We start from the raw sequence: 72,089 nt of genomic DNA on the forward strand, positions 1-72,089 counted from the left end.
ATCCAATAATTTAAAGTTAATTACATGTTTGGTATCTGAACTTTGAAAAAATATACAAATTGATATCTAAAGAAATAAAATATATAATCTACACCATAAACTTTCAAATAATATACAATTTGCACCCTGAACTTTTAAATTATATATTATATTAACCTAAATACTAATTGTACTAATCATATCAACTTATATATATGGTGTTTGATAAACATTATCAAGTTAACTGTTCATTATGCATACTATCAATAATTTTTTCAATATAAATTAAAATATATATTTTAATTTACTTGAACCGTAAAAATGTCTAAAATTAATCCATCATTTTTTGTTACATGACATCCAAACAAAGGTTTTTACAAAATATTTAACATTTTTATTCAACAAACAGTATGCATATAACAAAATTATACTGGTTAGATATCATATAAGCAAGTTAAGATAACAAATTCAGAATTTAGATTAAAATGATACATTAGTTGAAAGTTTTAAATGTAAATTATACATTTTATTTCTTTAGTTACTAATTTATACATTTTCTCAAAATTTATATACCAAGAATGTAATTAACTCAATAATTTAACTATCGTCAGTTTCATGTAATTGGGTGCATTTGCAGATCATCATTTGCTAATCATGTATAGGCGATGATCGTTGATAACTTTCATAACATTTGGTCTCAATCAGTATCGAAAATAGAAGAATTCCATATTCCTGCTAGCTAATGTACCTTTCTAGCTTGCCGTCGATAGTCAATTTGATGTAGCTTTTAAGTTTCAGATTTCCATGAAATTGATCTGAATCAAATTAAGTTAGCAATTAATTAATACTATTTGTGCTATATGCTTAGACTCATGTCAATTATTTTTAGGTATTCTTATTGTTTTTTTTTTTTTTTCAAAATCAATTTGGCTACAAATCAATCTAACTGCTTACATTCCAAAAAATTTAAAAAAAAAAAAAAAAAAGATAAGAAAAAACTCCAGCTTCTCCATAGTTTAGGTTGGCTTTAGTGTTATGAAATCTTATGGACTCTTTCACAATTGATAACAGTTGTAACAATTTGGATCAAAATAATGGCTTTTTTATTAATAAATTTACTCAATTTTATTTTATTTTTTTGTATTTTCATTTCATATGAAAATTATACTTTGTGTCTCAATAGAACTCTAAATAAAAAAAATTTACTAATTAAGGTATTTTAATCAATCAATTTTAATATTTTAAAATTAAAATTTTACTAAGTGTATTTTAGTTTATTACTTTTAACACTTTTGATATTCACATTTTTATATATAAATGATAATCAAGGATCAAACTTTATGCAAAGTATGGCTAATATGCATGTAAATGAAACATTTGTTAATGCTAAACCTAAATGCAAGTGATGGATATGAATTAAACTAGTCCTAGCGCAAAAGAAAGACCAAATAACACAAAGTAAACAAAAGGCATAGTATTTGATCGTCCAGTTTGGATTCAAGCTTTAAAGAACTTATCAAAGGCAATGTCAACCTCAAGGTTCGTTTCCACTATCATCATCTCACAAACAAAATATCAAAGAGCATCAGATTGCAAGAAAAATTAAAGAAACAAGAAGCTTAAACCAAATCCGAACAAAAAACAGAAATCTGGAATAGCCTTAAATCAATCTCATTTTAAGCTCAAAATACGAGTTGTTTGGCTATGAAATTTTATGGAGACTTAAATAACTAATTTATGAACAAGTAAGAAAAATTCTAGGCGAATGACACTTGAAATCTAACAAAAAACGTGACCTAACACAATCTAGAATTTCAAATCTGGAAATAGAACAACTCCTCCAAAAACTCATATCTAGCTCAAAATAACTTGAATTTTGCTCTCAAATTTTATGTAGAAGTAGCTAACTCAAAGATGAACAAGTATTAAAAAGCTTGGAGCAAAATTAAACTAAATTGCACATGAAAATCATTTAAAACCAAAGCTAAACTGAATTTGGAAAACAGCAAACTGAATCTAGAGTAGCATCCATTCAATCATGGTTCTAGCTCTCATCTCATGGAATTAGACTCTCAAATTTTATGGAGATGTAACTAATTGATGTATGAACATGTACCAAAAAGAGCTTGGACCAAATTAAAAACAAAATGCTAGTAATCATTAACCAAACAACAAATACATCTAAACCTGGAAACAGAAAACCAGATACTGGAGCAGCAGCTGAACAATTTCAATTTAAGCTCAAAATACAAGGAGTTTAGCTCTAGAATTTGTTGGAAATCTAGCTAAATAATGTAAGAACAAGTGCTAAAAAGATTGGGACCAAAGAAAACTGAAATGCGCAAAAAAATTCAACAAAGCCACAACAACTCAGAACCCTGAAACAGAGTTTGCTGATTAAGAATAGACAACAAATTTAAACTCTAAATTTATTGTGAAACTAGCTAACTAATAGATGAATAAGTACAAATCTTACAGCAAACAAACATCAAATGGCAAGCGAAAATTAATAGAACAGTGCCTTAATAATAATAATAATAATAATAATAATAATAATAATAATAAACCTTTGCATGGAAAACAAGGGTTTTAAAGCTTTTGAAGACTAAATGAACATTTTATCTATAAGGTTAGAAGATTTAAGAATGAAAAGAAAATGAGAAACTTGAAAAACAGTAGCTTAAAATGCATAAAAGATGCTTAAGACTAGAAAAGACTACATGCATGGGAATGTATTTTACATGGAAAAAAAAGCTTGGAAGAGGGATAAAAATGCTACCTCCCTAACTTTCACTAATTTTTCTATTTTTCTCCCTTTCCTCTTTAAGATGCCATCACTTTTCTAATGGCCAAGATAGAAGAAGCCCTTCATTAGCCTTAAAGCTTTCTTTTAAAGAAATCGTTATCCTTTTCTAGCCATTCAGTCAATGTTTATCCAAGGGAGAAATTTGTTTGGTATTTTATTCCAAAATTAAGAAGAATGTTTTGAATGTAGGAAATTAGATCGAGGTTCTTTAATATAAAGGTTGAAATACTCCTTACATTTTCTCGTTGCCTTTATGCACTTTTCTTCTTAACTCTTATGTTGAAATCCATCAAGGGAGGAGATTGATTTGTCCTTATGTGCCAAACTTGGTGACCAAGGCTATGGATGTAGACCCTTGAATGAATGTTCCTTTAATCTAATGGCCTAAATCATTCCCTACATTGCCTTTATCTTTATATGGGGCCATCCAAATTTATCATGTGAAAAGAAAATTTGGTCCCTCTTAAACAATTTAAGCCATTTTGCTTTTTCGTTCTAGATTTCTCGTTCCCATACCCGCCCCATAAATTTATTATGCTAAAAATTGATAATGAAGACTCTAAATCTAAATTTGAACTTACACTCAAAATCCAACCTTATTCTAACCAAGTTTATGGGAATACCCTTAACGTTCATTTTTCGACACTTTTTAGTGCATTGGAAGTCCAACTTTGATTTTTGATATCCCAAATCACATTTTTATTAATTCTAAGCCTTAATAGTCCCAATCAATACAATTTTTAAAAGTTGACCCTGGTTTGATCAAGTTTGATCCAAGTTTGACCAAAGGGTATTTTGGTTTAAAATTTAATTTTTGATCAACTTTAGAGCTTTTCCTTTTAATTTTCTCGAAATCTTTTTGTTTGACTAAATTCGGCTAACTTTGACTTGGATTTGACTAAAGGATATTATGATAAAAAAAATATAAGTTTTGATTAATTCCAAAGTTTTACAATTAAGCTCTTTCAAAATACCATGGTTTGGTTAAGTTTGACCAAATTGACCCAGATTTAACTAAATTTTATCAGAATCAGCCTAGATTTGACTTTTTCAACCTAATTTGACAAAAAATTTTGATTAAAAGTTTTCTTAAAGTTTTATCATATTCATTAGTCATCTGTCCTGGTTTCAACAATTTCAAAACTTTCTCCTTGATTTTTTATCTCAAAAGTGTAAGTTTAACTAAATTTGACTAAGTTAACTTTAGAGTTGGCTTGACTTTACTTTGACTTTCACCATCTTTTTTATTGTCAAGTCTAAAATCAACTTATTCAAAAGATTAGGAATACTTGTAAAGCATAAAACTTTTTAGAAAAGACCTCGAGTCTTGATTTTAAAGTATCAAAATTAGGGGTGATAACGATTCGAATTGGATTTGGTTCTATATTTTCGAATAATGCATAGAATTAATCATTTTTAATATTCGATCCAAATTGAATTCTGTTAGTTTAATTTGGTTCGGTTCATTGATTTTAAATTTTTAAATTTGTCTTTTATATATTATTTAATATAATTTTTAATATAATTAAATAGATTTAAGTATAAAATTTTATTTTATAAAAATTAAAAAATATATAAAAACTAATAAAAACATATAATTTGATTTTTTTTGTTTTTCACTTTTTGATTCAAAATCTGATTTGAACTTAATACATACATTTAATATCGAACTTAATCCAAATTGAATAAGAAAAAAATTGATCCGAACTAAACCGGACATTACAATTTTGAATCAATTTTTGGTTTTTTTTATTTTTTCTCACCCTTAATCAAAATTAACTAGAACATGCTTGGATAAAAGTAGGTATCCACAAGCCATATCAGTAATTTTAATGAAGAAAATTTGGCAACATTAACAATTGGATTGAGATTATTAAATTAAAATAATACAATGACTAAACTTGTATGAATTATAGTATATGGATTAATCATCTAATTTTGGCATAGCATAAAAACCTTTGGCAAAATTTGACCCCCAACTTTCATTGTATCTCTATTGATTCATATTTAAAACTAAAATTAGTCTAGAAATAAACCTAATAATTTTAAATAGTGTAAGATAAAGTACATGCAAGATATATATATACACGAATATAATAATATATAATCATATAATCATATATATTTGTTAAGGGGAAGCAAAAACAAAAGCCTGACTTAAATTACTAGTTATTGAACAAAATTACAATACAAAAATTCTTCATATCCATAATGTAAGTCCTTTAATACACTGAAGTAAGAATTCATTTTAAGAGTTATACGATACTTACCCGATTACTCTCTCTTCTTTTATTTTTATTTTTTTAAGAAACCTTTTACTTCACTTTTTTATTATTTTTGGCTGAATGCCATCTCTTTTATATTAAGAGATGGGTGGCATGTCTATAGCGTTTTAAAACACAAGCATTAATGCCCAAAAATAGTTTATATCTTAAAAAAAAAATTAGTGTTTTTAAAATACAAACATTGATTGCCCAAAAGTAGTTTATTTCTTAAATTAACTCACCCATTGTGGGTTGTTACTCCAACATCTCCCACTCATATTTATTGGGTGTCAAACTCTCATGATTTCGAGAACTTTTTCTTTTTTCTTTACATTAGGTTCAAATAAGGAAATAAACCATGCGATCAACATACTTCAAAAGCTCAATTGCTATACAACTATTAGGTGCATATACTAGCTCATAATCACATTTAGTCACTTATACAACTGTTAGGTATGTATAGTAACTCTTAAGTACAAGTAAGGTAAGTATACAACACCTAAACCTATTCAGTCACATTTCAAGTTTCTCACAATTTCTCTTTTATCATACTGCATGACATACTGTGCATTCATAATTATGTTTGATGTTTTAAATATAATTGTTAGACCTGTGAATACAATCAAATGTGACACCATAATGATCTTTCTTTCTTCTAGAATCTCTCCATTTTAATTCAACCACTATCTAGATATGTCCCATCATTCATGGCAATAATCCAAGATAGCTAACATTGAACTAAAACTTTAAGAAATAGCAAAAAGTCCTTGAGGGTACTAAAAATGAGATTTTTGATCTTAAAGGTCTTACATAACAAAAATCAGAGATCCATTCTTTTGTTACCCTTGTTGGTTGAATAATGCACATATGGCATGAAACATATGCTATGATATTACTCTCATTTTCTTGAAGAACGTATGTTTTTTTATCATATATATATCAATAACATACAAGTGACAGTTCAAATATTCCTAATATCTAACTTGAGTCTACAACTCTACTTGATTTCATATAATTAATAAGATTTTCACTTGGCATGTTAAAACAGACTAAGTGAATTGTAGGTTTATTCACTTTAGGTCACAAATCTCAACATTGAGTGACCTCATCTTGATTCTTTACCAAGGTGATTCTATTTTAAACTTAGGCTCTTGATCCATAACTTAAAAAAAAAAACCTCATCTCCATGGTGTCAAATCATTGAGGTGATTACCTATATGAAAAGACTAATCATCTGTCTGATATACTTTTTGAATCATATCATATATTACATATACATATATATGTGTGCATGCATATTAAAACAAAGTACTAAACTTTAATGGCATTAATTATATTCAATATAAGTCAACTCAAATAGGAAAATATCATACATTATTCATATAAAATTGTTCAATCAATACATGTACATCAACATCTATGCAATCCTGGAGATCTAATGTGACTATTAAATACATCTCTAAGAATAGGCTTAGTAAATGGATCTACAATCATCTTATGTGTAAAAATGTACTGCATGTTGACTTTTTTTTGTGCAACCATGTCTCTCACGTGGTTATACTTGGTATCTATATGTTTGGTTTTAAAATAATATTTAAGATCGTTTGTTAATGTGGTTGCAGCTTGACTATCTTAATTCACCAACACTAGGTTGGACTCATACTTCTTAAATTCCAAATGATTTAAAAATCTTTTAAGCCAAATATCCTATTACATTTTCACTGAAAATGCTATAAATTTAGCTTCCATTATGGATAGTGCTATACAAATATGCTTCTTACTGCTCCATGAAATAACCCTACTATTAAATAAGAAAACATGGCCAGAGGTAGATTTTTTTTCATTTAAATCTCTTTCTCAATCAACATCTATATAGCTGACCAAATGCAAATCATTTTCTCGATAGCACAATGAATAATCCATAGTGCCTTTTAGATATCTCAATATCATTTTAATGACTTTCCAATAAGGTTGACTTTGATTGGATTATGGAGTCTTAGGACAAATTCTCTAGCTAAGGCTTTTGCTTTTCGTTATAAGAGTATCTATTAGCTTGCAGTTTTACATATTGAATCATTTAAGAAATTTCTTAACGTATTGGTTTTGTGAAAGAGCTAACAACTTCTTGAAACAATCTTTAATAATTTTTACACCAAGTATGTAAGTTGCTCTGCCTATGTTCTTCATTTCAAAATTTAAGGACAACCAAATTTACACCTCAATATTATACTCCTTGTCATTACCAACCAACAATATATCGTCCACATAAAGTGACAAAATCAAAAATTTATCTTTGTCTCTTTTGTCATACACACAATAGTCCTCATCAATCATGATAAAATCATATGAAATTATCGCTTGATGAAATCTAATATACCACTACCTAGAAGATTGATTAAAATAGTAAATTGATTATAATAGCTTGCACACTTTATGTTCTTGACCTTTGTCAATGAAACCTATAAGTTATTCTTATAGATTTCCTCCTCTAATCCTTTATTTAAAAAGGTAGTTTTCATATCCATTTGATGTAATTCTAAATCTAAACTGTCTTTAATGGCAAGTATCAAGTGTATCAAGGTAATCTCACAATATGAGAGAAACTTTCTTCATAATCAATTTTCTCTTGTTGAGTATACCCTTTTACTACTAGATGAACCTTATATCTTTCAGTTATCCCATCTAACTTATGCTTATTCTTAAGAATCCATTTATCCCTAATCACTTTGCTTCTTTTAGAAAGATTAACCAATTTCTAAACACAATTTGATCTCATAGAATTTATCTCTTTTTCCATTGCTTTCATCCACTTTTCATTTGTAGAAAATGAGATAATATCTTTAACATTTCTTGACTCTTCTCATCTTGTAAGGTAATCAAGAATGCTTCCCTTTCTATGTCAAAATGATATCGAAGAATATTTCTATAATTACTTCACCTTACTTATGATTTTTAAGAGACTAATTAACCAAATTCATCATCTTTAGTCATGCTCCCACTTGGATAAGATACTATTAGTTCTTAGTTAAGAACATACATTAATTGATTTAGAACTAACAAATCATTTGCTTCTTCAATCTCGTAAAGAGACATTTCTTGATCTATGTCACCTCTATTTGGAAATTCACTTTTTAAAAAAATGGCATCAAAAATTCAAATTCAGTTACACTCCTAATTGAATATTCACCTATGAACACCTATCCCTTTAAATGCTCAAAGTATCTTACAAATATACATTTTTTTACCTCGAGGACCTAGCTTGCTATGTGGATGAGTGGTCTCATATACATAGGCATCACAACCCTAAAGTCTTAAATTACTCAAATCAGGTTTTCTCTCAATCCATAATTCATAAAGGGTGGATGTAACTGACTTAAAAGGTACTCTATTAAGTATGTAGACAACAAGTAATAATGAAGCACCCCAAAAAAGGTGATTGGTAAATTTATTTAGGCCATCATAAACCTCACCATTTTCAGAAAAGTTTTATTTTTTCTCTCTGCAACACCATTTTATTATAGAGTCCTTAGAATGGTCAATTACCTATTAATATCTTTTTCATCACATGATTGTCTAAATTGATCAAACAAATACTCATGTCTTTGAACCGTTTTTAACGCCTTAATATTTTTGTCTAATTGATTATCTATCAAAGTCACATACTTTCTAAAGCACTCTAATGCTTCAAACTTGTGAGAAATCAAATAGACGAAATCAAAATGTGTAAAATCATCAATGAACGTGATGAAATACTAACCTCATTTCTATAACCTAACATTTATCAAGCCATAACTATTAAAAGATATCAACTACAAAAGAACTTCAGCTCTAGCTCCTTTACCAAATGGTTTTCTTATCATTTTTCCTACTAGATAATTTTCACATAATGGTAAATTAACTTTCTCAATAGGGCTTAATAATCACTCTTTTGCTAATCTATCCATTCTTTGTTGACCTATATGGTCAAGCCTAACACTCCAGATAGTCACATCAACATTCATATAAGAATCAATCATAAGGGAAAAGCTTAAATTACCATATAGAACAATATCTAACATAATATGATCACTTAACAAATATCTAGATCCATAATAAGTTATATCCAAATACAAACTTAAACCAATACTATTGAAATTCAAAACAAATCCTAAACTAAGAAGAACAGTGACAGAAACTAAATTTTATTGAATGTCAAGAGTAAAAAGTACATCATATAAGACAAAAATTTTTCCACCACACATGCATAGCTTGCAAATGCCAATTTCCTTTACTTTAATCTGTGAATTGTTTCCTACACAAATCCATTTTGTTTCACGTGAAATCCAACAAAAATCCATGAATGCATTTTTATCTTGTGATGTATGTTTTGTGGCTCTTGAGCTACAATCCACGAGGATGTGATTCAATTATCATAATAGTACTAGAAACAAATATAGTACTTTTAGCATTAAGTAAAAAAGCTTTAAAGGTTTGTACCTTTTTTGTCTCATTATATTCATGCATAAAGTGACCCACTTTGCCATAGCTAAAGCACTGAACTCTTAATTTATTCTTCTTAGGATGAGTTTTGAGACTTTGTTTTTGCCAATTTGACCACTTTTTAGCCTCTTAGGATTTTTTCCTTGTTCTCACCATATGGCTTGCACTTAAAGCCTGAAGCTTTTTTTAAATTAAATGATGCCATATAAGCACAAATACTAGGCTTAAATAATCATTTGATCTTCTTCTAGTTGAAAATGATAGGAAACACCTTCAAGAGTCTTATACTCTCAATGTGGGTAAGGTGCACCTTTATGAACTCTCAATTGTATGACCAAGAATGAATAATAGCTTGAATGTGTTATTCATCTGTTAGATTGTGGCCAGCCTCCTTCAACTCATTTATCATATTTGGCATCTTTCTCACATATTATCACATATTATGATTAGGCCACTTCTTGTATGTGTCAAACTTGATAGCAAGCTGTCTCAATTTGATAACTAAAATTGCACTAAACTTTGCTTTTAGAACACTCCATATCTCTTTGGTTATTCCATGATACCAGAACTCACACATAATATCATCTTCAAACTGTTAAGCAACATAATGCGTGCATTAGAGTTTTTTTTTTAGTTAATAGCACACATAATTCCTAAACTTTGGGTCAAATTTTATATTTATCCTTAAACTTTGAAAAGTTCTAATTAAGTTTTCAATTACCCAAACATGTTTCAATGTGGTCTTTTCATCTACTGGACCATCTAAATTAATGGTAAATCCTACGTGGCATGACACATAATTTTTTAAACTTGTATTACATGAAATTTTTGAAAAGTTTAAACAGATTACATATAGGAAAACCAAAACTTGTAAACAGATTACATGAAGGAAAACCAAAACTTATTTTTTCTCCTTTCTTTTTTCGTCTCTCCACCCTTCTCATTTTCATCACCAAACTTTCCCATCTCAATCAAATCCCCAACAAGCTCTGACCTTTGCAACTCCATAAGTTTCTTTATCAAATGCCAAAACTTTCATGTCTAAATCCTTATCAAAAGCCATAAGTTTCTTCTCCCAACTCTTCTCATTTTCTAAGTAGTGCTTCTACAGCTTTTTTGTGTCTAAAGTAACCAATTTCAAGAATGCAATCAAAAGCCAAAACTTTCATGTCCAAATCCTTAGATTTCAACAAAGTTAAAATTTAAAAAATTTCCCCACTACTAACAATTTCATTTACAAAGGTAGATTTAGTAAACTTAATAAGTTCACACAAAACTTTCAAGTAATAGGCGGCTATACAAAATGCTACATCTTCTCGGATCCATTTTGTACAATTCAAGTCTCAAAGGATCAACTATAAAACCAAAAGGGCTTTCAATTTTATGATTAAATTCTATAACTAGCAATTAAACCCTTATGAGACTCGATCTTCGAGTTGAGCCAATAATCGAACCAACTCATCTTTTTTTTCCAATGGCTCTTTCAAACCCTTTATCAAGCTCTCAATGCTCTCACAATCAATCTAGGCTTGAATCTTATACTCAATTGAACCAATGACACAAGAGATGAAATGAGTCGAGACTCAACAAGTCAAGAAACTTCTGAGGCCATAACCACGAGGGTTTTGAGGTCAGCAAGGTATTGAAAAAGAGTAGAGAGATGTGGGTCTTTGGAGAGGTTTAAATCAGACTCTGTTTCAAGCTCAATGAAGGTTTTAATGGCAAATGGATGATGGGTGGTCAAAGTTTAATTTTTTAGTCTTTTGCCTTTATTTTATGATTTGTTTAAAAATCATTAAAAAATTCCAAGTACTCTATTCAAACAATAAAAAAGTTTCATGTAATATAAGTTTGAAAGATTATCTATCATGCCATGTAAAATTTACCATCAATTTAAATAGTCCAACAAATTGAAGGACTACATTGACACACATTTAGGCAATTAAAGACTGAATTAGAACTTTTTAAAGTTTAAAGATCAATATAGAATCTGACCCAAAGTTTAAGGACCACAAATGTTATTAACTCTTTGTTTTTTCTAGGCCCTCCCATGTTGAGTCATATTCCCTTCTTTAGGCTCATCAAGGACATTATTCAAAACATTAAAAACCTCTTATTTTTTAAATACATACTAGATTTTCATACTCTAAATCTTATAATTGTCCCCATTCAACTTTTCACCATTGTTTAACTCAACAATAATGTTCTTAGAAGCAAAAGCCATTTTAAAGTATAATTCGATATTCAAGAGATATATGCACTAATTAATGCCTAGCATTGCACACTTTTCATTCTACCACAATGTCACAAATAAAACAGTGATAATCATTCACATAAAAATGAAACCAAAATGTCATTATGTTTGTAATCAAATTTTATTTTTTAATGTATTTTATTATCACTTTATTTTATTATGCAAAATCAATCATTTTAAGATAGAACAAATCATTTATCTTAGCACTTTCACTAATCATAAGGTTACCAACATATAATCAATAACATATACATTGATTTCACACATGCAAGTCTTACAAAACATAGTTCGAATCCATAAACTTATTAAATATATATATACATATATATATACATACTAAATGTTAACTAAACATGTTCCTAATCATTTTGAGTGAAATGTCTAAGGATAAGGATAGATCTTAGAAATTCTTCTAATAGTTTTGCATTCATATTGCCCATTTATAAAGGTCTATGAATTTTGTATTTCCCATTATGGAGACTTGGGCAGACTAAGAGGGTCACACCTTCTTTGCGTCCATTCTCACGTATTCTTTCACAAAATCTTTAATTAATGTTTTATACTTAGGATAACTCTCTAAAACGTTCAAATATCTTGAAAAAGATTCTTTTGTCAAAGAGTCAAAAGTGTACCCATCAACATTTCATATTTGATTTGATCATTCCTATTGTAATACAGCCATGCTAGATCAATTTTTGGATCATGCCATTGACCTTGATGATATGCCTATCAATATCATCATTTAGATCTATTCAGTATTGCATCAATTCCACCGTCAGCCTTATAGCTTTTAGAAATTATGCATGTGTCCTCATAACAATGGAAGTCCTCACAAAAATAGTCACGATTTTTTATAACAAAATATAAAAAAAAAATCATGAATTCATGAGTCAACACAAGTAAAAAAAAAAGTGATTAAAAGTCATGTCAATCATTCTTGTGTAATCTGACATCCTAAAGTCAATTAAAGATAAAATCAATTTTTTTTAATTTTTTTAAAAAATAAAGGGAATTTGAATGCTCTGGATAAAGCATTTGAATGCTTGCTTTTTATTAAAAAATAATTCTTTTTTTTTTTGAAATTTTGCATAAGGTATTTGGATGCCTTATCTAAAAACTAAAAAAAATTGATCCAAAATGGCAAAACATCAATGGCATTTTCTCTTCTTTTTTTTTATTCCAAGAATTATTACAACATTAATTATATTAGAAACATAAAAATTATGTCAACTCCTATGGATGTTTGCAATCATGCAAGAACATATTATATTTTCAATTATAAAGAACATACAAACGAATCAGAACACAAGCCAACCTCGCTTTTAAACTAATGTAAGATAAAGTACATGCAAGATATATATATATATATGAATATAATTATATATACTTATTTTTTAAGTAGAATCAGAAGCAAAAGCCTGACTTGAATTGTTGGTCATTGAACAAAACCACAATATGAAAATTGTTCATATCCACAATGTAAGTCCTTCAATTCACCGAAATAAGAATTCATCTTGAAAGTTATACGATGTCTGCCCGATTAGTCTATCTCCTTTTATTTTTATTTCTTTGTGAAAAACCTTTTTTTCACTTTTCTATTGTTTTTGGCCAACTGCCATTCTCTTTTATATTAGGAGATGGGTGGCATTTCTATGGTGTTTTAAAACACAAGCATAGTTAGCCCAAAGGCAGTTTATATCTTAAGAAAAAACTGGTGTTTTTAAAACACAAACTATGACTGCCCAAAGGCAATTATTTTTTGAATTAACTCACCCATTGTGGGCAATTACTCTAACAAATAGGATACAAGATATGATATGAAAAGAGACACAAAAACAACATAGTTTGAAAATAATATATAAGTTACATTTGGCAAAATATATGTTTTATATTTGATGTATCCATATGAATTATTACTAGATAATATTTATGTTTTATATGTATTTAATACAAATTAAATAAAAATATATACATAAATTGTTAAAAGTACTTAAAAACTTCACTTTTCATAGGTTAAGAAGCATAAATTATTACACTATAAACTAACATTTCATGCTCTCAATGGTAATTTAACCAATAACCCAAAAACTAGTGGTGTAAGTGAACAAATTTCAATGATCCGTTTGATAATATGTTTAGTTTTTATTCATTTATTGAGCTTAACAAATGATTTTGAATGATAATTTTATGTTCATTTATTAAACAAATTGAATACAAATAAAAGTTTGTTTATTTTATATTCATGAACAAATTCGTTTAAGAATTTTTTAAAGGTCATCTATTCTGGGTTCGTTTATATTCATTTAAATTTTTTTTTGTTGTTAAGTAATGATAATAAAAATAAAATTATATTTGTCTCCTTTATCCAATCTTATTTTTAGGTTAGTTTATGTTCATTTAAGGTTTATTCATTTAAATTTATTTAGTTATGATGTGTTTATTATTCATGAATATATTTATTTATATATTTATAAATATATTCATTTATATATTTATAAATATATTCGTTTAATATTCATAAATAAATTTATTTAATTTAATCGAGCTAAACACATATCAAATACAAATATCATACCATTTAAACAAATCAAACTTAAATGAATAAAGTAATTTTTTTTTATTGAATACAAAATAATTTCAACCAATTATAAAAATAAACGAATAAATCATAAATATATATTCATTTATTTATATTTAATTCATTTCTACCCTCCTATTAAAATACAAAGTCTTTGAGTTGGAAAATAAAATGAACCGACCATAAAGAAAAAAAACCGAGAGTAACAAATTTCCTTGCATTTTCGAGGCATGGTCCAATTATGTAACAGAACTTAGCATTCATTGCATTTGACTGAAAGGAAAATGAAACTAGAAAAAAAAAAAAAAAAAAGGGTTTTGTTGGTTGGTCGGTGACGTTTCATGTTTTGAAGGGACACTTCAAATATATATTTTTTTAATTTTGAACAGGTAACGAAAGGTAAAGATAAATATTATTAAAATAGAAGTGGTTAGTGAACCCGAAGTTGGAAATTTCGAGTGTAGAGTACAAGAGGCACCAGGCCAGGCCACCAACCCAAGTTGTAAATAAAAATGCTCGAGTTTATTTGATCAAGACCTCGTTTGGTAAGCAATTAAAAGTTCCAATCCCCCAACAAGAATTTTAATTCTCTACTTGCTGAATATAACACTAAACTACAGCAATTCCTCTCAAAAGTTTCCATATAAATAACGGCGTTATGCATTGCCTGCCAGAGAGCATGTAAATCTAGGCTAAAATCTGATGGCCTAAGGTGATTAACTGATCATTGGAAGATGGGGAAGTTGAGAAAGTAGGTGTATTTTTTTTTTTTTCTAAATTAATTATATTTGGCATTGGATACTCCGAAATTCTGATAGAAGCCAGAACAGTTGAAGTGTATAGTTGACATAAGTAGATAATTTGTATATATATAATTTTTGTTTTTGATAAATTAATTTATTATTTTTATTAAAATTTTAAATAATATTATTTTTATATTTTTAAAATATTTTTATATTATATTATTATATTATATTAAAAATTATCAAATTTAACTAATCGTAGTTAGTGGTTGAGTCGGTGGGATCTCTTGTTCGCCTTGGTTGGTCCCATGAAACGGGGATGGAAGAGTACGTATAACAGCAAAGATTGGAGAGTCGATTGAATGATAAAAGTAAGGGCAATTGTGACAATTTCAGCTCGCCCGTGAAACAGGCGAGTTTCTTGCTGCTGCTCTTCACATGAATTTGTAGCACTATTATTTCATTGTAGAACATATGATTATGCTACCGTTAAGCCACAGTCAAATAAATAATTTCCCATCTTTCTCCTGCAATTTTATCAATTATATACGAAGTTTGAAGTTGAGTAAACAAGAGGGCAGTTTTTCCTCCTTGAAAATGTAATAGTAGAGCCACAAAAATGGATTTCAACATTGAAAGGTTTTGGTAAAAGGATTCTCTTTTCCCTTTTGTATTTTCCTAGGATAATAATGGCTACCAGTACCAGCTCCTCCACATCCTTCATAACTTGATGTGTTGTCATTAACTAAGGTCACGCTCTCTTACCCACATTCTCATGTCTTTTTATCCGTTCCCTCAATTGTTGTTTTCTCCAACGCCAGGGATTGAACTAGGAATTTTTCGATTGCTAAACTGTCCAGGAAAATGCAAAATATTTGTGTTCAACATAAAGATAAATGCTCTTCCTCAAATATTAATTCAAACATAACTTCTTTATATAAAAAAAAAAAAGAGCACTGTTGGGGCAAAATTTAACCCCCACCACACCTTTTCTTTTTTCACACACAAAAAAAAGGGGAAACAACCATTGCTTGTTCTATTCCGGTGCCACGCCAGTGCCATTTTGGTCCTAACGAGGACCCCGTGCCAATGACTCCCCACCAATTCAGGAGACATATCACCATGTCTGTCATAGGCTCAACAAAAACTGATTACATTATATCAAGATAAACTTTAGAAACCACATTCATGAACATTAACTCACGGTTAACAGAAAAATAAATAATAAATTAAAATAAAAAGTTGGGTTTATACCCGGAAAAGACAATTCTACAGAGAATCGATAATATTGCATTACAGTATTGTCCAAGATCTGGATTGGCATTAAAGAATTCAACAGATATTGGGCTGGGGTGATCGATGCCGATTATAGAGGACTTAATCATTTGATTTCCAAGTGAAGCATGGCAATAAAATTTCCCAATTCATACTTCAAAAAGTTATTACTCCTCGTGCTTTGGAAGTTAAGAACTTGGATTCTACTCTTAGATGAACTGGAGGACTTGGCTCGACCAGAATTTGATCAATTCTTTGGGAATCAGTTAGTGTTGGATTTTTTTTTTTTCTTTTTCACGGAGAATATTGCTCTATAGAAAATGATTATGATAACAGGACACCAATTGTTTTGCCCAAAAAAAAAAAAAAAAAAGTATTATCCCTTCTTTCAACTTATAAATGAAAAACTGCTTCAAAGTTAATTTCTTTTACCAATTGTCAGGCAAAATCACAAATATTTAGTGTGCAGCAAGCAAGGCAATTACAAAGCAGGATACAAAATGAAATTAACAGAACTGAACTCCAAACCCAGAAATAAGTCCAACAACGATCACACATATCTGTACTCTTCTTAGCTCAAATCGTACTCTTTTTTTTTCCCTTCTCATGTTAGGCCGAGTTAACGCCTGTTAATGAAAATTGTGAAGTGTGCCTAGGTATAAATATGACATGAAAAAAGAAAAGTGATTTAATTTTCGTGAAAAAACCCTACATAATAATTTCTCCTACGAGAAAGAGGACAATATCCATCCTCGGTAGCGTAGCCCAAAGCGGGTGGTATCGGAGGTCATCATCCGCATATTCCCCCCCACCCCACCCCTCCACCACCAAACCGCCACCTCAGAGAAGGAAATGTTGGCAAACTAGGTACCCAACCCAAGACATTTCAGCCAAAGTTATCAATAAATATATATTATAAACCTCAAGATACTTACTTTATACCGATAAATGTAAGCATAAAAGCCCAGAAGAGATTATTCATACATTGCTGAGCACAGCAGCAAACTATTTAATTATGGGAATGTAAAACGCGGGCGCAACCAAAATACTAACAGCTAAAATATAACAATTCTGCCCATAAACTGGGGAAGAATAAATAAAGTATTCTAAACAAATACAAGTGCAAAATCAAATAGATAGCTGGGAAGAGCTGGCCACCTTCCCTTGCTCCTTTATTGTTCTTTCTTCCAAGATTGATGGGTGGATAAAGAGTCAAACTGAAGTGAAGAGAAAAAAAAAAGATACTCCACAGGAGTCTCAATTTATGGAAGTGTAGCTCTTACTTCTTTCCTATCTGCTCCAAATGACTGCAGTTATAAAAAAAAAATCATGAAATCCCATCAGTATCAGTAAGGGAGGAAAAAGAACAATTCCCTTATTTCTAACCGCAAGAGCCAGCTGCCATCATCCTATCAAGATGACTTCATACTCCATACCAAATGATGTACCAAAAACAAAAAATACACACAGAAGAACATTGGGCCAGGTATAAAGCAAATGATTCCTACCTCAGCACCAAAACCTTTCACGTACACATTTGTGAAGAGTTCAGAGGGTTCAGGCATTGGACTTTCCTGGAATCAACAAAAGCAAAAAGAATCAACACTGTGAACATCCATTCTGTATACAGAAACTAGACCCTATTTTAAAATAATAATAATAATAATAAAGAAAATCAGACAATTAAACTTCAGTAAAATCATTTAGAAAGAGAATTTCAAAATAAAAATGAAAGCAGCAAAAAATTCCTTACCTTAGCTTGAGCAATTGCATCGTCTACCTCTTTTCTCACCTCCTTCTCAATGTCCTGAAAATTTTTTTTTTCCATATTTTGATATTTTTATTACCATAAACAAATTCCTAACAACATCACAGTGCTGATAGTAACATAAAGAAACTTAAGTAAATTACCTTCAACTCTTTATCAGTGGCTAGGTCATGAGACAATACCAGTTTCCTAATTCTTTCAATTGGATCACGCTCCTAGAAGCATAACGTCTAGAATGTCAGTTTTGTATTAACTTGATTAAAATACAACAAAAAAATCTATCATTTAACAAATGAGTCCTTGGAAAAGTAATGTGAATTGAGTATCAACCTGTCTAACACCACTAATCTCATCACGTGTCCGATAGGTGCTTCCAGGATCAGACATGGAGTGACCATGATACCTATAAGTGTCCATTTCAAGAATCTGCATACAAGCACCAAGAATCAACGTAAATTAATGCAATAAAATATAGAAAACAGTATAAGATTTCACAATGTACCAGCAAACAAACATTTCTCATCAAACAATCAGATAAAAAGCAAAGTGCAATCATTCCATTGATAACAATGCAATTATTACTTATAAGCCCACAAAATTGGGAATCATATATCTTTAGGCATCAAGTAGAATATAGTTTTCACCACATTAAACCCATGCGAGTATTTGCCAAAACAAAATCCCATGCAAGTTAAAGGACCTAAAATCCTTTTTATGATAATTTATAGAATCTTCTTACTTTGAAATAACAAAACCCGGTCGGAATGCCACGTAAATTACGCATTAGAGAGCCATAGAATAGTTCTACACAGCAAGCACCTACTATACTTTATCCTGTAGCAAGAAGCATCTTGTAAGTTGTAGGGATTATCCTATAAGCTCCAATTGATTTTAGGATAATATGTTACTTTTGCTTCGTATATGGCAATGAAAACCCAAAAGTATGCATAAAACTTGTGCCTCATATTGCTCTTTTTCTCAGACCAATAGATTGTCCCCACAAACATCTTTTCATCACATATCAGAAGAAAAAACAGCTTATCAGCTGCTTAGTGATTGTCATACCATAATGTCCTTGGGGACTAATTAAAGAAGCTGTTGGAGATTCACAAGTCCCATAAAATTTGTGTAGCATAACATAGATGCTCATCTTTTCTATAAAAGTTTGGAACCTTTTCATATGACAAGAAGATCTCGAGCATCTTTACAGCCATGAAAACTTCCCAAGCATTTGTTTCCAATGTTTCTCTACCCTGTTTCAGCTCACCTAAAGTGGTATTCATCTTGAACCAGATATAGAACGAACATGCAGGTAAAAAGCAGATGACTCATTGAAATTTCAGGGTGACAATTGAGATCAATAAGTTAAAGGTGCTTCAGAAAATTCCTTGAGCCTATAAATGGGTGGGATTGGTACATGTACATACTAGCTAAAATAGAAAGATTACTCTTTTTTCAGGATAAACTTACCAATTTAAATAGATTACTTTAAGCTTCCAGGTTTTAACTCCAATAGCATGTAGAGCTACAAACTTTTGATAGCTACAAAACAAAGATTTTCCAGTTTCCTAATTCTACTTATCAGCCTCACACAAAGACTTCAGATAAAGCAGCTCACTACTAAAACCATTGAGAGAAATGGAAATAAGAGAAAGGGATAAATTCTCCTCTTTGCATAACCAAAAGAAAAGAAAAGAAGCTATAGATGCCCACTTATCACCTGATCCACTTTTCAAATCTCTCCAAGTACATGCCCCAACGTGTAGCCAAAAAGTGATCATATTTCTTCAATTGTAATTTAATTTCATTTTTCTCCAAATCACTTCTCTAAATATCTAAATAACTAAAGGAAAATAGAAAATTTCTAGTTTCACTTTTCCTTTCCTCTCTAATGCTATCCAAATAACTAAAAAATTATATATACTTTTGCTTCATTTCCCTCATCTATTCCTCTATTAAGAATCCAAACATGCTGTTATGTTAAAAAGGGGCAGTATCAGAGTGCTAGACACGCGTTAGACACCCATTAGCCACACTCATACCACTCACAATGTAACCAGTGTCCTGCATAGATCTATTGTATTATGTGCTGATCTCTTGTATTTTAGCACTTTTCTAATACAGTCTCAAGGTGTGACCTTGTTCCCATTTTAAGGCTCAGGATATGATACAAATATTCGTGTTGCATTATATGTCAAGATAGAATTATCAGCACTCCAAATTTTGAAGATGTATGCCCGAGTATCATAAGCAAAAAATAGTTTGAAGCAAGCACAATTTCTGAGAAAGAGTTTTATTTCCTAGCTTGCTGTTCAAAGGTTGTGAACTAAAGATCGGTTAATCAGGAAAGGTTTCTAAATGAAACATGAATCTTATCGGTCAAATTGTAGATGAGAAATAATAACATTTACTTTGAGTGTATTAACCGTAGAGGTGACTAATAGAATTAGTTTATAATGTTAAGCATGCACAGGGCGGAATAAATTTGTTTGCTGTAATTATGGAGTCTGTTTAACCCTGAAATTAAACAGATAATAATAGCATATTCTTCGAGTGCGATTAATTACATAACAGAGGTTTTGATTGTTTAATAGCTTTAGATGTAAGCAAGATAACACAAATTAAACACATATTACGATCTTACAAAAGTTGTAAGTGTAACAAAGAAAATCAAAGTTCTAACAAGCAGAAGTGGTTGATTCACACCTTTAAGTAATGGAAAAGTAGTATATGAAAAATGGCTTGCACAAGAATACAAACACGATTAAAAGTCAAGAACTGGATGAATAAACTTACAATTGGTCCATTCTTCAAGGCACGTTCTTTGGCAAACTTGCAAGCTTGCTTGACAGCAAGGGCGTCCATGCCATCCACCTGACAAATAGAACTAAAGTATGGTAAAAAGGTACATTATTGTCTATCATCTAGAACAAGGAATTTTAAACATACCTTATCTCAAAGTACATAATGTTATATCAAAAATTATATTTTTATAGCTGAACAAAAGGTTTTCACTTTATAGATATAGTAGAACACCCTTTCTTATTCTTGTTGCATCAAACCCTAAACCTAAGAAGAAAACAAACTTACATATTAAGAACCCAATAGTATAAGCAGTAAAAAGCCCTAGAGATTCTGCGTTGTTAAAACTTCACTGAATCATTTAAGTTCTAATGTAAAAGGATAATGAGAACAAAACCATCAATATGAAAGTAGTTTCAAATCACTCTTCAGTTTTCAACAGTCAGTATTATGATATCTAGTGGTCATAGTCACTTAAAATACCGCAAACATTGAAATCCTCATTTACCTAAGTCATTCATAATAATAATAATAACAACATTAACTTATTAAACCAACGATTTCTCACCTTCAAACCAGGAACATAATCCCCACGTTTGTAATATGCTGGATTCTTGGCGGCTCTCCACTCTGCTGTCCCCATACCATCTGTACATTTACATCGAATAAATAAACAAGTGAATTTAATAAACCAATAAAATTACATTCCAATTCAAGTTCCTTACAGTGATTATTCTCGCAGACCAAAATTGCAGGCAGATCCCAAAGCGCAGAGATATTCAAAGCCTCGAACAACTGTCCTTGATTAGCAGCCCCATCACCGTACAAAGCAAAGGTCACGGTTTCCTCTTTAGAGTACTTTTGCGCAAACGCCAAGCCACATCCTAACGGAACCTGAGCTCCAACAATCCCGTGACCACCGTAAAAATTTGAATCCTTCTTGTAAAAATGCATCGAACCTCCTTTGCCTCTAGAACATCCAGCCTGGCGTCCCATCAGCTCCGCGAAAACTTCCAGCAGAGACCCACCGCGACCGACGAATGTGCAGTGGTCACGATAGGCGGTTATGATGCAATCCTTTTTGGTTATGGCAGCTTCCATACCGACGGCGACAGCTTCTTGGCCGTCGTATAGGTGGCAGAAACCGCGGATGAGTTTGGCCTTGTAGAGTGAGTCGGCGGCGATCTCCATCCGACGCATCAGCGCCATGTCTCGGAAGAAGGTAAGTAGCTCCTTCGGATTGGTCTCGACTGAGCGTGAGGGGACTTCGCACTGGTGAGAGATGAAAGGGACGGAAGTCTCGACAGTCATGGGAGTGGTGTCGTTGGAGATCGAGCGGCGAAGAGAGATGGCAAACGAGAGGGGTTTGAGAAGGTTGAAGGAGCGGGAAGAAGAAGAGGCGATGCGCGATAGAGCCATATCGACCGTTGGATTAGGAGACGTAGGTTGGTCGGATCTAAGATGCAAAGGGTTTATTAAGATTGAGCAGAGAAAATGGAGGCGAAGAAGGGACTTCGATGGTTGGCCCTGTGAAATGATGCCCAGGGAAAATAAAGAGTAGGAATAAAAAAAATGTTTTTCTGTGTTTGGCTTTGGCCACCGAATCCTTACTTTGACTCTCCTGTCTTTTTTTTTTTTCCTATTATATATTAGGAGCATTAAAATCATAAAAATCATTGGTCTTTTAATGATTTTTTTTAACATTTTTTTTGTATAAATTAAAAAATTGTGCTCGATAATTTATTTATATTAGGAATAAATCTTATTTTTTTAAATAAATAATATTTAAAGAGTTTGGTAAGTAAGGGAACCGGTGCTGCTGCTGATGCTGCATCATGCGGGTTGGTGGCTTGTTTTACAGGCGGACCTAACACTCCAAAAAAGTGGCTGTTGGTTCCACAAATTTCAGTGTCAGAGTTCGGCAGGGGTTTCTTGGACCTTGGGGAGTTGGACTATCAAATAAACAATTCAGTTAACGGTTTTTAACTAAAAATCCACCATTAGACTAGGCCCGTTAATTTTAAGTTGAATCACTTAAAATTAAATTAAATTTATCAACTTCAAAAATTTAATCATTCAAATTTAATTTAATTAATTTATGAATTAATAAAATAATCAGATATATTTACTTAAATTATATTTTTAATTTGTAATTTTTTATATTTAAAATAAATTTTAAAAAATCATTTAAAAGAATATTTAAAAATCATAGTATTAAGTTATTAAATTAAAATTTTAATAACTTATAGAATGAAATGATATAATTCATGTATTTTTAAATTTTATATTTAAATTTTATTATATTTTAATGAGTAAATAATATACGTGATCCCTAAATTTTGGATCAAATTTTATATTAATTTTTAAATTTTAAAAAATTTTAATTAAGTTATAATTATCCAAACAAGTATCAATGTAATTCCTTCATCTGCTGTATTATCTAAAATTGATGACAAACTAGCGTGACATTACATTTAACCTTACAATTAAGAACAGAGATTTATTATGAGCCTTTTTCATGTGGGTTGAATGGGTGTAGCATATTCTCTTTAGCCCTAAATGACACCGTATGGAGTAAAAAACTTCAAAGTTAGTAACTTTTAGTTTTCGTTCTAAGTTTCCTTTTCTTGTCTAACCTCTCTTTAAATTTCTTTTTCATCAAACCGAATCAATATTAATAGTACTAACCCAAAAACCAATGCTTACCATCACAAAGCCATCCATCACTTCCGTTGTTGACTATTGACATCGCCAGTGATCATTGTTGGTCTCTTTGCTTATGCTAGAAAACTTCCTTCAAATCCTTTCCTCTTCATCGATCGAGACCCAGCTATAACCCAAATATTAACAAATTTAGCCCCTCTTTTTTTGTTTGGAAAACTCAAACAAACCATCAAACTTTGGAAAATTTTACTACCAAACCCTCCTTTTGCAATGCCTCTTTTTTTGTGTTTGGCTTTGTTTAATCTTAATGAATTTTACTTTTTAGGTTGAAACTCTTGATTTTCTAAAAACTGATTTAACTTATAATCAATTATTAGGTGTAGTTACTTGTAGATTATAAATATGGATGATTTTGGGTTTTCTTGCTGGTATTGTGGGTTTCTACTAAAATGGATATTATAAATTGATTGAGTGGTGGTTTTTTTAATAATAATTTCTAGTGGATTTTTAGGTATGAGTTTAATGGATTTTTTGTTTGGAGGCTAATTGAATTTGTTACTAAATTACTTAAATGTTTGTTGCCGAATTGCTTCATTTGTGTATGGCTTGATGTGTGCTTGATTGCTTGTTGTTTGTCTCTCTAATTATTTGTTCCCTCGTTTGGGCGAGAATTCTTTTGCTTAAAAATAAGAATAGAATATTAATCTTATTAGTAATACAATTTTATAAGAGTATATATCATATCACTCGAAATTTTTTGTCAATTTAAACTGTTCAACAAACGAAAAAATTATATTGATACATGTTTGAACAATTGAGAATTAAATTTAAATTTTTTAAAATTTAAAGATCAATATAAAATTTAATTTAAAATTTAAAGATTACAAGTACTATTTATTCTATTTTAATTAAAATTTCAGTTCAAAAATTAAAGTAACCAAAAATGAAAAATTTTTAATAATAAATTAAAATTAATTTTATATCCTATCAATTAATCAAATTAAATTAATTCAATTGATTCATTAAAACCAATTCGAAAACTCTTATTTTTTTAGCTGCTATAGTTTGGATTTGGTCGCTCATCACCCCGTCTTCTATCTTGCAGACCTTGTCCGTTTTCTTCATTTGTCTTGGCTTTTCGAGCCGTTTCACCCTTTAATCAACTCCCTTGTAAAAAGATTTTAAATATATATATATGAATTGATATTTGAACAATATTGATACCTGGTGAAAAATACATGATTTACATCCTAAATTTATAAATTATAAATCCTTTTAACCCCAAATTCTAATATTGCTAAGACGCTAACCCTATTAACTTATATTTATGCTATTGAGTAATATTGTCAAGTTATACATTGATTAAGCAAAGTTATCGATTTTTTTAATAAAATTATAAATGTATATTTTACTTGAAAGATAAAAGAATTTCTTTAAAATTTTAAACATTATTTAATACTTTTAATGAACAAATTACATACACGTGACAAGACTTAAACGAGGTTCTCTTTTTATTTTCAATTATTGGGCCAACATGAAGGACTTACTAGGTTTAATATTTTTTATTTAGCCATTCCCAAAAACAAAATTTTCTTTATTTAGGAATCAAAATGATGACATTGACCATGAAATCGAAATATGATACGCATAGAGCCCCTTTTTTATTATATATCTATATTTTATCCTAGTTTTTTTATGGTAAAAAGATTCCTATTTAATATTCGTGTAAATCCATAATAGTTTTTTATAATCAATTAAATCTTAAATATTTTATTTCAAATCAATTAAATCTTTAAATATTTATTTTCATCCAATTAATCCCTTAAATATTTATTATCACTTAATTAAATCTTTGTCTAAACAATTAATCATTTTTTCTCTAATAAAAACTCAATTAAAAAAATAAATATTTAAAATTTTAATCAATTAAAAAAATTAGATTATTATTGAATTTTAATTTGCTGATTTCTTTTAACCTTTTGCCTTTTCTATTATATCTACTTTTTATATGATATGATGACGCGGCAAAATAAAAAATTTACTCAATTTTTGCAAGTGTACAGTACAGCTGATATGCACGTCAATAACAAAATAACAGAACTGATGCAGTGCATGTTTCATCAAATATTTTTCCAAAAGCAGAAGAGCCTAAGATGTCGGTGGGAGCAAAAAAAATATATAGATGAATGGATATTGAACAAATATCTCAGGTATTATACCAGTCAGATACTACCTCTATGTACACGACATAACTTTTGAGCCCTCATCCCTTTTTCATCAATATTTCTTATTTGGATGGTGAGATAGAGATATGATTCTACATTTCCACTTACTGTGGCACTAAGGTCAACTCTTTCCATCCCATGCAAAAGCCAACTGACAAAACAAACAAATCTGAAGCAAAAATGTACGGGGATTTTTTTTTTTTTTTAACCTTGAGATATTTAATTTGGAATATAAAAAATTGGATTTAACTCTTACGAGAAATTAATATAGTTCCGTTTCTTTACCGTCCTTTAATTCTGAGCAAAGAGAATATGGCAGCAAATGGATTCGGACGTACCACATCTATGCCACTAAAGTCTATGCCAGAAGAAATCTCTGAAATCGCTGTTGCCTTTGTAGTCTGATGGAATCACCATTTGAAACCGTTGCCCGGTTATGGCGTGGACTGTTCTGATTCGAGGCTGGCTGCTGTCTCACTCGGAACAAAAAATCTTCCGTATCCAAAACATAAGAGACCTACCAGCACAATTTCCACTAATTAACTTACTATTTACATATATATATATATATATATATATATATATATATATAGAGAGAGAGAGAGAGAGAGAGAGAGAGAAGAAATACAACCCCAATGGCATCATTAAATTTGATCATAATGAGAAGGAATTTCCAATATGATATACCTTGGAAGAATTGCAAGCAATCTTGCACTCCAAACCATTAACTACTTTAAGTCCCGTCGCCTGGCATGTTGAAGAAAGCTCATCACCACCCCCACATTTGCGTATATTCCTGCAAATACCACACTTAAATGTCATGATAACTCCATGGAGTAAATGTCAACAACTTTGTCTATTACCAATATACCTCTTCAAGAAAATCCCAGGCTTCTCTTTTTCTTCGGGAACAACAGAGAGAAAGTCATTGTGCAAATATGCTGCAAAATTAGGGTCTATGGAAACAGCTGTCACTTCAGGCTTATCATGCCCATAGTCCATAAGCTGGACGGAAAGACGAGTTGGTGTGGATGACTGCAAACATGAAATGTAAGATGCAGAGTGCATGTCAGAGTTCTACATTAAAGATCAAATAAACCACCAATATAAGAAAAACAAAATAATATAAGAGATGGTAAGACTTACACATTCAATACGATATATATTCTCATCATGAAGGAGAACACGAGCATTTTCATGATAAACAACATCAACAAAACTTCTAGATTTTCTTGATTTCTCATATGCATATAGTTGAAGAAGCCTATTGTCCATTTCATCACTTGCAACGGCTTGAAGCTGAAGCAAGCACCACAAAGAAGAAAATTTAAGGTCAGGAACACAGGTAAAGAACAGGTGAATCTTCGGAAAAGAAATTAGCATTACCTGTTTGACAAGTTTATATATCAGCTTATCCAGCGTGAATAGAACATATGACTGAGTTCCAATGATAGCTCGGCAATCATCCTCAAATTTTGTATTATCGGAAGAGCCATCAAGTAAATTGTACAGTGCACTCATGAACCTGTATCAGAAAAGAGTTTAAATGAAACATGTACCAACCACTTTTTAACATTGCTAGCAGCAACAAAAGTTGAACTAAATTACCTGGCATAGAGATCAGTAGGACTTGGATCACTTGAAGCCCTCCATTTCCTATCTGCAGATGATGCATTAATCTTTGCTGATTGTATTCTCTCGTATAATGTCTGTCAAAATTTTGTAAATGAATTACTAAGTTGGTGAACAAACTATACAACAAATATCCATTAATTGGTGAAATATTAGGACGTCAATAAAATGATACTTACTTGGTGAAGCCTAAAAAGCACATAAAATGAGTCATTTCCATAAAAAACCTGCGAATCCTTCTCGTTCTCATGTAATGCTGAAGGGACATGCTTTGTGAGGGGCTTTACAGTTAGTAGAAATCGTTCTGAAAATGGTAACAATGTTCCATCTCCTTCCACATCATGGGCATCAGCCATCCCTTCAGCCTCACCTTCACTCTCTGGTTTATTATCATGTTCGTCATGGTCTATATCTTCCCCTCGCTCCTCCCTTGATTCACCTTCACCAGAATCACTTCCAGAAACCTCACCATTCTCAGAAGCATTCTCACTATCCTCTGATGTCCTCTGAGCACTTTCCTCACCTTCGTCATCAGCATCAGCATCATTCTCTCCCTCAGCCTCTCCACAGCACACTTCTTCCTCTCCATGTCTCAGGTATTGACTGTTTGCTGCACCATCTTTCACCTTACAGGTGGTATCCAAACCAGCTTCTCCATAATCGGCAAAATTTTCTTCCTCAAAATCCCCATTTGGGGATAACTCACCTTCTTCCCTTTCAACCTTAAGTTGTCCAACAGATTCTTTGTTATATCTGTGACTTTTAATGCTTTCTGTCATCATCCCATTTCCAGATAAGATTGGTCTAGAACAATCGCCACCCTGCAGTATTATTATATAAATTCAGCACAATTTTTGACAGTAAGATTATAACTGTCAAAATCAAAAACCTACAATTTTCTTCCCACTAACTGTCTATGACTTTAGTCAAGCTGGACTGTCCAATAAAAGAAAATATGCTGGCTAATGCTTTACTTTTATGCACATCTTCTATAAACAGTAATTGATACTTTTCAAAGAAACCATCATAAAGTCATAGCAGACAATGAGGAAATTCTTCCAGTCAATTAAATACCAAAAAAGAAATAGCAGGAGATGAGCCATTAGGCATACAAAGTCTAAAATGATAAACCTTAAGATCATTTAAATATCCAAATGGTCAAATGAAAGTACATTTTGCTTAGTTCCGGTATCCATTTCAAGAAAGAGCATCAACCACTGTGGACATATTGTTGAGAACAATAGTGAAGCAAAGGAAATTTGTCCCTCATCTCAAGGATGCATTGAAACTGATACCCAAATGAATTTTGACATACCTCTGATGAAGGTAAATTTTCGTTACTTGACTTTAACTCAGGTCCACCAGCAGTGTTACCAGGTCTGTAAGGATTGGCACTAAGACCTTGCAACAAAATATATCTCAGCGTTCTAGTTAACATTTTAGGACAAATCAAAAGAATAACAAGCGTGAGATCAAAATGAAACTATTTTAAAGGCTTAAGCAAACCTGAAGTATTCTCTATGCTAGTTTTTCCATTCCTTCGCTCCACTCCAGCAGCAAGAGATGCATTCGAATTAATTAATTGTTCACCAGAACTGGCTTGTTTACTGACCCCTGATCTTTCATCACCATTAGCTGGATTAACCTGCTGCATTCTATCTTGTTGAGGAGCATCACAGGAGGAATCATTCTTATAACCAACACGATCCATATCGGTGGGACCATCTTGTTTGACACCATTATCCCCATTCAACAACCACATCTTATAAGAACTTGATTGCTCAGGTGGAATAATTTCATCTCCATTTCTGGAAGGATTTGAATGTTTGGAATCCATGGCAACAGTACCATCACCAGGGCTCCCTTCACTCTCAACAACATTAGCACTACCATTTTTTACATTGTTGTTCTTAGCCTTCACAACATCTTCGGTGTCCTCCACTCCCTGAGGATGGGAAGGAACACCAAGCATTGGTTCCAAGAAGGTAGTCCATATTTTCATTACTTTATCCAATTGTTCAGTTGTACACATTTCTCCACAGGAATATTTGATGAGCTGATAAAGATCTTCATGAATTTCAGGATCAGGATATTCAAACTCCAAATTTGGAACAACAGGTCGTCTGTTGCCAGCAGCAATAGCAAGAAGCACATCATCTTCTTTGCGCTTCTTCTCACTGATTTCTTTGATCTCAGCCAACAGAGCTGTAACAAATATGAAAAATGGACAATGAAAACAGTACAGATAATATTCAAGGAAGCTAAATATTATATAATTATTCAGTTAAAAGACCAAGTTTTATAATTACTCAGAGACAAATCTATACAACGACTTTCAATTAGCAAATACATTTCCGGTATAATAGGACTTTAAAAGTGCTGAATTTGTCCTGAATAAGCCAAACAACTAAAAAACCTTCAGAAAGAGATGCTGTACATGTAGTTTCAGAACCAGAATCGATCAAATATGCATGAAGTTACTACCCAAAGCATGAAGAACAAGAGTACACATGAAGTCACTGATAAATAAAAGTTATCAAGACCAGCTTCATTTAATATGGTAGTCCGGTAATCTCTGTTGGTATCAATTCATGGTAAATTTCAAAGGACTATTTATAACAAATGAAAATCCCATTGCATGCAAATATATTAAATATATAGTGCAATATGATCCTCCTAAGTACCAACACATTCAATTATCGAGATCTCAATCACTTTCTAATTAAAAGGAAAAAGCTGAAGATACCTTTTGTGCTTAAGTTCTTGGAGTCCTGCTGCTTAAAATAGAAGCTACGGTGGTCAAGCGATTTATGATAATTCTTAGCATAGATTTCAGCCCAAACTTTACTAAAATCAGAACGACATCTAGCCCATTCTTCTTGTTTCTGTTTCAAGCGGGTCAAAATAACTGGCAAAGCAAGATGGGCATTCTTCCTTAATACATCCATCACATCAAGTCCATGGTCACCATATAAACGTTCAATGCATCTAAGATTCAGAGCTGCAGTGACATTCACAAGAGAAAAATCATTAAGAAAAGAAGGAAAGGGTGTGCTATAAAATGCATATGCAGATAATTATTCATTGTTAGTCAGCTTATAACCTGTAAAGTGCTCCTCGATGCGAATTGGACTGTCTATTTTGATGGTATTATTGTTAATTTTTTCTAACAGTTCTTCTACTCGCTTGGTCGTTACGTTCACAGACTCTAACAACATATCCAGTTCAAACCTGACAACATAAAATAAAGATATTAGTGATTCCCAAATTAATTAGAGTTAATTACACTTTTGGTACCTGAACTTTGGAAAAATGTATAAATTGGTACACAAACAATTAAAATGTACAATTTGCACCTTGAATTTTCAAATTATGTATCATTTTAATCCAAATTCTAATAGTGTTAACTTAACTAGTCTATATTGTATCTAATCAGTATAATTTTGTTATATACATGTTATTTGTTAAATAAAAGTGTTAAATATTTTGTAAAAACTTCATGTGAATGTCCCAAAACAAACAATAATTGAGAGGAAAAGCTCAATGTGCAGAGAGAGAGAGAAGAGAAGCTCAACTATAAATTTATAGCAAAAGCTTTAAGTGATGCCATAAAACAAAATAAAAAACCCAAATAGAGCTAAAGTGAAATAAAACAACCATCCAAATATAATAAGGCAGGGCATTGGCAAAATGCAATCATCAGCTAAGGGAAGGTTCAACCTGTCATCTTCACATCGAAAGAGGCTTTCTTCATACTGGTTTTTGCGCATGTGTTTGAAAGAGTAGTCCTCACTCCCAGAAGTGACAGAAACCCAATGTTCATTGAGAACTTCAGAGCCTAGCTCTGTTCTCTGGCTTGCAGAAGGTATTGGATACTACAAGGCATTAGACAAGCAAAGTAATTAATAACAGCACCAACATATCGTCTGGATCAAAATAACAAGGACGAGTAAGAAGCAAAAACTACATACATTCTTGGGAAGAAGTCGATAACTAGGAGTGCACCGTTCACAGTTAGAGAGGTCAAGTTCATTAATGGGTTTTCCCATGTATTTATCCTTGCTGGAAAATAAAGAAACCCTATGAGTTCCTGCATCTTTATTGCCAAAGGAACTTTTATCAAGTCTATCCCTTTCCTGAGTTTCACGGTCTCTATCTTTGACACCATCATCCCTCCCACGATCTCGATCTCTATCCCTGTCCTCCATATTAACTGATCTAGGTAACTGTCCTTCATTCCGCAAGAACTCTGCAAGCATAATAACTTGCTAAGAACTTTGAACTAAATGTTATCAGCTCAAGTTGGTTCCATATGCAATATATTGAAACTCAATCAAAAGTAGAGGTTAGCTCAGTTCAATTATGATGCTCCATTAGTTTTGTCTAACATGAATCTACAATTGATGTTAAGACTGTAATAGTGATAACTCTGATTTGTTATAAACTATGTGGAACTCTTAACTAAAGTTGATAAGAGGAGTAACAGATAGTTTTACTTACTTTCACTAACAAAATCAGCAAGCAAGCCTTCTGCATAATAGGATTTGATTAGTCAACACTGACAATGCAAAATTTATATCAGAAAACTTAACGCTTTTGTCTCAAATACTTACCATTCTTCTCACATTGCACCAAAAATTTATTGAAACCATCCATCAGATCTGGGTATCTTCCAAGTAAATCACTAACCTAACAAGAAAAAGTTTCCAGAAGTTACTAGTTTCATTTCAGTCATCTCCAGGAATTATAGCAAACAACATTGATCTAAATTATGATTTTTTGGGGCACAAATACTGTGATGTTGAACCTCTGCAAAGAGCTTTAAGTCATTCAAAAAATGCAGGAATACCTTGAGCATTTTTCAGTTGAAAAACATAATAAAACTTAAAGAGTTGCAACTAAAATATGTAAGATACTACGTGAATCCCTCCAAAAAGAACTAAACTACATGAATTCCTTATAACAGCTTATGATGAAATTTGTACATTACAACTAAATATGTCTATTAACCATACCAGTAATTGCAATTGTGGGCGTGAGATTACTTCATTACTATAGATATGAAGGCACCTCAAGAATTCCTGATAATCATCAGGACTTTGTAACTTCTCCTTCACTTTATTGCAGAAAGCAAACTCCTGATTATACACACCTGATATGGAATGAACCAAGTCAAAGAAGTAAAATGGGAAGGCAGATCAAAAGGCAAAAGATAAAGATTAGAAAATTTTACAATAACCCAGTTTTTTACATGAAAATCATACAGATGAGAGTTGCCATGAAACGAAAACATCCATTCAGGAAAAGCATTGCTATTCACACAAATGACATCTCCCTCATAATACTTCCAGGAACAGTAAAAAAATACAAAGGAACTTAAATAAAGAATAGATCTGTCAATGTGCATAGAAGACTCCACAAGAGAAATATTAAATTAATATTATGTTAAAAATATATTTTATAGGATAGAAATGTCTTAAATGAATGATAAACACTTATTTATGTTTTATTATAGTCAGCCATAGCTATGCATTGTTTAACTGAGAAGTAGAAAACTCACTTTTCATTGCATTTTTATCATCATATGCAGGGCCATCCCCAACTTGATGAAATTGTTCAACAATTGAGTCTTCACCCCTATGAGCAGGTTTCCCGCTCCGTTTGTGTGGAAACCGCATGTTGAAGTCTCTGCTGCCATCATTTTCGAAGTCTTGATCATCATGTTCCCGGTCTCTCCTATCTCTGTCTTCTCTCTTGTCCCTTTCTTTTTCACCATGCCTCCTTTGCTCTTTTTCTGCTTTCATCATAACTCTATCATGATCTGGATCAGGGTGTTCCGCACCAAGGTCATGGCCATCATGTGGAGCAGTAGTCCTATCATTCTGCCAGATATTCTCATAAATCAAATATTAGCTTGATTGTCGATATATAATCAGAAGAGAGTTAGGGAAGGCTAAAAGAAACCTTGTCAGCAGGCACTGCATGCATTCCAGGCATAGCAGAACTCCTATCTCGGGGGAAAGATTTTCTACCAGAGGAAGTACAATGGTTAGAGGCTGTTGCTGAGGTATCAGGCAGAAAATGAGTGAATTCCAAAAGCAGATCAGGGTGATCTTGGAAAAGAGCAGCAACCTATAAGGAAGTATAGTTTATAATCATCAAAATCCAACATTCTAGGTAATATATAAAACCATGCAAAATTGCAATAAGGCAAAACAGAGAAAATAAGGAAAATATAACCTAACATACCTCCTGATAGACCTCAGTGATAGATTTGTTTTCTTTTCTATACATGTTCAAAATGTCTAAAAATGATTTATAGACACGGTCATCACCTTGAAACCTTGTCTGCAAGAATCCAATAACGAGATCACTAACTTTATAGGCAAAAAACTTATCTCATAAAATTCAGCAATGACACAAAATTTCTACCTTAATCTTGTTCACAAAATTGATAGCTTCTTCAAACTCCACCGGCTTCTTTTGGGGAGGTTGTTCATCCTCTAGTGGGAGGGTGATCTCATATCCTTTTGGCAAAAAGGTATTGAAACCCAATATTAGGTCTCGGTAACCTTTAAATAACTCCTTCACCCTTGCTATGACACCCGCAGTGTCAATTCTACACTCAACATACCATTACCACAAATCAGAAAATTGTTTCACACAAACATTACCAAAGGACAAAGAGCAAAAGTAAAATAATAATAATAATAATAATAATGACCAGACCTTTGAGCCTTGAAGTCTTTCATTACTTCAAGAAAGTCATCATATTTCTCCCTTTTTTCTTGAAATATGTCTTTAACAGCCTTGAGATACGCCAATGCATCATTTGTCGTCAGTTTCTGAGTAGCTCCAGTCCCCCCCACCATCTGCTGTTGCCCAGGGCTTCATCATCCAAAAACATAATACATCGTGAGATTAAAGAACACTTCAGGTAAACCATTACATATTTATTCCACATGAAATTAAAAAATATTTATCATTATCACCTGAAAAAGCAGATCAACGGCTAGGGACATTTAACCTTTTTTCACACACAATTAAAACCTTATCTTAAAACTATATAGACTCTTCACAGAAGAAAAACTTGAAAAGTGTCCATCCAGAAAAGAAAGAATATTTACTATTTTTGCTATGTCCAAACCTCTTTAAAGAAAATGAAATATTTCCGACCATAATTTTTAGAAAACCAGAGACCTAAACCAAAACAAAAAAGATGATCTTTTCATCAAAGGTCAAAGATAATTCACAATTATGAAACAGGTCGAACTTATATAAACTAAAATTAAACAAGCAAAAACACTAATCAAATCCACTAACCCAAACAACAGAAAGAAAATCAGCAATAGTAATTGACATGTAACAATTAGAATCTTAATCTCATTGTTAACTTTCATAACGAAAACATGAAATTAAAATATATATATATAAAAAGAAGATAAAGTTTCATTTTACCCTTCTCCTCGAGAAGAAACCACCGGTCTTTTAAGTTGAGAGCCGCCGATGTAAACCTCATCTCTAGACCGCTTCATTTTTTTTTTTCAAACAAAACAGAAACCTTTTTTTTTTTTTAATTTTTCTTAATTTTCACCAACAAATCATGCTTTGAACTTTAATTATCTCCAAAAAAAATTCCTACAATCAACAAAAACACAATCGTTAAAACCAAACAAACCAACACAAAGTAGATCTCAAAACCAAACAGAAAATCATCAAGCAAAGAAATTTTCCCTTCTCCTCACCTCTCCAACAGATCACCACCAAAAAGAAAATTTTAAGTAAATTCACATTACTTGCAGATAAAGGCACGCTAATGAAAATAATTTCCTACACAGAGAAAACGAAAAATAACTTTCATTTTTTTTAACTGCCTAATTTGTAAAGATTAAAAGAAAAAAAAATAGTCTTCCTCAGCAAACTATCTTTCGAGCAAGGAAAAAATAAATATAGAGAAATTATAATTTTCAGATTTATGGATTTTATTTTTTGAAGGATTCTGGTGATTGTATCAGAGACGTTTAAGAGAGGGACTTTTACGAGTTAAAATTTTTTTTTTTCTTTTTGGTTTCGAGAGAAATAGAGAGGAAACAATGTTTGTTGTTTTGTTTATTGATCTAAACGGGGGAAGAGGATATAAAATCCTAGTAGGAGGAAGGAGGCGTGGGATAGTAAATTTCACGGCCATTAGCCGGTTGCTTTTGAGTGGATTTACCGGGTACAGGCGGTTATTGTTGAAAGGGTATATACAAGAAAATAAAATTAGGGTATGATTAGGGATTTGTGAGAGTCAATTAAGAGCGTACTGAGCACGTTCCTGTTAATTAGGATTCGGAGTGTAGTGGCAACTTCGATAATTGGTTAGAGATGACGGGACAAAGTGGGGAAATGAGGAAAAAAGGGGAAATGTAATGTAATTTGATCATGGGACTGAATTGGAAAGATCCAAGGCGCTTCAATTTCTATTCATTGGTTGCATTCGGGTGAATTTAAGGTTAGAGCAAATGGATTAATTTGATAGGCCTTTCTCTTTTATAAAAGTATTGTAATTTGAGTATAAAAAATAATATTAAGATTTAAATCTCATATTTATAATATGAATGATTATATAAATTAATTAAATTAAATTTTAAAATTTTTCTTTTTTATAATTTGAAAAAACAAATTATTATTATTGCAATTTCGTAGCTTTGGGTTTGATACTAATTGAAAAAACAAATTATTATTATTGTTGTTAAATTGGAGTGCATGTATGGATTTTTTCTAATTCGGACGGTGGTAACAATTAGGCTTAAAAAAAAAAAAAGGGATAACAGTTAAATTGCCTAATATATTGAAAAAATAATGATTGTTTAATTTTGACTGCTAGATTTGAAATTGGACGTTAGAGTTTTAACTGGAAGCGAAGGGCTTGGGCCAAGGCTGAATCAGTGGCTAATCCAAAAAAGCCTATGAGCCATTGATAAAGTGAAGGCCTAAGCCCTAATACTGTCATGGATGCATAATATAAGCCCAAAGTTCTATAAGAAGAAGTATCTGCCACTTTAGAACATTGGTGATTCGAGTTAACCGGGTCTTGTTATTGGATGTTTCAACCGTTTTGAGTTAATTGTTGCCTTGTTGAGCTAGAGCTCCTCTGGTATTGACCGGAGGGTTTGGGCCATCATTGGGCTTTAACTTTGAGGACTTGGGTATTTCTGGTCATTGTTAATTGTAGTGAGTTTGGTTATTGTTTGAACTAAAGCAAACTCTTTGCATGCATTTTAATTGATAAGGGGTAGACGCTGTTGCTGAGGTATAATTATGTGGCAGGAACTTAGCTTATTGTAGAATCAAAACAAGGTTATCTGTGGAAAGAGCAACAACCTACAGTTATTTGTACATCCTATTCCTGAGCTACTCCATCAAAACCCATAATCCCATAAAGACATATAAATCGATGACCCAAAGAGGAGAAACGAGGAAAATAATAAGCAACTGTAAACCAACATACCTCCTTGTATAGCTCAATTGTCAGACTTGTTTTGCTTTAGCTTTGGGTACTTATTTGACTATTAGAATTTAAAGAATATACTTACAGATGGACCTTCATTGGGTAATCCTGGCTGGCCTAGTTGTGGATGTTTTTCCCGAGCACATGGTGGTGATTTTAGGCTTGGCTTTTCCGTTAATCTTGGTTCACCAACCAATAATGTTGCTTAATTTCAGGCTGTCAAGCAAGGTTTTATTCGATTATAAAGTTCATATCCATTGACCAGAAATTTCAAATTGACTCTTCCTTTGTTTTTCAACTTTTATGTAAACGGATGTAAAAAAAAAAAAGAAATTTAGGCCTTTTCTTTCCAATGTTATGAGACTATGAAGTATTTATTTTGTTAATGTAAATAATCTTTAATTAAAATAAATAAATAGATAAATAGATTCAACTAATCACAAATAGTCCTATCAGTTAGTACGTACTTTGATCTTGTTTGCCAAATCAATGGCTTCTTTAACTTCCCTTTACAAGCTTCTTAGGTGGATGTTGTTTTCCCTTGGCCTTTAGTGGAGCTTGTTTATCATCTCATATCATATTCCGTTGGCAAAAAGAAGTGAATTAGCTCTGGATGCCCTCTGAATATTCAAATTAGAATGCTACAACTTGATTCATGTTATGTGAGTCTTTAATTGACTGAGAGTTTGTTTAACGCTAGAATAACTTGTGGTCATACTAAATTTGGATTTATATATCACTTATTAAGTAAATATTTTTTTTGAAATTACAATTATAATGAAATATTATATTCATATGTTCAATTAAATAATTAATTATTATATTATATTTATATAATCAATTAAATAATAAATTAAAACATAATTAAACAATCAATTAAATCCACATGCAAAATTCTAATTTTTTTTTTTTTTGTCATTGGCACCACTAAATTCTTGGTTATATTATATGGGTTTAACGAGAGAGTATTAGAAAATAATGTGACCTACACGATGATTCAGTTAACCAAGATAAATATATTAATTAATAATTAGGTGATATTATCTCAGTGAATCCAATTCAGGTTATAATATTCTAGTGATAGCGGAGATAAAGATAATTGCCCACTATCTATAAAGGTGAGGGTTTGTCAGATATGAATTGGTAGTGTAGTTAATTTTATATAGTACCCGTGAAACTATCTCAAATGTAATTACCATAAAACGGATTTAACGGACTGGAAAACACATATCAAAGGGCGAGACAATGTTTGTGTGTGTTTTGAAACAGGAAATAATATTTCTTGGAAATTTATGCCTGAACAGGTGGCCTATCATTCGTGACCACTGTCATCTTAACCGTTGCAAGGCTGAAATCATTTTTTTTTCAGGTGATCTTAAAAGTTGCAAAATATCTGTACCATTTTCAGCTTAGCTTATACCGTACATTTTAACGATTACATCATCATCATCGTCATAGGTGTTTTCACCGTTACTTTCCTTCTCATTTTAAGAGGAGGTTTAGATTTTACCGTATTTTTAATTTAATATAATTGAGTTTATTGTATTATTAATTAAATTAAATTATTAATTTTAATAAAATTTATTTAATATAAAATTTTTTAATTATAATTACAGTAATTTTTTAAATTATAATTATAATAATTATTATTATTTATTTTAATTTTATCATCTATTTAAATAGAATTTAAATTCTCAATTATGTACGGCAGCATCAAATAACAGAATAATAGAGTGATAAAAGGTCTGAATCATCATATCTTTATTAGTTGGTAAGTTTCTTTGCCTACCTAAATCACCCACTTTTTTTAAAAGGAAAAACATCTTCTTCTTGTTCAATAGCATCGTCTCTTTTCTTTGACTGCAATCTTTCTCATAATTAATTTAATTAATAAAGATAAAATATTATTAATCTCCATGCTTTGATTTTAATACTCAAATCAACCAATTTTTTAATAATTTTAAAAATATGAACTTATAAAAGAAGTATATATAAAAACTATATGTGCATTACAACTATCATCATGCCAGCACTTACGTAAAAGCTATATTCTTTGCTTAATTTTTTTTTTTAATACAAAAATCTTTCCACTCGCAGTAGAAATAAAGCCAAACCAGTCTATGATTGTTCTGCAGATTCCATGTGCAATTATGAGGGCTGATCGATGGTAAGTATAAAGCTAACAACCATGAAATCGTGACAGAGCCGCCCCTTAAAACTGGACCACTACCAATCTCTGGTGTTCTTCAAACTCTAATGACATGCTCATCTGGATTATAATGGACACTCAATAATCTTCAAAGTCTTCATATAATTGAATTTTATTTTGGTGCTCTGTCATGTTTTAGGCTCATTTCTATCTGGATTCCAATGTGACTGTAGTTTCCTGTCTCTAGATTCTTGGAATACAAAAATATTAAACTATCATCAGTTTTGGTGTAGCCTGGAAAACAACGACTGTTGGGATTGTTGGTAAGCTGAAGATAATGAGTTTTACGCCTAGGAAAATTTATGGTGGATTGGTGATAAGCTGAAGAGTTTGGTTTGGGCTAAGTTAGAGGCAAGTCAAGTCAAATGAATCTTTAACTACAAAGAGCAAAATCTTAGGAAGATGGCTACACCAACAAATTAACATGTTACTCATCATCAAAATGGAATAATGAAAGGGGAATGGCAAATGGTTGATTACCCATGTGACGCTGCTTTTCTTGGAGCTAATGACTTGCTTGTGGATGAAGAGGCTTTCTCTCTCATAGAGAGAGAAAAGTGGACAATGATAAGTGTACGTTCGACTCGATGATATTCTGTCCCTTTTAGACAAGCCATAGCTTTCGAATTTCAATTAAATACCTAAATTCGACACTATACTAGCTTCTTATATGATCGATGGCTTTGAACCAATCTATCTTAAAAGATAAATCTTACGGTTCCATGCGTATATGTTATTTTTTTTATATTTTTAAATTTATATTTAATAAATATTTTTTAAGGATAAAAAATTCAACTTTTTTTCCTTTTTAATTTTTTATTAGATCAATTTTCTTTTAAAAAAACTAATGAAATATACGCGTGGCATTCTATTTTATTTTTTTTGTCGTTCATCTTTTATCTTTCAACTTTTTTGTTTTTGTTTTTAATTTAATAAATTTTACAATAAAAAAATCGATAAATAAATTTTTAAGAAAACGTCAATAAATATATGAATAATAAAATAATTCATATTTGATTGGTTTCGATTTGTTTGAATTCAATATGTATTTTTTTTAATTTGAGATCAAATTAAATATTTTTTTAAAAATCGTGATTAGGTTGGATGCGAATTTAAGATGTTTTATTTGTTCGAATATATATTATTATTTATTTAATTTTATATTATATGTATTATATTAATAAAATTATTATTTAATATCTTAATGCAATAAATCTACATATTACTCCATTTGACTCTTTTTTTTATCCATTCCCTTTGTTTTTTTTTTTTTAATTAAATACATTTTGCAAGAAAAAAATCAATAGATATAAAGATGATAAAACAACCAATATCCCATATTTATCTTGATATAATATATGCAAATTTTAATAAAAATTTCAGAATTGAGTCAAGGTTTTTTCATTTTTAAAATCTAGGTTGAGTTGTGAGCTAGCTTAGAGTGTTTCATCTTACTCTAAGTATATATATATATATATATATATATATATATATATATATAAATTTATATTGTAAATTATTTATAATTTTATATTTATATATATGTATTATATTAATAATGTTATTATTTAATATCTTAATTCAATAAAAATACTACATTTATATATAATTAAGATGTAATTCATTTATCCATTCATTATATAAGTTTTATTTATTTTGATTTTTGTTTGACTTTCATTCAAAGTGTCGACACGGCATCGTATTTTTTTTTATTTTGTTCATTTTTTTTAAACTTGTTTGTTTTTAAATTTTTTGTTTTTAATTTAAATCAATATTATAAAAAAAATCCAATAGAAATATGCAAGTGACACCCCAATTTAATTTTTTTTAATTAGATAAAATTTGCAACAAAAAGAACCAATGGATAGCAATGACAAAACAACTCATATTCGATCGCTTTTGACTTGACCCTATCAGATATGGGGTGACTCTTTTTTTTTTTTTTTTTACTTTTTGCTTTCTCTTTTTTTGTTTATTATTTTTTAAAATTATATAAAATCTTGTAAGAAAATAATATTAATAGAGATATCTACATCACACCTCCAATTGTATTTTCTTTCATATTTTTTATTTTTCATTTTTTTAATAATTGAATAATGATAATAATTATTTGAATAATAATATGACATGAAAAAAGAATAATAATATTTTTCATATTGAATCGAGTAGGTTGTAGGAATGACAAACAATTATTATTCAATTGGTTTCAATCTGTTTCTATTCAATATGGGTAATTTTTTTGTAAAAAATTAATATCAAATCAAGTTAGTTCATTTTTTTAGAAAAACGAACACTGATTATAAGTGGATTTATGGTTTTAAGCCATCCAGTGATATATATAAAAGTTTATATATTTTATTATCTACTTAATTATATATATATGTTTTAAATTAATAAAATTAGTATTTTATTCTTTATTTTCAGCTATTAACATTTTAAACTCAATTTTGATATTCACCCCAATGATATCTCTTTTCCTTTTTCTTTTTTCTTTTCTTTATTTTTCCTTTGTCTTTTTTATTGTTTTTTCGTTTTCTTAATTTTTTTATTAATAAAGTTATTATTTGATACCTTTAAGAGATTAACATTTTAAATTTAATTAGGATATCCACAGAGTGCCATATGAGCTTTTATGCTTTTTTGTTTTTATTTTTATCTTTTATGTTTTTTTTATTAAATTAATTTTGTGAAAAAAAAAATACCAAGGAGGTGTCTATGTGGCATCCCATTTTGTTTTTTTTTTTTTTTCTTTTACCTCTTTAAAAATTTTTAATTAAATAAATTTTACAACAAAATATATCATTAATAATGCTAAAATAATTTGTATAAAATGAGTTCCGTCCATCTCGATTCAATAAGAGCCAATTTTTTTAAATATAATGATTGTGTTGGGATAAATCAAGTTTTTGTCAAAAAAAATGAGATTAGGGTTAAACATGTTTCTATCCCAACCCATTATAGGGAATATATATAAAAATGTATTTTATTATTAATTTAATTATATATATGTATTATATTAAGTATTATTAATAAAATTATTATTTGATATCTTAATTTAAAAAATTAATATTTTAAACTCAATTGGAGTGTCCACGTGGCACCCATTAAAAAGTTTTTTTTTTCAATTTTTTTTTTGCTTTTTTTTTTTCATGTTTATCCTTTTCACTTTTTTTGAATTTTTGTTTTTTTATTTTTTTATTAGATAAATTTTGTTGAAAAATGAGACCAATTGTAAGGGTGATAATTATTCAAATTGGATGGAATTTGATTTTGTATTTTGAATAATGCATAAAATTATGAATTTTTTAAATCCAACTTGAATTGGAATCGAACTTTTATAAGATCCAGTCTAAATCGATCCAAACCAAATTCTATCAGTTTGGTTTGTTTCGTTTAAGCCATTTTTTAAATTTAATTTTTTATATATTATTTTACTATAATTTTTAATATATTTAAATAGATTTAAATATAAAATAATTATTTTATTTTACAAAAATTTAAAATATATAAAAGTTAATAAAAATATATAATTCAAAGTGATTTTCTTTTATTTTTTAATTCAAAAGCCAATCCTAACCTAATATATATATATATATATATATATTTATATATATTTAATATTCGAATTTGATATAAATAAAATAAATAAAATTGATTTGAACTGAATACTATAGTTTTGATTTTATTTTTTAAATAAATAAATAAAAAAACACAAAGAGTGCTACATTGAGCAATACATGACCAAAATTCATGTTATTTATTGATTGATGTTCCATGTGTTTTCCTATCTTCATTTAAACAAGATGGAAATGCGAGATCCAACATCTAAGAACAGTGATATTGATGTGGATACGGAAAGAGAGCTGCCAATGGAATCAAAACAAAGAATCCAAAAATCATTTTTAACAAAGAAACCAAAGAGGGATTGTCACCTGGCGTTGGGGTGGCCAATGAAAGAATGGTTTTGGGGGATGCCCCAATAAGTTAATAACCACTGTCGCACAAAAATAAATAAAATTAAAAAAAAACCCCATATCTCTCTTGGCTTTCTTCTTCCCCACCAATGGTGGTACATGTGAAAGTGCCTCTTAAGCAGGAAAGTATACATGGAAGACATACAAGAATAATCAAGAGAATTCGACGGTTTTGGTCACAATTTTGGACTTCCCATGTGGAAGGGCAAGCAGACAGCAGCTAGCAGTCCAAGGACAATGCTTATTTGATGAGCTTGCCTCCGAGTCAAACAACAGAGAAATGGAGCATTGGCCATTTGGCCCCATGCCGATGGTATCTACCACCATCGCCACATCCAACTCTTAGTAACCTCTCCCTTGGCTTTAGCTTAATTGTCATTCCATATTAGCCTTTCAGTCTGGCAAAGCCAATCGATTATTTGATTTTAAATAGTGTCTGCCAATTAATAATTGAGCTGGAATGTCAAATCAGATTTGATCAGTTCACAAATTTTCTGGCAATTAGCAGGATATACTCCAATTTTCCGCTACAATCCCGGTGCTTTGAATGTTGTATTATCATTTATAATAATTACTTAATTATAATTTAAAATTATATAAAATTTATTAAAATTTTATATATTTATGAGGGATAAATTTTTATTTATCTGAGGTTTATCCATATGAGGTTAGATCAATTTATATTATATACTTATATTTATTATTTTTAATTATATTAACATTTTAGAAAATAAAATTATTCTTAATTTAATTTTAAATTATTTCAAGTAAGTAATTCAAATTATTTTAATTTAAATAATTTAAATTTGGATCAATTAAAATTCATATTGGACGAATTTAAATTGTTGATTTTTTGTTTTCCAATTGAGTCGACAAAATTTTAGTTCAAGTAGATCAACAAAGTATTTTGGGCCAAATCAACTTTTGCCGGCTCTAATTAACAGCATGTGCAACTTTTTCTAGTCAAAATTTGACAAAATAAAGCAGGGAAAATAAAAAGGCAAGTTGGTGTGGAAAGGTTAGAGATGCTCCCCCCGAATTAAGTGCAATTGCCATGTGAAATAAGGATGGCATATATATATATATATATAATATTGAAGAATGAAGAGGAAGGAGGGTGAGCCAAAGATTGAAAACCTGGAGAAGTAGTTATAATGTCTTTTCCCCTAAATTACAGGGGGAAAATTTCAGAAAATAAGTTAGATCCATGTGACCTTTTGTTTGTTTTCATGGTAAAACGGTTTGGCAATTTTTGGCTTCGTGCTGTTGTTATCAGGCAGTACCAATTTGCTTTCCCCTCTGCACTATGCTTCTTAATTATTAGCGTTGAGGTTTAAAAGTGATTTTGTTTTCATTCTGAATTAATGGGAATTCAAAGTAATTGCAGGATACCAAAAATCCTAGACAAAAAACAAAAAAGAATATATATTTTTTTTAAATTGAGAATAGGAATTCGGTTAATTTTTAGCATATGAAAAAATTAATCTGGTTAATTATTTTGCTAAAAATAACATAGGTAACATGTAAAAAAAAAAAAAAAAAACTCTACATGTAACATTAATGCTAGAAATTTCTCACAAAAGATAAAGAACTTGTTTTTCCCATGCATAAAATGAAGGGTCGAGTTAAAAGGTGTTTCTAGCAATAACCTGTTAAAATTAGTTAAAATGTCGGTATTTTCAATTTATTTATTTATTTAGGTTTTATTTAATAAATGTTTTATTTTTTATTTCTAATTTTATTCATTTTATAAATAAATAATAAAAATAAAAACATTTATCATTAATATACCAAGTTTAAAAATAAATGATACACTAATTATAAATTTTGTTTATAATTATCATTTAAAAAAACAAACGAAAACTAAGGAAAATATAATAAATGTATATACATTTGTTAACAACGATATGATAATTTGTGATGCATTAATAATGTATATCATTATATATTATCAATACATCAAATATAAACTTAAATAAAATTATATTTGAATAATTATTTGTATAACTGTTATATAATGATGTTTAATAAAAAATTAATTTTAAATTTTAAAATTATTTTTTTAAGAGATAATTGTGTGTTTCACTAATAGTGCATAACATCTAATTTGTTACTTAAGCTACGACTTTAAACTCTTTAAAAAATTTACCAAATATAAACTCTTTAAAAAAATTTCTTAAGGCATATTTGTTCTATTCTTAATCACAAAATGAGTTTATGTAATTTATTATTATTTTTTCATTTCTAAATAGTACTACTATATTTAATAAAATGGAACTAAATTCTGTAATGAAGCTGAGTAAATTATAAACATTGTTTTTGGACAATAAATAAAAGAAAAGGATATCATTTATGATTTTTATTACAATGCTACAATTATAGGGGGTTCATTTTTTATAAATATGGGTTTCATATAACATTTTAATAAATTTTACATAATTTTAATTTGTGAGTGATTAATTGGACTATAACTATTATAGGTAATATGCTGTCAATATAAAAATTATTTTAAATCTATTATTTTTAACACTTCTAAAATTAATTTTTTTTATATATAAATAGATAGGAGATAAAGTCCATTTCAAGTGTATATAAATATAAGTATATTTAAATATATATAATATACTATATATATGTATTTATATTTATATTTATATACACTTGAAATGGGCTTATGCTACTTTAAAATGCAATACTCATTTGAACGAACAATTTTGTTCTTTTGTTATTAAATTAATTATTTTGTTATATCCTTCGTTTTAGGTAAATATGATAATTTAAAATACGATACGGTGATATAATATGAATACGAAAAAATAAGACATAAAAGTGACATAGCTTAAAATTGTAGCAACAACTATATATATGTTTAACAAAATAAAAAAATTATATTTTATATTTTCGTGTCAACACGAATTATAACATACAATTTTCAAGTAAAATATGATCCAAATACATGAATTTTAATATTTTACATGATATGAATACATGAATCATCATATCTAATTTTACGATATTTAAATTAATTATTAAAGGTTAAACTCTTGGTTTATTGGACATTAATGACATTACATTTGTGATTTTGCATACTAATAGTAATTTGTAATCATTTTTTTTATTTTTTAAGGGGAGCAAAGCCTACCAACAAGAGGTGAAGGAGAAGGTTGGGATTAAACCCCAACCTTGGTATCCTCTTAAAGTTTGCTTGGTCACTGGGCAAGAAGTTGAAGACAAACATGTTTGTTCTATTGGTATGTGTACTATTACAGATCTATGATACCTGCAACCCTTAAAAAGCATTTTTTTCCCCAAATAATATGCTAAAATATTGTTATTTGCTGTATTTTTTACGAATCCAAAAATATTTTAAAATATATACTTTTGAGATTTAAGTTAATTTTTTTTTTACAAATTCCTTGAGAAACTTTTAAATCTTAATTTAACCATTACTCAAATATTTAAGTTAATTCAAATAAAGCATTCAAATATTTAGATCAGTGATTAATACACAATCTTCTTATTTAAAGAGCAAAGTTTGAATTTATTTTTTTCAAATAAAAAATAATTCAATTGAAAATTCTCTCTGAATCTTTTTCTTATTGTAAATTATAAATTATAAAACGAATTCAATTGCTCCAAACTCCAAAAGATTTAAATTAACTCAAATTAAAACGTTTTAAATTTAAATTGATTCAAATCTGATCTGAATTTAAAATAATTTAAAATTTTCTTAATCCAAATCCAAGATAATTCATTTTTTACTTAATCCAAAATTACTCAATTTGAAAGTATGAAGCGCAAGTCAATCTACCGCACTCGGAATTGCCACCTATACTGTTAACTGTTAAGCACCTTTGTGCCACGCCCGGCTAAGCGGTAGATTTGCTAGGTATATATGATAGAATAAGGTGTTGCCGACATCCAAAGTTTAGTGGTCCCTTACCTTGCTTGAAACCCCCAAAATTAGTGCGTTCCCAACTCATCAGAGTCATGATCATCTCATCAGACGCATCACATTTTTTCGTCATTTTTAAAGACAAGTAGAATGATCAACAGTAAAAATATAAATGATATATTAATACTTATAAATTATTTAAATTCGGTTAAAAAAAATCGAATTTGACTCGATTATTATCGAGTCGAGCTCAAACTCGAATAGTTCAATTCATCGATCGAATCGAATTTAAGTATTCTTATACCCGACTCGAGTAACTTACGAGTCTAATCTAATTTTTATATTTTAATATATTTTTTATTATTTTAATTAATAAAATATTTTAAACTCGAGTTCGAATTTGAACACAAATAATCAAATTTTTATCAAATATAAAAATCGAATTTATTTTTACATGTTAATTGAACGAACTCGAATAATTCAATTAGTTTGATTTTTATTTCGAGTCGAGCACGAGTTAAAAAATTAAAACTCGATTAAATTCAAGTCGAATTTTGAATCTTAAATTTTAAATCAAACTTGAACTTAAGCTTGATACTATATTAATTCGAACTCAATCAATTATATTTTTATCGATTACATCTCTAATAAGTTGGACGAGATTTTGTTGATTTGAAAGGTTTTTTTCCCTTTCTTTCCTCCGATAATTAAAAAGAAAAGTGCTTTACTTATGATTGACATAAGATCACTTGTTTATTATGATAAAAGCAATGCAGGTAATTTGTTAATATTATCATTGAAAGACTAATATTTTCATAAAATTATTTCTTAAAAGGAAAATATTTAATAAAAAATAGTATTATTTTAATAAATAATTTTATATAAATATAATAATTTATAATATGATATAATAACAATAAAAATAATACAAACAAAGACATGAAAAAAATGCCGATTAAAATTTTAATAAAATTATATATATTTTATATTTTTTGTATTAATATAAATTATAATATATAATTTTTAAATAAAATATAATAAATATATGAATTAAAATCAAGTTTAATTTTATACTAACACATAAAATACAAAAGGAAAAAGGAAAATAAATCCAACTCCAACTAGGACTAGGGTGTAATCCAAACTTTTACTGCAATGAGCAATGCAAATTTTGGGATGCAGGGCAAGGCATCCATGAAGTATTGTGCTTCTCAGTTTTCACTTTTTCTAGAAAGTAGAAAAAACTCTAGATTTAGCTCATTGAATAACCGTATCCTTTATTCCTCAGCGTCACGTGATTCGTTGCCCAATCACCACTTTCAACATTTCTTGTCTCTGCTCTTCCCGATCTCCCCTCACATGCTCTACATTACACTCGGCTGACCACCTCTACCTCCTAGATTTACTTCCTCCTTTTATATATATAATATAAAAAGGGTGATCTCTTTCCTTTTTTTTTTTTTTTCCTCCTCCTTTTCAAAATTTTAACCCCGGACATCCCCTCGCATCCGTTGAAACAAAAAAAAAAAGAAAAAGAAAGAGATGCTCCCTGGAAGCACTAGTCCCACCCTAATACATGTGGCTGTTCATGTGCATGATCTCCCATGAAGTTTTGTTTTGGATAGCTTAAGTGAGGTTTTGTTTATATAATTGATCATTTAATCAAATACTAATAAGGTGTTAAGAAATGGGGAATGAGTCAGAATATTCCTGTTACCAGCTGCTACCTCACTCAACTTTGTTCATGGTATGTGTTCTCTAATCAAGCTCATTATTATTATTCCCATGCGGCTTCTAAATCCTCCATGAATTTACGAATTAATATATTATAAGTTATAATGTGTTCTATCGTATATCGTAATGATTTTGGAAGCCGTTTGACAAATTTAAAAATAAAAAAATTATTATTATTGTTTTTTAATTAAATATAATTGATCATCTATTAAATTTTATATTTTTAATAAAATCTTAAAATTAATTAAAATTTATTAAAAAGATAATGTCTAGATCTACAAAAATAGTTTGGGTTTGAGTGTCGATTACGAGTGAAAAATGATTAGCACCTCACAATGCCCGTTAAAAAAACGGTACCATTAATTATGTGTTATTTTTTATTTTGATAAAAAGAGTCTTAAATTTGGTATTTAAAATTTAATTTTTTATTGTAAAAAAATAAAATTTTATTTTTAGGTGTTTGCTTGAGAAATAAATAAGAACAGTGCATATTCAAAAATTCTTAAGAATATTTCAATACTCTAACAATATTAAGAGATACTTTCTTATCTAAGGAATTCTTAAGAATTACTACTGGATTTCTTAGAAGTTTTATCTTCGACGGTTCATATTTATCGTCTACATTTATATTTAGTAAACATATTATAAAATATGATATCTATAATTTTTTTAAAAAAATAATATTTTCTAAAATTTCATCACTTTCATACTAAAATAAGAAATCATTATCAAAAATTGTTCTAAATACTCTAATATATTAATGTTATTTTAGATAAATTTTCTTATCTAAAGATTTCTAAAGAATCATTATTCGAATTTTTTTAGGATTTCATCATCGGAGAATTCGTTTACTTTTTTTAATATGATGCACATGAATTAACTTGTGATGCTAATTGCATTATATAAGAGTTTGTTTTTAGAACTGAAAAATAAATGAGAATTTTTTGTATTGAAAATCATTATAACTATTTTAATTCTTTGTCAATACTTTTAGAAAAATTCTCTCACCTAAGAAATTTTACGAAAATCACTACTCGAACTTTTAGAATCCCATCGTTAGAAACTCCCATTACTTTCAAAATTATGTAATGTCAATAATAAGGTACAATATGCCTACAAAAATCTCTTATTATTATTATTATTATTGTTATTATTATTTTTATTCTATTATATTTTTTCTACCAATTAGATATATTTATTAAAAAAAAAAACATATCACCTATCTTTCATATATTTTTTATTATTTATTTTAATTTTGTCTTAACCACCTAATTATTTCTCCATTATTATTAAAAATTTTTTGAAAGAAACAAAGTAAAGAAAATCTTTTTATTGAAATTTTTTTTAGATACCTCAATACTTTGGTAATATTTTAAAAAGAACTTTCTCACCTAGAGATTTCATAGGAATCTCTACTCAAATTTTCTTAGAATCCCTTCATCGAAGATTTTGTTTACCTTTTTTTTCTTATTTAATTTTATTTAAATCCTAATTTTTAATTTCTATTGTTATATTAATCATCATCATCATCATTATTATTATTATTATTTTAAATTAATTTTTGAAAGATACAAATATTTAATCATAATATTCATGTATCATTATATTAATTTATTTAAAAAAGCTTTTTAATCTTTCTTTTTATCAATACTAAGTCATATATAATTAGGAAAATAAATGAAGGCAAAATCTTTTATATTGAATATTTTCTTATATACCCCATTACTTTGACAGTATTTTTTTAGAAAAATATTCCCATTTAGAGATTTTAAAGAATCGCTACTTGGAGTTATTTAAAATCTCATCCTCGAAAATGTTTATTATTATTATTATTAATATTATTACTGTTACATAAATATATAAAGTATAAAAACTCAATCGGTAGACAAGCAATCATGAAATTTAAATTGCAATTAAAAAAATTTATGCAGAGATGTAGATGATATAAAACATGTATCAAAATAAAATTTATTAACAAATAAACATATGGCCTCCAATTTAAGATATTAGTTTATTGATTAGAGGAAGAAATATCCCAGTTAAGACAAAACAACCATCACATCCATCTATTGTCATAACATATAGATCTATAGACCTATCGTTAGATATGGGTTAAAGGAGTCATCACCAATCTTTTTTGTTTAAGTGTGATTGATCACCTGATTGAATCTATCCTATTTAAAAAGGAATCCAAAGTTTGACTTAGGTATTTTAAATAGTAAATTTTAGTCCATGAAATTATATTTTAGATTCGGGAGTGCGATTACACGTGAGGAATGTTATAACATTCTTAAAGCGCCTATCCAAAAGATGGTACTAGTTTAATTTTAAATTATTCAAGCCTTAATTATATTTGTAATTTACCAAAATATTTACTATTGAAAATTGATTTTAAGATTACTCTAATAGTTTGGTAGCAATTTAAGATAATTTTCTCACCTCAAGAGTATTTATGGAGACTAATGTCCTACTCTGAAGAAGTTTCGTTGTCAGATTCATTAATATATTTTTATTCAAGAAAATAATTAGTAAAATTTTTCAATAGTTTGGTAAGATTTACTTTGATACAGATCTTCCAATAGTTTAGTAAGATTTTCTTGTAAATTTATTTTTAGAAAATGTATTAAATTTTTTAATAGTTTGGTAAGACTTAATTTAAGATGCAAATCCTCTAATGGTTTGGTAGGATCAAAACAAAATATTTTATTAGTAATATTTTTTATAAAATTGATTTATAAGATTCTCTATAGTTTGGTAGAATTCATAAAAAATTTAAATTCATGAAAAATCCTCCAATAGTTTGATAAGATTCATGAATTTATTTTAGAAACATTTGTTTGGTTATTATTTTTAGATAAAGAAATAAATAAAATAAAATTTATAAAGGTATTTAAAAAAATAACTAATAAATTTTTAATTTAAAGAAATGAGTAAAATAATAATTAAAGATGAAAATAATAAGTAAAAATAAAAATAAAAAAATATAAAAAAATATAAAAAAAAGTAAAATAAAATAAAATAAAAACAGAAAATAAAATGAAAGAAAAAAAAAAGAAAAACCTATGATTGGGTCAGGCTTGAAGTGTGGATCTTCACACAGGTCATCGGGTTCAAGTAAAAACTTTCAAACTTCAATAGAAAAGTTTATCTTAAACCCATAAAAGTTTTTAGATTCTTGAAAACCTAATAGAAATCTTAGAATCGAAAGCTAACAAAAAAAAAACCTCAACAAAAATCTCAGAAACTCAATAGAATATGGAATCAAACTCAGAAATTAAAACCAAAATTCAAGAAACCTAAAATTCAAATCAAATTCAAAATGAAATAAAATCACAGAACCCAAAGGAAAAAAAAAACTCAGAATTTGCTTGAATGATTCCTTCCAAAAATAAAAAATAAGATCCCTAGAAAATTTTTTTCCCCCATTTGTATGTGTCCTTGAATACCGTTTTATAGGGATTCAATTCCTCTTTATTCTGGCAAGTAAATCAAATATAGGATTGTGATTACATGTGATTTGATTTGATTATGATTTTATTACGATTTTGTAATATGTGATTTGATTTTGAGTTTCCCTTTTTACAGGATTTATATGAATCAAGCCAAAATCACTTGTTTTTTTTATTTTTCTCTCTATTTTTTTAAACTTTTTTTTAAAACAAGTAAAATCAAATCAAATCAAATTAAAATTGAAAAATTTTCTATTGGGCCCCAAGCTTCGTTTTTTGTCCCAAAAAAATTTTGGATGAAATGGGGTGTCTACATCTATCATTGCAGAACAATTGTTTTCTTCTACCTATATTGTTTCTATCACTTATTTAATGGTTAAAATGATGAGAAAAAGAAAAAGGTCCAATCTACATGGCAATCTCTAGAAACCATCGATTCTAGCCATGGTTTCTCAGGCTTTGAGGTTCTTAATCCTTGAGCTTTCATTCTCTTTACTTTTATGATGTTATCATATTTATTTATTCCTATATTCATGTAAATAAGAACTACCTTGCAAACAATAATGCTAGAAGCATAAATGGTAAACCATGGAATCTTATTCATTTTTTAGCAACAAAAGACAATCGAACCTTCTTATAAAAGACAATTTTTTCTTATAACTTACATGACTTTCAGTTTCTAAAAGAAAACCTTATAGTTAAAGGTCCAGGCTTTTCTTATTTTATAAACCAATTTTCTCAAATAGGTTAGGAAAAAAGGTTTTAAACTTCATAGCAAATCACATATCAAAAGAAATGAGTAGCAAACTTAAAAAGTAAGAAACTTTAAATTCCCTTATACAGGTCACATGCAGAGAATATGACCCAGCATGAAAAGGTGAATCTTTAAATTTCTACTCACATATTACATGCCTAAGAAAGTTAGCAAACATAAAAGAAAAGTAACCTTTGTTTTGTTTAAAAAAAATTGTTTTTTTATTAACAACAAACCATAGAATCATGTCTAAATGCCCTAGGTTTCCATAATAGCAAAGAATGAAATTGTGTTTTTTTTTTTCTTTCTTTTTTTTAAAGAAAAATTTAACCTCTGTGACTTTTATAATTCTTTTTATATTTAAATTGTTTTTGGCTTTCAAGAAAGAATGATCTTCAGTTTATCATACATTTGGAAACACCAAACCATAAGAAAGAGTTTTAAGCCTTTATGAAAACAAAATGAGTAACATCTTTCTTAAGGAACCAAATTTTGAACCCCAAAAGCTTTCTTGCTTTTCCTTGCCTAATGTTTCATAAAAGTAACCACTTTTAAATAAAAGGTTCTTCTTTTTATCTTTTTAACACAGAACACATACATCTAATCATGGAAACCTAACCTTTTTAAATGGTAGAAGGGAAATAGAAGCAATATTCATGGAAATGACAACATCCGTATGCATGAAAGCAAACTAAAATGGAAACAGAGGGCTACTTTTTCCTATCCATTTATCCAAAAGCTATACCTTCATTTATCTTGCATTTTTTTAGCCATCAAACCTTTTGCTTTGTCTTTTTTTTTTTACCCTAAATTTTCTTTCCGTCTTTGGTTCTTTATTTTAAAAAATTAAAACTCTTTTTTCTTAAATGGCCCCTCTTTTCTTGTAAAGTTTTCTCTTTTATGTGTTTTCTTTCTTTTTCCTCTTCTTTTTTTTTTCCTCTAGTTTATGGTATACTCTCTTTTATAAATCAAAAACCAAAAAACCAACCTCTTTTTTGTTTTCTTCTTTTTCCTCTACCCATCCCCACGCCAGACCACTAACTTTTGGCTCATTTCATTACAGGCTGTTATTGCCAAGATGCTCAGCTTATCTCAAGCTGAGATTGTCTTTTTTTTTTTTTATGCAAGACTAAAGTGGCATACTCAGGCTTTTCCTTCTCTTTGTAACTTTATTGTTTTGTCATTAAAACCTCCCATGGCCTTTATGTCACATTCTTTATTTTCTCTTATTATTATTTTTATTTTGGTTTCAATTTTAAACTTCCTTTTTCATACAACCTAAGCCTGTGTAGAGGCTTTATTTATTTCATTATTTGTAAAGGAAATAGTTGGGTTATTTTTCCTTTTAGGCCAACTTCATGACCTTTATCTTTTGTTTTCTTTTCTTGTTTAGGCCATTATCACTTAGACCATTATCACTTAGGCCATCTTTAATGGCCAATTTGGGTTCAAATTCTCTTTGGGCCATTGTAGGACTTGTTTTAGTTGGGCTTAAAAATGGGCCATTTTGTGGGTCACTATCAGGCTTTTAAAATAGACTATATAATGGGCCCTTAATTTGTATCATGTAATGGGCCCAAATTAATGGTTTCGACCCATATTCAAAAATGGGTTTGAGTTAACTACGTTAAAATATTTTGGATAAAATTTGGTGTCTACAGCTATCTCTTTTTACATATTTTTTAGAATAAAAAAATATAAAAACATATACGATAATTTTATCTGGACGATGCTCTAAGAAAAGCCCTATTTTTGTTTTGTTCTACTTTTGTTTTTTGATTTTTTTGATTATCTATTATTTTATTATTTTAATTTTTTTGATTTTTTATAGAAAAATTCTCTTAATCAAAAGCTAGATAACTTTTGAAAATAAAATGAGAGATTATACCTAGAGGTCTTACAAATCTCGAGATCTTTGAATGATTCTCTAATCAAAGGTATTGAAACTTTAAAAATTTAAAATATCTTGCCTAGAGTTCTTTAGAGATTATGTTTAGAAGTCATACAAATGTTAAAACATATAACAGCTCCTCTTATCAGAGGCCTTAAAACTTTTAAAAATTTAAAATGTTTTACTTAAAGGTCTTTAGAGATTATGCTCAGAAGTCTTACAAATCTTGAAATGTATGAAAGTTCATCTAATTAGAGGCCTTGGAACTTTAACGATCTTGTTTGAAAATGGCTTCCTCTAAACAATGGCTTTGATGTCTTTGAAACTTTAAAAATCTTATTTGAAAATGACTCCCTCTAAATAAAGGCTTTGGAACTTTAAAATCTTGTTTGAAAATCGTTTATTCTAAATAGAGGCTTTGAAACTTTAAAAATCCTGTTTGAAAATGGTTTCCTCTGAACAGAGGCTTTGAAATTTTAAAAATCTTGTCTGAAAATGGCTTTCCTTAAACAGAGGCATTGAAACTTTAAAATCTTATCTAAAAATGACTTATCATAAACAGAGGCTCCGAAACTTAAAAAATCTTATTTGAAAATTGGTTCCTCTAAATGAAGGCTTTAAAACTTAAAAAATCTTGTCTGAAAATAGTTCCCCTTAAACGAAGGCTTTGAAACTTTGACACACTTGTATAAAATTAGCTCCCTTAAATAGAGACTTTGAAACTTTAAAAATCTTGTTTGAAAATGTTCCGTGATGTTATGACCCAAGGATCTCATGAGTTGTGCTTGTTTTGAAATCATTTTCCATACCTCAATTTTTTATTTGAAGGATTTAACCTTAAAAATTCAAAGTTCAAAATTTTTTTTTGAAAAAATATATTAAATGTAATTCATGAATGCAATGAATGCAATACATGCGATATGAGTATTATTAAAAACCAATATGATGCATCCAAATTGTGATTAAAAGGTTCTATAAGTTAATGCTTTATATTTTTTCATTTGTAAACAACCAATTTCAAACTGATCTATATATCTTAGGAATTGATTCCTTGTGAATTGTGATGATCATTTACCAATATCATTACTCGACACTACGTCTAGCAAGTTTTGTTTTGGTTTGATGATTTTAAACATGGGCACTTTTTCAGATTTTTTTCCCCTTAAATTTTGAATTTCCTTTGTCATCCTTGACTTTTACAAAGTAATGTAAAACCTTTTATGAACATTATCAATCATTTATAGCAATTCCAATTTTCATGACGAGTGCGATGAATTAATACTTCTTCTATTTATAAGAATGAAAATGATCAGAAAGCAAGATAAATTAGAAAAAGATGAATATTCATTATAATAAGGTACAAGGATATGTCAAGTGAAGAATTTAGTCAAGTGACACTTTTAAAGGGTTACTAGCACCAAAAATTAAATAAAGGAATCATATTTAAATAGTGAATATTTGAACAATCATGAATAACATTCCAAAATTCTTTCTCTTAAGACCTATTCCATTGATGCACTTGATCCTTCCAAGTTTGGTGTACTAGACATTGCCCCTTGTACTTAAAAATGGATACTTCTTCACATCTAAGTCACCTTTTCAAGTTTTCAACTTAGATTTTTCTTTCAACTTCAGCTACACATTTTGAGTTTTCAATTATGAAACTTCATTCATTTTTTATTTCTTTATTTTTTTTATTTTCTTTTCTTCACCCTTATTCATCTTTTTCTTAAGTAAAGTGGTTTTTCATAGCATCTGAATTTATTGAGTTTGGTAAGGCATATCTATTCATCTCTATCAAGATCAACGCTTCACTCAAAAAAGCTTTTTTGACTATAGATGGATCCAATTTTGTGTCCATTATTTTTGGATCATCGTGCTGATTTTAAATTTTTTTTTTAAAACCAATTTACCTTCACAGAAATGCCTAAATCAAACTTTCTTGTCATATGCTTGCATCATTTTTATTATACAACTAACCATGGCAAACAACTGTGAGCCTTTTCTCTTCAATGAGGTTTAACTGTTTATAACAATTCTAGACCCATTCCGCTTCTTCTAAATCTACTTCCATTAGGACTCTCAAGGAAGAAATTTCACCTTGATTGGCAACAATGCCTCTTTCCTATATATGAGTGAAAAATAAGTTACCCTAGTAGATGTGCGTACTGATGTCTTATAAGCATGCAGTGTAAAAGGTAACTTTTCATGCCAATCTTTATAGGTTTTAGTCATTTTTCTATTATCCTCTTAATATTTTTAGTGGTAGCTTTTATCGCCCTATTTATCTTTAGGCAATATAGGGTCGAGTTATGGTGTTTCACCTAAAACTGAGCACAAACCTCTACTAATATCTTATTATTAAGATTATGAGCATTATTAAATATGATCTTTTTTGGAAAGCTATAATGACATATTATCTCTTTTTTTATAAATTTGCACGCCATTGCCCTCGTCACATTAGCATAAGAAGCTACTTCTATCCATTTTATGAAGTAGTCAATCACTACAAAGATAAATCGATGGCCATTTAAAGTTTTTAGAGTGATGGGTCCAATCACATCTATCTTTTACATGAAGAACAACTATGAAGGTGTGAGGACATATAAAGGGATTAGAGGGGCATGAATCTTGACTGCATAAATTTGGCATTTATGACATTTTCTAGCATAGTTAATGCAATCACTCGCCATCATTAACCAATAATAGCTTGCTTTCATGATTTGTCTAACCGTCATGTGACCGTTTATATATGTTCCATAACTTTTTTCATGCACTTCTTGAAGTATCTTTTTTACTTTAGTATAATTCATGCATCTCAATAACATTTGATCTCGACTTCTTTTGTATAAAATTTCTCTGTTGAGGAAAAATCCCATAGCATGTCTTTTGATAATTCGTTTGTCATTTTCTGACATGTGTTTTTGGTATTATTGGTGCTTGACATATTGCATGATGTTTTAGTACCAAGGTAGGCTATCAATCTCCTATTTAACACTTAAACAATATGCTAGTGATCTCTGCACATTCAATTGGATAGATTGGATCTTTATTTTATCACTCACTTCAACTATTACAGTCAATATAGCCAGAGCATTAGTTAGTTTATTATTTTCTTGAGGTACATATCAAAATCAAAACTTTTCAAATTGTTTGATCAAATCTAATACATATTTTTAGTATTGTACCAACTTCGAATCTCTTATTTCTCATTCACCTCGTAGTTGATAAATCACCAAAATCGAGTACCTATATGCTTCTAACACCTCAATCTTCTTTTCAATTGCCATTTACAAGCCCATTATGCATGCTTCATATATTCTACCACATTGTTGGTGCAATTAAAGTCCAACCTCATAGTGCTTGGATAGTAATTTCCATTAGGGGATATCAAAATAGCTTCAATCTCATGCCTTAAAGCATTCGAAACCTCATCAAAGAACATTTTCCATGGCTTTTCTATTGGTTCAACTTTTTTAATTTGGGAAATAGTCATCAAATTTTCATAAAAAAGTCAAACTTCATTGGTTCATAATCATCAGTTGTATGCTCTGCGAGGAATTGAGCTATCACACTTCCTTTGATCACCTTTTGTGTAACATATACAATATCATATTTAAAAAGTATGACTTGTCATTTTGCTAATCTCCCCGACAAAGATGGTTTTTCAAATATATACTTGAGAGGGTCCAATATTGCTATCAGCCAAGTAGTATGATATAGCATATATTGCCTGAGTCGGTAGGCTGTCTACACCAATATACATCATATTTTCTCTAGTTAGGAACACTTAGACTTATATTTGGTGAACTTCTTACTCAAGTAATAAACAACTTACTATTTCTTGCCTGTTTCATCTAGTTGCTTTAACACACATCTCATGAAATGGTCATGTACAGTGAGATACAAAATCAACGGTTTCTCCACAATAAGTGGTACCAACATTGGTGGATTTGACATGTACTCTTTAATCCTTTTAAAGGCATGCTGACATTTCTCATCCCATTTACCGGGGTCATGTTTTTGAAGCAACTTGAAAATTAGGTCACTGTAAATACCCACTTATTTATTTATTATTATTTTTCTTTTCTTTTTTTATTTTGTTCTTTCTTTTTGCATGGCACTTTTTCTACTAGCCATTGGCAGTTGCACTACCATTAGCTTTAACAACTGTCGATCGTTGCTCTGACGACCACCCTAACCATGGTGGCCAAAGTTCAACAAAATCTCAGATTTTTTGAGATTTTGATCTGGCTCTATAAATAGAGCCATAAAAGACAAAAATGGAAGGGAAGGCCATCTAAAGAAAAATCTTGAAAAAAAAACCTGTAAAAAAAGAAACCCAGGAAAAAACAGATGAAGGTTTGCCCAAAAAAACAAAAAAAAAAAGCTTTACCAAACCTAAAAAAAAGGTTTTTTTTGTAAAAACCCAAAATAGAAACCAAATTCCACAACCAAATACAAATCCACAACCCCTAGGAATAGAGACCAACAGTGTCAAAAATGAAAACCAGAAAAATAAAAAAAAAGTTTGGCTAAAATTTTTAACCCTGATCTAGACCATTTACATTATTTTCTCCTAAAAAAAAGGTTAGATCAGGACTTATGAGGTTTGAAAGATTTTTTTATGTGTTTTTGAAGTTTCTCAATCACCAATGATGGCAACCAATGATCAACGGCAGTGACGACGTGGCAGCAATGACGATCGGTCAACCCTCTTAGGATTTTTGGTTCAGAGGAAAATAAGAGACTTTTTTTAGGGGAAGGAATGAAAAAAAAACATTTTTTTGGGCTTTTATATAGGTTGAAGAGTCTCAAAACGATGTCCTTTTGAGCCTCAAAGATCTGTACACCAGCTTGAGACCCGACTCGGGGTCTACACATCCTACTTGATGATCTGGCACTCTTCAGCACCTAGGCCTAGATCGGTCTAAACAAATCGCTAGTGAACTGATTTCAAACATGTTTGAATCGACCAAGACCCCACGAAATGCTCGTTGACCAAATCGTTAACCGATCTAGTCCAATTTTTTTGTATTTTCTAATTTTTTAAATTTATTTTAGTTTTATCATTTTAAAGTTTTTATTATTATGTTTAAAGTTTTAAAATTTCTAAGATAAATATTTGTTTTTTTAATAATAATATTAATAAAATATGAACAAATAATAAAAGGTAAAGTCTACATTTTTTATAGTTTTATTAAAAAATTTAAAATAAACCTTATAATAATAATAATAATAATAATAATAATAATAATAATAATAATAATAATAATAATAATAATAATAATAATAATAAATGGTTTCCAACCTCTAATAATTTTAAAAAATAAAAAATAAAAATTAGTAAAAATATAAAAAAAAATTTATCCGAGAATGAAATTCAACAGTACTCTTAGTAGTGATATTTATAAAATCCCTAGGTAAATTGTTTTTTTAAATACTACCAATGTATTGGAATATTTATAAAAAGTTTTTAATATAATAAAAAATTTTCTTTTTTTGTTATTAAATAAAATAAAAAAATTAATTAATTTGTTAAAATAAAATAATAAAAAATGAGAAAAAAGAAATTTTATCCGATGACGGGGTTTTAAAAGTATTTCGACTAGAGATGTTTTACGAAATCTTTAAGTGAGAAGATTTTTTAAATATTACCAGTGTATTGGAGTATTTATAAAAAATCTTTAATATGATAAAAGTTCTCATTTTCTTTGAAGATTAAAGAAAAACTAATAAATTTTTTAAGCAAAATAAAATGTATGCACCAACATATTATCATTTGCATTGCATGCACGACATAGTTTTTTATGAAAAGTAAATCCGAGCCTCAAAGGATGAAATTTTGCGGTATTCAAAAAAACAATGCCTATGAAATCTCTAGGTAAGAAAAAATGCTTCTAATGTTATCAATGTACTAGAACATTCTAAAAATTATTTCAATAAAAGGGTACTAATTTATTTTTCTCCAATAACAATGGAACAATAAAAAATAAAAAGTTAATAAAAGGAAAAAAACCAAATTTAAATAAATGAAAGAAGTCAAGGAAACTATTTTCAAACACTAAAATTAGGACTGTTTTTGTCAAAATCAAAGGATAACATGTAATTAATTGGTATTGTTTTAAATGAGCGTTATGGGGGTGCTAATCTTTTCCCACACATAACTGATTCCCGAGCCAAACCTATTTTACAGACCCTAAAATTATCTTTTTAATAAATTTTAATTAATTTTAAAATTTTATTAAAAGGATATGTCTCAATAGGTGGTCAATCGCACCTAGCTAAAAAAAGATAGGTGGCGATTTTGTTTTTTTTCATTTTCATTTTCAAATTTGTCGGGTGACCCCAAAACTATTATAACAGGTTGGCGATTCCATTGGGGACACCATTTTTTCAAGAGTCAAGCCAAAATTAACGATGTGTTATCCTCAATTTTGCTTTAAATAGTCTTAATTGATATTTAATTTTAAGTTCCTAGATTTTGATTCATTTTCACTAAAAAATAAAAAATAAATTGAAGATAAAAATAAAATTTCACATGCATTTTTTATGCCTTTTATTTATCCATATGTATTATTCTTAATAAATTAAAAAATATTTGCACACATGATGACATGTTGTATTTCATACATGAACTCTATATTCAGGCTCCATCCCTTATAGGAGGAAATAAAGTACCTATACTCTCATAAGGTGATAACCATTACAATGGCAAGAGAAATACTTTCACTCAAATTGAACCCTTTCCGTTCGTAACTTATAATTGGTGAGAATTAAGGTGCCTTACTAGTCCAGTATGGATGATAGTGAGGAATAATTTGATAACCTCTAAATGTATGTCAATTTGAACCAAGCATGCAATAAGGCGTAGGAAGCCAACCTTACGTAGAGCTTCGCCTACCCTTTTTTTTTTTTAGAAATTGCCAAGTCTAAAACATGTCGAAACAAAACAAAACAACATAACAAAAAATGAAAAATCTCACAAATGAAAATCTTTTTTTCTATCTGAAATCACATCCTCACACTAATTTAATTTTGTTTTGGTTTCTTTTTCCTTTTACATAAATCATATCATACAGTTTTGTATCGAGGTATTTGCTTTAGGATATCTTTCTTTCGAGAAGTTCTTCATGGATCCCTTAGAACTACAGATTTACTCATCCTCTGTCAATGTCTCATATAAATCATATAATGAAATATATATTTGGTCGAAGGAAGCTCAGCAAAAGAATGGAGATTGTTTGCTTATTGGTTGTATCTGAGTTACCCAAGAATGTGTATTTGGATCTCACACAGAATAATTTAGAGGACTTAGCCGTCATCTAGGGTAAGTTAAATGAAGAAAGAAAAGAAAGCTTTTGCAAGAAGTATGGACAGATTGTTTCCCTCATTACGATAATGATCGAAGAACAATTGGTTAATACAGCTATACAGTTTTGGGACCTATCCTCTAGATGCTTTACTTTTAATCAAATAGATTTGGTGCTAATCATTGAGGAGTAGTCGATTTTGCTCGGGATAAAATTGTAGTGTTCGGATAAAGTGTTTGCTCGAAAGTCAAAATCGGGTTATCGTAAAAAGTTGGCCAAGCTTATAAGGGTTAAAATGAAAACCATAGATTCTTTTGCAAAGCCTAAAGGTGAACATCTCGATATCCATTGAGACTTTCTTTCAAATTTTATTCAAGGGCATTTAGATGATGATCAAAGCATGGCTATGTTTACTTTAGTATTGTATGGTATGGTGATCTTCTCAAAGACATTGGGCTACATCGAGATCACGGTGGTAAGCTTTTTGAGCAAATTAAAGCCCAATCAATTAATTCTATACCAACAGTCCTAGTTAAAATCATTAGGTTATTGAATTTCTATCAATGAAATGGAAATGACGGTTCATAGGGTGTGCACCACTATTATATGTGTAGATAAAAAATAATTTCAAGTGTGGAAAGAGTGCATTCTCAAAGCTGTATTTTTGAAATAAGGCACCAATCAAAGAATTGTGTAAAGCCAATCGTCGACATTGAAGACTAAGGAAGAATGGATTCTATTCTTGCAAAGGCTTACTAGGATTAAATAAAATGGATGGCGCTATGGATGCCCCATAAGCCCATGTTGTGTCACAGAGGAAATGAGTCATGGATACCACTATTAGGACTATGGGGTGTGGTAAGTTACTTTTCATTGATGGTGTTTAGGTAATTCGATGCAAAGTAGTTTATTCCTGTCATTTATTACCTAGTTTAAGTAAATTTCACCTACAGGGAATCCAATCCACTAAGAACTTAGGAGCAGTTAATCCAAGCATGGAAGAAAATGTGAAGGATAAGACTAAGGCTTCTTTTTGACAAAGTCACTCTTGATTACCAAATTTGGAAAAAAAAATGACTCAAAGACATAATACTCCTTCCTGATGATAACTCACATCAATCAGATAGCTTTTTGACAGAAGTATAATTATTAGATGTCGTACTTGTTAGAAAAGGATTAAAAGCTGAAAAAGAGAAAATATGAGACTTCACAAGAAGATGGGACAGTTGAAATATGAAACAGAAGTATAAAAGAGCGTTTGGGAAAGGTTATAAAAGTACGGGATATGGCCAACAATGATTTGAAAGATCTGCACTAAGAAAATAAGAGATTATAAGTCCAATTCAAAACTAAAAAAGCCACCAAGTCTTTCCTTAGTCGATAACATGAAATGGATAAGCTCCAAGAAGAAATAAACCAATGGAAAGGGAAAGCTTAAGAAAAGCAAGAAAAGGTCATCAGAATTTCTCAAGAATGCCAGAATTGAGAGATATTATACTCTACAACTTCAGCAAGATTGGTTGAATGTCAAAAAGAAAATGAAAGGGTTTAGGCTATGTCATAAAAAAGATAAGAAAGCATCTTTAAGTACTAAATAAAAAAAATCACTTCACAAGGTGATCCAAAGGTTAGAGCTGCAATTGTAAAACCATAAGAACCATATTTTAACAATAATAGACGAATGGTATATAAGGGAAAAAGACTGGATCTTTACATGTGATTCGTAAAAAGATGCTCGCATGTGATGAAGAGTAGAAAGCTCAGGGAGGAAACAATACATAAAGCACTTGACCAGTTAAGTTTGCAAGGTAGTGAAAAAGGCATGAGATATGGTTGAAAGGGTAAAGGTGTTAGGAAGAGAAGTCAATCCTATAAAAGAATATGAATAGCACCTAATAAACTTTCTAAGTGAAGTAAAAGATCTTTATGAGCAAGTCAAATGCTTTTATGGATATAATTCTAGAATGATAAATCTCATGTAACAAAAGTTGTATGAATCAATGAAAATTTTTAGTGTTGAAATTTGTCTAAGAGTAAATATCTCTCAGTTGCATTCATGCATCATGTGCACTATTTTTAATAACCATAATCTTTAAAAAAAAAGTAAAAAAAATTATCAACACATAACATTCTGATTTTTAAAAAATTATGATAATAAAAGTTCAAGAATAGCTCACCCACCAAAAATTTTGACTCAACCTACTCATCATTCATAGAACATCAGGGCTCAAATAAGAATCATGGAACATGAACAAGCTAGTCGATTTGAAAGGATTGATAAGGCTTAAGAAGAACTAAAATGGGATCTTATTAAAATAGTGGACATGTTAAAAAATCTTGATAAAAAAAAGTGGTTGAAAGAAATCTTAGTTTTCAAGAGCAATCGCCAAACACGGTGGATCTTATATACCCTTTAGGGTTTGAGCTATGGCCAACCCAACCTTCTCAAGGAGCTAGAGTGCAAATCTCTACTCTTGGAAGATACTTCTATCTTTATCTAGGATTGCACTCACACCTACTCCAGGATAATTATAAAATTTTGCTAATCCTGACATGATAGAAAAATCATCCGAGCCAATCCTGATTCTTGACTTAGATGATCCTAAGGAGAGAAAAAAGATAGAGATAAAAACATCTAAAAAAAATAAAAGATACTAGTACCCAATAGAAGATGAAATTATTAGAAGAAAGATTTAGGATCATAGAGAAAATGGATTTTTATGGCTCTATGAATGTAACTGAGCTTTGTTTGATACCAGGCATAGTCATTCCACCCAAATTCAAAGTTTCTAAGTTTGAATTTGTATGATGGTACAAAATGACCAATAACTCATGTCACCATGTATTGTCATAAAATGGCAATGTATGTTCATGACGAAAAGTTACTGATACATATATTTTTAGATAGCTTTATAGGTTCTATAGTAAGATGGTATGTTCAACTAGACATGACTAATATCCATTCATAGAAAGAGCTCATAAGGGTATTCTTTACACAATATTGACATGTCATAGATCTGGCTCTAGATCATCTTTCTCTATAGAGCATGAAAAAAAAGTAACAAAAAATTTCAAGAAGTAAGCTCAGAGATGGATAGATGTGATTGCACAAGTATAACCTTCTCTTATTGAGAAAAAGACAACTATTTTCTTTGTGAACACCTTGAAACTACCTTATAAAATACCGATAGGCAATGCAACCAAAAACTTTACAGATATGGTGATGTCAAGAAAGATTATTGAAAATACTATAAAGAATGGCAAACTCAATGTAAGAGAGATAAACAAAGCAAAGAAAAGTGGAACTCCTAAAAAGAAAGAAACTAAAGCTTAAGTAATGAAGTGTATGAGGCAATAATTTAAAAGTTTCACTCTATACCCCATACCCATTATCTTTTCATAAATAATGTTACATCATCCCTTATTCATATCAACCGTATCAGTCGCTACAATAACCAGTTTATCCATCCTATTTTCAGTTATCTTTTCAAATAACTACCTATTTATACAATGGTCTGCTATGCCTACCGTACCATAATGGAGACTTAACCTAAGTAGTGGTTTGAGAGCCCCGAGAAATATCTAAGAAAAAATCACCTTTGACCTTATCCATATGACATATATAGATTTGTACCCTCGACTTGTTGAGAAATATTTACTAGCCTTTTTTATTGTTGAACATTTAAAACCTTTGTTTCTTAAATGGTATGATCCCAACGCATATTGTAATTATCATTATGGAAACCTAGGCCATTCTATTGAGAATTGTACTACTTTGAAGCATAAAGTGCAAGGGTTAATTAATGATGGGATGTCAAACTTTGATACTAGCCAAAAAGAGACTTCAAATGTTAATGAAAACCCACTATCAAATCATAGTTAACCATCAATAATTGCTTTGATCGATAGGCAAACATGTCATATGAAGAACATGATAGATGAAGTTAAGACTCTGATGGCTAAGGTGTTTGAAGCCTTAGTAAAAGCTGATATGTTAAAGTTAATAGTGTCTCACAAATACTTCAAAATGATTAACTCAACTAAAAGCTACAACTATCATAAAGATGTTTTAAGGCATTCTATCGAGAGTTGTGACCAATTCTATGAAGAGGTATAAAAATTAATGGATATGGGTCAGATAAAGTTTTATAAAAAAAAAGATAGGATAAAAGCTGAAGTGTCTACCATTAATTTGAAAAAAAGATTTGTACGTAGACTAGTAACTATCTATTATGATGAAAAATCGATCCTAAGGCTAGAAAAGCCCATCTCTTTATCAGTAGTGACAATTAAAACCTCTATCCCTTTTTTCATACTAAAATGATAAAATAGTACCATAAAAGTATGATTATGATGTCATGGTCAATCCAGATATTGCAAACATAACGAGCGTAAGAGGTATGACTAAGAGTGAGGGATGTTACACTCTAGAAACACTAGAGAAAGCTCAAAAAGAAAAAGCAAAGGTCAAAAAAGAAGAAAAAAGTCAAAGTAATCTTATGGTAGTCCGCAATAAAGAATATTAGAAGTCGTTCTCTAAGAATGAAGTTTGTAAATTTTTAAAGCTAATAAAACATATTGAGTACAATGCAATAGAATAGTTGAACAAGATGCTATCTAAAATTTCATTATTGTCATTATTGCTGAGCTCAAAGTCACACTATAATGTTTTATTGAAGGTGTTGAATCAAATATATGTATTTGACAATGTCTTTGTTGAATATATAGAATAGAGAGTTGATAATCTGACAATCTTAAATTGCATCTCTTTTAATGATGATGAGATTTCTCTTAAGGGTAAAAAAAGTACCAAGGCTCTCCACATTACTGTAAAATACAATAATTATATAATGGCTAAAGTTTTGATCGACAATGGCTCATCAATCAATATTTGCCCATAACTACTTTGGCAAAACTACCTTTCGATTGATGTTACATGAAGCCTAGTTATATAGTAGTTTAAGCTTTTGATGGGACTCGAAGAAAGGTGCTAAAAGATATAAAAGTGCTATTGTATATTGGCCCTTGCATTTTGAATTTGAAATTTCAAGTTATGGATATCTCTCCCTTATATAATTACTTATTGAGTAAGCCATAGATTCATATGGCAAGTGCTATTCCATTCTCACTATAGTAGAAAGTCAAATTCATTATTGATGAAAAGCTTACATGTGTGATAGGATAAAAAGATTTACTGGTAACCCAACTGGTAAATACCCTTTATGTAAAAGTGACAGATGAAGCTTTAGAGTGCTCTTATAGATCTTTCAAGATTATCAATGTAACATATATGGTTGAAATATCTAAATCATATTTATCGTACTTGTCTATAACTACTAAAATGGTCGTTTAGTAGCTTACCGAGATGAAATGGCAACCTGGGGCCAGACTTGAAAAAAACCTACAAGGAATTACAAATCCACCAGCAATATATGATAAGAAAGATATATTTGGCTTGGGTTATAAATCTAGAGATAGAATGAAAATCATAAATGAGAAAAAAGAAAGAGAATGGTTAATCTTAGGGGATATTAGCCAAAGTCAGAGCTGATGGTTATTTTTTACCTCTATGATTCTTTTTGTTTGGGAGGTTATATTTACCCAGATTCATTTGAACCCCTAAATGCAAAATTGATTGAAGCTTTTTTTGACCTAGCCATTCATGGAGAAGTAAAGAAGACTCAAGATGAAAAGGTATTTATGCATTTTTGCCTTTCAAATTTTGAGTTGAACAATTGAAAAGTCATGGTGCTGCCTATTGTTTTTAAAACTTTTGAAAAATAATGTACTATGAAACTTTAAATCCCTAATTGCTTTCTATGAGTATTAGAAGATATTTTGTGGTATGTTTATGTTTATTATTTTAATAAAAGACTTAGAAGATGTATTTGCATTTCTTTTATTTGTTTTCATTTTCATTTTCATTTATTTGATCCATTTCTCTTTTCATTCTACCTTAATCATTTTCTTGCCATTCCATTTTTGTGTGCCAATATTCTCTCTATTTCACCCCTTATAGGGTCTCAAATAATGAACATGAAGACAATTATTACAATAATCTTGGATTCATTTTCAAAAACCCAATTCATGTTGACTAACTTAATAATGAAAAATATTTAGATAATTACATATTGCCTCCTGATTTGTTAAAATTAATAGAACACGAAGATAAGCCAAGTGAGCCCCACCAAGAAATTATCGAATTAATGAATTTGGGGATGATAAAAATAGAAAAAAAGTTAAAATTGGTATGTCTCTTTCACTAATGAATTAGCAAAAGCTAAAAAAATTACTTTGATAATACGTTGATGTGTTTGTGTGATCTTACCAAAATATGCTAGAACTTAGTACTAATATTGTAGAGCACAAATTACCTTTGAAATCAAAATGCAAGCCAGCACAACAAAAGCGAAGGCACAAGAAGCCAGAGATACTATTGAAAATTAAAGAGGAGGTGAAAAAGTAATTTGATGCTAGATTTTTTTAAGTGACAAAATATCCTAAATGGTTAACCAACATAGTGCATATTCCTAAGATGAATGAAAAAGTGAAAATGTATGTTGATTATCGAGATTTGAACTTAGTGGATAACAATGTTAAGCATTCCATATTTTCCTTTATGGATGGCTCAAGGCTACAATCAGATTAAGATGGCTCAAAAGGATATGGAGAAAATAATATAATTATGTAAGGGATATTTTGTTACGAACTTATACCTTTTGGGTTAAAAAATACTGGTGCTACTTATAAAAGAGTGATGGTGACTCTTTTTCATGACATAATACATAAAAAGATAGAAGTGCATTTAGATGATATGATTGTAAAATCTTATGAAGGAGAAAATCATGCAGTCAATCTCGAAAGTTGTTTAATAGGTTGAAAAGATTTCAGTTGAAGTTAAATCTTACCAAGTGTACATTTGGTGCTAAATTAGGAAAACTATTAGGCTTTGTGGTTAGTGAAAGAGAAATAAAAGTTGATCCGGGCAAAAATATATGCTATTCAAAACTTGTCCTCCCTTCATACTTTAAAACAAGTATGATGCTTTGTAGGGAGATTGAACTATATTACGCATTTCATTTTTTAACTCACTTACAAATGCAATCTCATTTTCAAGCTTGTTAAAATACATGATTAAGAGAATGGAATGATGAATGCAAAAAAGCTTTTGATAAAGTCAAATAATGCTTATCAAATTCACTCGTGTTGGTGCCGTTAGTTTTGGAAAAGTCTTTAATTGTATATTTAATATTGCATGAAAATTTAATGAAATGTGTTTTGGGGCAAAAAGATGAAACCAATAAGAAAAAATGAGCAATCTACTACTTGAGCAAAAAATTCACTGATTATAAGTCTAGTTATTCACCATTAAAGAAGATATATTGTGCACTAGCCTAGACTGCTTGAAGGCTTTGGTAATAAATGCTTTATCACACTACTTAGCTTATAGCAAAGTTAGATCCTATCAAGTATATCTTTAAAAAGCCTTCATTGACAAGAAGAATAGCACGATGCCAAATTATAATTTCAGAATATGATATTGCCTATGTAACTTAAAAGGTAATTAAAAAAAGTGAAATAACCGAGTTTCTTACTGATCATGCAGCTAAAGAGTATGAACCAATGAAACTAGATTTTTTTGATGAAAATGTGATAGTCATTGAAAAAATGAACTTGTTGAAAAGTTTTTGAGGATATATTTTGATGGAGCTGCTAATGCTTTAGGTTATAGTATTAGGCCAATTTTTATATCTCCTGATGGACACTATTATCCCATTATAGCTAGATTGAATTTCAACTGCACAAATAATATGGATGAATACAAGGCTTGTGTTATGGGTTTGCAAGAAGCAATTGAAAAAAAGATTAAAGTATTAGATGTGTTTGGAGATTCAGCACTGATCATCTATCAGTTATAAGATGAATGTGAAATGAAAGATTTGAAGTTGATCTGATACCATAAATACATCTCTTAGTTAGTCAAGCAATTTGAAGAAGTTCAATTCAAGCATTTACTTAGAGAGGAGAACCAAATTGCTAATGCACCGGCTACTTTAGCTGTAATGATCAGAATAGATGTAAATATTAAGATCTAACACATCAAGCTAGACATTAAAGATGTACCTACACATTGTTCAGGTGTCAAGAAGAAATTGATGAGAAACCATGGTATCATGATATTCTTCAATATATCAAAAGTTAGCAATATCCTAAGCATGCAACAAAAAATGATAAAAGGATCATCAAAAGGCTGGTTATGAGTTTTTTCATTAACGGAGATGTTCTGTATAAAAGAGGCTAAGATCAAGTACTTCTAAGATGTATAGATGCAATTAAAGCAAAGAAAATTCTTGAAGAAATACATAATGGGGTTTGTGGGGCATATACAAATAGTCACATGATGGCTAGACAAATTATGAGGGCCCACTATTATTAGTTGACAATGAAAAGTGATTGTATTAATTACGTTAAAAAATGTCATAAGTGTCAGATTTATGCTGATAAGATTCATGCTCTTTTGTTAGCTTTGCATATTTTAGTACCTTCATAGCCATTTCAATGTGGGGCATAGATGTCATTGGTCCCATTACCCTAAAAGCTTTAAATGGGCATAGATTTATTTTTATGATAATTGATTATTTCACAAAATGGATAAAAGCTTTTGGTGGTATGCAAGTTCATAAAAAAAGAGATAATATACAGATATGGGCTTCTAGAGATGATTATTTCTCACAATGCTAAAAACTTGAATAGCAAAATGATGAAAAAAAAATATGCATTCAGTTCAAGATCCATTATCATAATTCAGTACCATATTATCCAAATATGAATGAAACAGTAAAAGTTACAAATGAAAATATCAAGAGGATCTTAAAAAGATGATTGATACTTACAAATATTGGCATTTTGCCTTGCATGCTTACAGAACATTAATCAAAACCTTTACTGGGGCCATTTCATTTTTATTAGTCTATAGAATGAAAGTTGTGCTACCAATGGAAGCTGTGCTACTAGTTAAAGTGAAGATTCCCTCCTTAAGGTTTTAATGGAAGTTAAACTAGAAAAAAAAAAGTTGAATGGGTTCGAAATCACTACGAACAACTAAACCTAATTGAGGAGAAAAGACCCATAACTCTTTGCCAAGGACAATTGTTTCAAAAACGGATGATGAGAACACATGATAATAAAATTTACCCCTGTCACTTTCGAGAATGAGACTTATTGTTGAAAAGGATCTTTTCAAATCAACATAACAATCGAGAAAAATGGACATCAAATTGGAAATATTCATATGTTGTGAAGAAAGATTTTTTCGGTGAGGCATTAATTTTGGCAAAAATGGACGAAAATGGTTTGTCTAATATGATAAACTCAGATATTGTGAAAAAAATGCTTTGCTTCAAAAAAAGAAAAAAGAAAAAAAGAGAAAAGAGGGATATATCTAAGTTGAAAACCTAACAAAGTAACTTGGATAGAAATGAGAGGCAACATTATAAGATGACCTTACAACACAGGGGCAAACATGGTTTGACGATCTCTGAAGGATTAAGAAAGTCATCTGATTTAGTTTTTGAGGAAAAAACTCGGAACATTTTGTTTATGATTATCTTGTAATCATTACTTGGGTACCTTTGTTCTTGCCCAAACACTTTTGTTACCTTGCACTTATTATCGGTTTAATGAAATATGTTTTTTTTCCTTTTACGAATAATGACTATCCATTCTTTCATCTCAATTCGTCATCTTTGTTCACCTTACAAATGAATAAGAGGAATGTATGATTGTATTTTTTTTGTCTTGAACTTAAAATGATGAAAACAATAACACAAAAGATGTCAACATTACTTTTTAAAGGTCGATAAAAGTAGATGAAAAATGACAAGAAAAGTATGACAAGACATTGATGT

At 29.7% G+C, this 72,089-nt stretch overlaps 2 protein-coding genes and 1 pseudogene across 4 annotated transcripts; all 3 read right to left on the reverse strand.

The window, feature by feature from the left end:
• Positions 1–10,407: 10,407 nt before the first annotated feature.
• LOC149518730 (uncharacterized) lies at positions 10,408–11,260 on the reverse strand (annotated as a pseudogene).
• A 6,014-nt stretch (positions 11,261–17,274) lies between these two features.
• On the reverse strand, positions 17,275–22,567 carry LOC111282442 (pyruvate dehydrogenase E1 component subunit alpha-1, mitochondrial). Its single transcript, XM_022870519.2, has 8 exons — positions 21,674–22,567; positions 21,517–21,596; positions 20,943–21,020; positions 18,477–18,572; positions 18,290–18,361; positions 18,132–18,185; positions 17,887–17,952; positions 17,275–17,685 (listed from the first exon to the last, which is right to left on the reverse strand). The coding sequence occupies exons 1-8, from the start codon at positions 22,365–22,367 to the stop codon at positions 17,641–17,643; spliced, it is 1,185 nt and encodes a 394-aa protein (XP_022726254.1). The 5' UTR covers positions 22,368–22,567; the 3' UTR covers positions 17,275–17,640.
• A 3,205-nt stretch (positions 22,568–25,772) lies between these two features.
• Positions 25,773–35,580, reverse strand: LOC111282982 (paired amphipathic helix protein Sin3-like 3). 3 transcript variants are annotated; one of them, XM_022871310.2, is made up of 23 exons: positions 35,215–35,580; positions 34,928–35,107; positions 34,199–34,357; positions 33,902–34,088; positions 33,719–33,817; positions 33,434–33,601; positions 33,030–33,351; positions 32,485–32,621; positions 32,083–32,158; positions 31,970–31,996; positions 31,441–31,718; positions 31,190–31,344; positions 30,573–30,700; positions 30,216–30,470; positions 28,976–29,674; positions 28,785–28,870; positions 27,649–28,290; positions 27,446–27,546; positions 27,224–27,362; positions 26,984–27,136; positions 26,709–26,872; positions 26,525–26,633; positions 25,773–26,354 (listed from the first exon to the last, which is right to left on the reverse strand). In XM_022871310.2, the coding sequence occupies exons 2-23, from the start codon at positions 35,002–35,004 to the stop codon at positions 26,196–26,198; spliced, it is 4,320 nt and encodes a 1,439-aa protein (XP_022727045.2). In that variant the 5' UTR covers positions 35,005–35,107; positions 35,215–35,580; the 3' UTR covers positions 25,773–26,195. The 3 variants fall into 3 exon arrangements, with proteins under 3 accessions (XP_022727045.2, XP_089616927.1, XP_022727046.2); XM_089760801.1 differs by having other exon boundaries at positions 31,970–31,999; XM_022871311.2 differs by lacking the exon at positions 31,970–31,996.
• Between the last annotated feature and the right edge of the window lie 36,509 nt (positions 35,581–72,089).

This window comes from Durio zibethinus, chromosome 5 (assembly GCF_047325235.1).
Source record: "Durio zibethinus cultivar Kanyao isolate XHJ-2024 chromosome 5, ASM4732523v1, whole genome shotgun sequence".
NCBI lineage: Eukaryota > Viridiplantae > Streptophyta > Magnoliopsida > Malvales > Malvaceae > Durio > Durio zibethinus.

Bases quoted from the DNA above. Each gene is read 5' to 3' on its own strand.
- LOC111282982 (XM_089760801.1), bottom strand. From the start codon at position 35,004: ATGAAGCGGTCTAGAGATGAGGTTTACATCGGCGGCTCTCAACTTAAA. The intron at 30,701-31,189 runs GTTGAACCTTCC...TTATGTTGTCAG, and splicing joins TTTCGATGTGAAGATGACAG to GTTTGAACTGGATATGTTGT. The intron at 27,363-27,445 runs GTAATTTAGTTC...TTTCTGATACAG, and splicing joins CCTACTGATCTCTATGCCAG to GTTCATGAGTGCACTGTACA.
- LOC111282442 (XM_022870519.2), bottom strand. From the start codon at position 22,367: ATGGCTCTATCGCGCATCGCCTCTTCTTCTTCCCGCTCCTTCAACCTT. The intron at 18,362-18,476 runs GTTGATACTCAA...TTATGCTTCTAG, and splicing joins AGATTAGTGGTGTTAGACAG to GAGCGTGATCCAATTGAAAG. The intron at 17,953-18,131 runs GTAAGGAATTTT...TGTTGATTCCAG, and splicing joins ATGCAATTGCTCAAGCTAAG to GAAAGTCCAATGCCTGAACC.